The 67,295-nt window shown below is 44.8% G+C and overlaps 1 protein-coding gene and 1 long non-coding RNA gene across 3 annotated transcripts; one reads left to right on the top strand and one right to left on the bottom strand.

The window, feature by feature from the left end:
- The first annotated feature begins 6,628 nt into the window (after positions 1–6,628).
- On the top strand, positions 6,629–20,055 carry LOC134551053 (uncharacterized). 2 transcript variants are annotated; one of them, XR_010080508.1, is made up of 6 exons: positions 6,629–7,170; positions 7,871–7,932; positions 9,877–10,378; positions 11,432–11,636; positions 14,846–15,175; positions 16,618–20,055. It is a non-coding gene; the product is annotated as an uncharacterized LOC134551053 (long non-coding RNA). The 2 variants fall into 2 exon arrangements; XR_010080507.1 differs by lacking the exon at positions 9,877–10,378.
- A 5,574-nt stretch (positions 20,056–25,629) lies between these two features.
- TMEM86A (transmembrane protein 86A) lies at positions 25,630–52,103 on the bottom strand. Its single transcript, XM_063398129.1, has 3 exons — positions 51,818–52,103; positions 35,951–36,215; positions 25,630–31,875 (listed from the first exon to the last, which is right to left on the bottom strand). The coding sequence occupies exons 1-3, from the start codon at positions 51,836–51,838 to the stop codon at positions 31,448–31,450; spliced, it is 714 nt and encodes a 237-aa protein (XP_063254199.1). The 5' UTR covers positions 51,839–52,103; the 3' UTR covers positions 25,630–31,447.
- Between the last annotated feature and the right edge of the window lie 15,192 nt (positions 52,104–67,295).

The raw sequence follows: 67,295 nt of genomic DNA, 5'->3' as shown, positions 1-67,295 counted from the left end.
AGACTTATTAAGGAATAGAAGAGAGCTGATTAAAGAATGGCCTTCAATCTGAAGTTATGAACTGATCTTCTAAAGCACCAACTCCCTGCTTGAGTATCTGAATTAACTGGCTGGACTTGAAAATGAGAGAAAATGCTGCATATATCATTTTAAAATAAACAAAGCCAAAGCTTGGAGGTGTGAAAACAGCACTGGTGAACAACTTAAACATCAAAGCAGGAGTTTTTGAATGTTTAACTGTTTGAAAACTGGACCCACATATTTTGATTTTAGCATGAAAAAAACCTAGGAAATTATTTCATAGTCTGCCTTTGATCAAAGTTTTGAAATGGTGTCAAAATCAATTATGAGAAAACCTGAGATTGGGGAGGTTATGTTTATTTTTAAATAGAAAGGGGGTTTTTGACCTACAGAAGGTTTATTCCTTTTAGCATCATACTTGAAGGTTTATCATCTTGTGATTCCAAGAATGAGCAAGCCAGTGTAAAGGATGTAACAGCACAGTCCACAAGAGGCCAGTATGTATTTAAATTTTTAACTACTCAAAGCCATATTTGTCCAGTGTAAAGTGACCCAGGCATCTCCCTAGGAATTGTGTAGCAACAAGCTACACAATTTCCTGTGAGCTGAGGGACACAGAAGGGCCAGTAATATTTGTGAAAGCTCCTATGCTAGGAATGACCAGGACCTTATCAGCTGGAATAAAAAGGTAACATTTACATAAACATATATCCTCAAGAATGTCATAATACTTTAGGTTCTGTGGCTGTGGCCAGGCAGGGTAGAAATTGGCTTTGTGAGTCTAATACCTTTAGACTCATATCTGCTTTGCTTTTCCTTTCCCTCCATTAAAAAGAAAACAACTTTGTAAAGTATCACTCTGAAGTGTGACTAATTTTCATGTTCAAAAAATTCTGTGGCCAAGGATGAAAATTTTGATCAGGCAAAAGAAATCTAAGTAAAGGGAAATCCATTTTTGAGGTGAAATGATGACCTGTAAAGGTGTTTGGCTGACTTTTAAGACATGTCACAGTAGCTTTTGTAGGATTTGAAAATCCAGATCTGAAGGCATGCAGTGAGCAGTTAGCCGGAGCAGCATCCTACATCCCTTCTCATTTTAGCACTGGGTGCTGCTGCTGTGGATTTGCCCCATAATGACTGAGGAGCAAACCCACAGCAATCTTTTTAAGAGCCTCTGGTTTTATAGGGTAACCTGTTGTGTCTTCCTAACCAGGCCAGATCAGTGCTGTCACCAACACCCATGACCATTGGTACACAAGAGCAAAGGGGTGAGAACAGGACAGCGGGAGACGGTGGCAAAGAGGGTGGGAACACCTTTGGGCATAGAGAGACAGAGCATTTGTTTTATCATACAGGCAGCCTGGAGGCAAAAGCCAGCTCAGCATGAAGATCAGGGTGTATATATTCTGTTAAGGAAAAGGATCTCCTTGGGAAGATGCCTGAAACACAGCACTTTTTGGCATATCTAGTTCCTGTTGGCAACGAAGCAGACACTCAAGGTCATATGGTCTTAGCATTGTCTTTCCTGTGGGCTGCATCTTCTAGGTTGCCATGCATAATCCTAGCTTTATCATTTGTGCCCCCAAATCTTGGAAAGGCCTTTGGATTTTTCTTCTGCCCCAAGGTCTTTCAGCAGCATAAATGACTGTGTCAGAGGTTACAATTCCTTACTGTATCTGTCTTGTCACAGAACACTGTTTAAAACTAGAAAGCTGCAGTTTCTAGATGACCAATACTCATCCCTCAAGGACTACAATCAAGTGGTCCAGTTTCCCCAAACTGCCATTCACACATGGACCAATCTTGGATTATCCTGGCTTAAAGCAGCCTTCTTACAGTCTTGTCACAGCAGTGAGGACTATGACACAGCTCCCAGCCACATCCACTGGGAGCAGGTAGTGCACGGGCCCTTGTGGAATTCACAAATCCCTCTGTATATGATCTGCTTAGGAGAGCTGGGGAGATCCTTGACTGGAAAGAAGTGCAGTGAAATAGTCAAAATGAATAAGATGGAATAACTCAAGTTGGTAGTCAAGTTTCTGTTGATTTTCCTGGTGTAAAATGGAGACATTTTGCTATTAACCACAGGAAAGTAACTTGGCTTCAGAGTGGTGTTTTCATGGAGCTTTAGAAATTAGTATTCAGGGACAGCTGGTTTTTGGAAAAAGAAATATAAACAAGTTTTACTTGAACTTAACAACTAGTTAATACTAAAATAAACTAAATGGCTTCATTGTGGTAGAAAAATGTAGCTCTGAAGCTTTCTGCAATTAAGTAGTTTAAAGCAGAAGGATTTGTCCTAAATGATGGACATTTACCTAGACATAAGGCATGAGCAGCACTGAAGATTTTAATGCAGCTTGTGCAGAATAAAGTAAATTCTAATGGGCTTTTTGATACATCCAGCTGTGAAGCCTTCTTGAGTGACATCTGACATCAGAGCACCTTACAGCACTCCTGCGCAGCAAGGCAGCCCCATTTTCTCATTGTCTACATGACAAGATATATACAAAGAGAGCAAATTACTTGCCCAGAATTCTGCAGAAATTCAGGAAAGAAATGAGGAGCTGATCAGCAGCCTCCTACAGACAACTAGAGCTCTTCCTGCTGCACAAACCTTTCTCCCAGAAGTTTTAGATGACAAGCAGTTCTCTGTGTAGCTTTATGTTTTGGGGCTTCTTGTTTTGTCCACTCTTTCCCATTCCTGGTGAATAAATCCTGCAAACAGTACCTTGCTGTTCACTTAATTAACATGCTTTTTCCCCAACCAAAGAAGTGTCTTCCAGGAAGTCTTCTGCCTTGTTGGAGCCTTGTAGCATGCTGATGTGCTCCTTTGAGATCCTTGCTGGACAAAGCCTTCCTGAATTTGTGGGGAAACCTTGTCCACTGAAAAAACCCAAGGGTGAGTAAAAAATATTTTTTTCTGGAAGACCTTTAGCTAGTACATGCCAATAACTGACTGTATTTCCAGGTGCTCTCAGGTATATTGACTCACCCAATGCAGGGAAATACCGTCTGTTATCTTCCATAACCAGAAGAGGGGTAAACAAAAGAGGTGCAAACTGCAGTTACCTATATCCATCCTCACTGTTCTTAGAGATTTTGCATGGATCAGTAAGATCAGTGGGAAAGCTGCTGCTCATTTAAGCTGCTGGAAACTTCTTATTGATTTAAATGCAGCAGTTCTTGTTATGCAGAACTCATGATTGAGTGATTTGGCTAAGGCTGGACGAATGTGACCTTTAATGCATAAATAAATAAGCCTTTCTATCATGTACAATCTCTCCCATATGACAGATCTGTGACTGTCTAAAGTGACAGAAAGATCTTATGAGCCTTTATTTTTTGAGATATATTATCACAAAACGTCACAAATCATTCCTGTCAGTGTGCAGAGAGCTGCTAATGAAAGAATTTCATTCCAGAGTGGTATCTGTGATGGATGTAAAGTTGTAAGAAGTACAGTAAGTAAAATAAAGCAAGGTTAATCTAATCTCTTCCATAAAATAGATAGGAAAAGAAACTGTGATTTAAAATAAACTCAAACAGAGGAAGTAAGTAACAGGTCACTGTTCTATTTCACTCACTCATTCATTAATTCCAATGTTTCTTCTTGAATTTTAGGAGACAAAGCAATATTCTGAGCTAAACTTAAAAGCAAATCAAGCCCTAACGTAACACGGAAAAGAGAAAGTGGGTTATTTTTGTTACTTAGTTTTGTGTTTAGAATAGTGAGGCCCTAATGCCTCTTATGTGTCATAGAATCATAGAATGGCCTGGGTTGGAAGGGACATTAAAGATCATCCAGTTCCAGTCCCCTGCCATGGGCAGGGACACCTTCCACTGTCCCAGGCTGCTCAGAGCCCCATCCAGCCTGGCCTTGAACACTGCCAGGGATGGGGCACCCACAGCTTCTCTGGGCAACCTGTGCCAGTGCTTCACCAACCTTACAATAAAGATTTTTTCCCTAATATCTGATCTAAACCTACTCTCTTTCAGTGTGAAGCTATTCTCCCTTGTCCTGTCACTATATTACTGCCCTTGTAAATAGTCTTGCCTCATCTTTCTTGTAGGCTCCCTTCAGGTACTGGAAGGCCACAATTAGGTCACTCCAACGCCTTCTCCAGGCTGAACAATCCAAATTCTCTCAGCTTTTCCTCACAGGTCCATCCCTCTAATTAACTTTGCGGCCTTCTCTGGAATTGCTCCAACAGGTCAATGCCCTTCCTTCAAATGTCATTCAGGCAATGTTAAATCTTAGTAATTCATAGTATTATTCAGGACACATATCTCAGTTCATCCCTGTTTGTGATGTCTCGTGGCTGCACAAGTACTGCCCTTCCTCTGTTCTTTTCCTTCCCTTGCTCTGTCACTCTCTCTCCTCTCCTTTATTCTTACTTCACCTTAATTCACCTCTTCTCTGAGGCAGTCCTTTGCTTGCAAATCTGCCAGTTAAGCCAAGTCAAACTCTTCCTACAGTACTTCAGAGTCTTAAGTCCAACAGTTTCCATTCCCCCTTCTCTGGTCTCTGTATTCCTCATGCAGTGCAGGGGGAATATTCACTGCCAGTGCAGAGCATCAGAATAAAAGGATGTCTCTGAGAAGGAAGATAGCTTTGTTTTTCTGCCTTAGGCCAAGAATGCACCTGATCCAAAATACATCACTATCAGTGGAAAGACCTCTGTCTGTTTCTGGAGTTTTAGGAAGGCTGTGAGGAACCTTTAGGAATGAGGGGGAATTGGATTTGGCCTCAAAATTTCTGCCCTCTGAGGTTCTGGATTTTCAACAGGTCAGTTTCTTTAGTGATTAAAAACCACTGATATAAACACAAAAAAAAAAGAGGAGTTCACTAATATGTTTGTCATACCCACTCCCTACCACTCCAGCCTACTGGGAGGTTCTGCTTGTTGTTTCTCTATGGTTTTTTCCTCTTTCCAGCCTGAATGCTGTTCCTGAGATGACACAGATAACTACAAATCTGCAGTGTCCTGTGCCTACACTGATGCCATCTGCACAATGTCCTTGATCATGACTAAAGATGAGCTCTAGAGGTCTGGCTTCACTATTGCTGCTAACAAACAAGCTTGTAAGAATTTTGGAGTTAGGCACAGGGCAGATTTGCTGCAAGTGGAAGGAGGTGAAGCAGGATGGAAGAATCTACTCCCTGCAGGTTTGAGCTCTTATGGCTCCTGCCCTCTGAGGCCACTGCACAAAAAGAAGGTTGTGTTTCCACAGATGCAAGCATTGTGCTTATTATGGAGGAGAGCCTTTGTGTTCCCTGTGTTCCTTGAAAAAAAAAATAACATAAAACATATAGGTTTGAAATATATACTATGCATCTCCAGTGGGAATGGGGCAGGCCTAGGCACCTACAGTGTTCTGTGTCAGTGTTTCTGACAGGGAACTGTTGTGCAGAGAGTGAGTGATAGGTAATGTTTGTTCTCAGACCCATGAGATTCTTTGTACAATGTCAGCATCAACTGCAGACAAACATTTGAGGGTCAGAATTGCTGGACCAAACTGTAACTATCCTTTCGTACCTGTCTCTACAACATTCATGATTCACTGGTCGTTTTAGGCTCAAACAGAAATCTAACTTGTACAAGTCATAAACCAACCCACAATTACCACAGCACCCATAGGAAAACACCTTTCAAGAGAGAGCAGATTTCAGTTTGAAGCCTGGTTATTACCCATAATAAGCCAAATTCTCCACTGATGTCAGTTGCGGAAGGGGTGTGAGTCACTACTGAGTTTGGACCAGTTTTAGCAGAGAAGATGGGAATGAGAAAATGCACCTTGTCACTGTCCTTCTAGTGCAAACAAAATTTGCCCAAACATTGTTGCAGCACTTTGGAGTGAGTGGATGGGCCTGGGCATAATGAGAATGATCTTTTTTTGCATCTACATGTGTTTCCTATGACCAAACAAGTGTGTGCCTTCTTTTTGAAAGAAAACCAACCACATTTTATACAGCAAACTAGCTTTTTATCAGTGCTGAGTAACAGTGATGCTGCCTGCCTGCCTTACCTTGTATTGCAGCAGGACCATCCCTTCAAGATGAGCTTGTCATAAGCATCATCTTTTAAGTAAAATACTTTCCTTTTTGATTAAGCCCTAGGCAGGGCTTGGGCACAGGCTGTTTGGTAGTGTGGTAGATTACCTTACTTAAACAAATAGTGATCCAGTGCCAGGCACTGCAGCATGCTTGGCAGGTAAAGCAGTAATATGGCAGTCATCCTTCAACTTGTTAAATGGTTCCAAGTATGCTTGCAGATGTCATCTGCAGTTGCCTGAATCCATTTACTTTACAATGAGAAGGAGAGAGCTGGGACAGAAAAACTGAACAGAAAAGTGGTGTGTTTGTTGGCAAACAGCTTTATTGGATTACTTGCAACTTTTAGTGAAGATTATGAGCTGTAGTGAGCTTAATTTCAACTAAAGTTGAAAGAGTGAGTTGATCTTTCTGCTACCAGTTGAGCAATCAGAAGTATTTCACTGACATTTTGCTGTTTAGTGTAAGAATTTGGATATCAGTAACTAAATATAACAGACTGTTTGTCTTTTTGGTATTTTAACAGGTGTGCTCCTTAACCCCTGACAGAACTGGAACCACTAAAAGTGAACAACAGACAGCAGTGCTTGAAATCTCCCTGGTAAAGAAAGTGCAAAGCTTCACTTAGAAGTTCAATGGGAAAGAGTCAAAGTAGGATGATAAGTATGAATGATGATTCAACTGATGATGGATTGGCCCACGCTGTGAAAATTAAGGGTGTTCAGCCCAGTTACTTTAAAGGTTTGGGTGTTAAGACTGGAGGTCTAGTACAGAACACTCTGCTCTTCATTGATCATAAGTGATGGAAAGTAAACATCTTTGCACAGTGGGTGGATAAAATGTGAGACAGCAAGGTTTGAGCTGCAAAATCCATAAAGCAAAAACACAAAACCCCAGAGCTTGGGCTGACAAAATTGGAATCCACAGTCTCATAAAGCTGGTGGGACAGGAAATCAGAGGAGCATCAAGACCTCCTTTTTGCATTGGAAGTAAAGTCCCAAGCCTGGAACCTCTCTTGCACAGGAGCCCATGTTATATCCTGCAAAGACAAAGACACCTGAAGACACCTGTTCTGATTTACAATGTATTTGCTGGTATGTGCCATTTTTTCTTGCCACTAAAATCCACATCCAGTTCCCATTTCCCAGGGGTTCCAATTCAGTTTGTCAGCGATCTCAAGAACACCCAAGTGAGGAGGAAGGGAAAAGCCTGCCTGGAGTGTGTGCTAACTCCTGAAGGTGTCACCCTGAAGGGGATGAAGAATAAGATGAATGGCAGAGAAGTCTCCTGAGTATACCAGGAAGCAAGAAGGGAAGAGAGCAGAGCTTACCTTTTAATGCTGCTGAGCTGAGTGACTGGGGAGGTTGCACAGTGATCACAGGATGCACAAGACAGTGACCCTAATGGGCAGAACAGCAGTGCCAGTGCAGCTGTGGGCAGTAAGTGGGGGTGACTCAAGAGGGGAAGAGAAGGAGAAGTCTTTATACTGTTTTTCAGTGAACTTTCCAATGGAGCAGTGCTGATTTGCTGGAACACCTAGAAAACTTGTAAAATAACACTGATCTGCAGTCTTTTATTGTTTCACACAGGATAAGCTGTTAGTCTCTACCTTCTATTGGTAGTATGGAGGTAATAGTGAAGGACTTTTTGCTGTATGAAGTGGTAGAAGCATAAAGCAGTAAATTTTCCATTTAAATCCTTACACTTGTCACCTAAGCCAGGCTAGTAAAATGTATTGCATGTTTTATTTTAGTCAGAATTGCCCTAATGAATTCTTATCCTGATTCTTTAAAGTGACCCATGGGACCTGGACTTGACTGCAGTCTGCTGAGGACCAGCAGCACAACAGGAGGCTGGTAAATATTTAATATCACATTTGTTTTGTGAATTAATTTTGCAGTAGCATTATTGATGCTGTAAACTTAAGTCTACAGTCTTACAGAAATACACACAGCTGTTAAGAAAAACAGGAAGAAAAGTTTAGCTTCTGCCCTCAGCATAGGCTGGAGGAGAGTTTTAAACTTAGGGTGTGGATTTTAGTGGCTATTAGGCTTTGAGATAATCTCTGCTAGATGTGGATGAGCTTTGAACTATGCCCAGATGCTTTCCATTAAAAGAATTTTAAGACAATTTTGAAATTAGCTACACAGGAGGAGGATAAAATGATAGCAGTGCATCCTTCACAAGCTGAGTAACAGCTGAACATTCTATTGGTGGTATGGTAGGAAGGAAACTTCAGGAGCCAAAAGAAGCTCAGCTGTGAGGGCAGGCAGATTTTCTCACATGGAGGATGGATCTGCCCTAGTGCCCACCCCTGATGTGTCTCTGTGTGAGGCTGCTCCTGCATTTTCTGTGTCAGGCTCCTGCAGGATGGGTCCCAGGCCCAGGTCTGAGTGCCTTCTGTGGGCCATGGCCAGGAAGGTCTGAAGGGACAGTGTAGGGGGGGACATCCCTGGTCACTCCTGTGTGACAGAAACCACTCCTGTGGCACAGCCAGCCTGGAAGCTGTGTCTGAGCTGCCTCTGACTCCTGTGCACACTGGAATTGTAGTCTGGTGTCTTAGTTACTGATTCATCTTAGCCAGTCAGAGTCCAGGTTCAGACACAAATACTGTGTAAGCAGTAGAGGGAGTGTTTGGCTGGTTTGACAGCTCCTCTGGACCAGCAACGGGAATGGAGCAGTGCCAAGGGGCAGTTTTCAGCTTCAGCTTTTGGATTCCTATAGCTGCATTCCCTTCAATGAACACACACAAAAGAGGGTAAAAACTTCTTAGGAACAGCCTTTTTCCATCCTCCTTCACAAGATTTCTTCCAGTTTGCTAAACCACTTTCATCCTGTGATCTGTCCATTTTTTTTGGAGATCTCCATTCTGTTAAACACCTTCTTGGTGTTTGAAGTGCTCAGCTGACAGTTCTTAGCAGTTTTTTTGTTCATATGCTTCCACTGTGATTTTTTTTTTCTAGAGACAAAGTACCAAACCTGTCAGAGCTTAAGGAGTGTCTGGTTGATGTTTAGTCATATGGTTTAGTTTTGGCTAGTCCTGCAAGGAGCAGAGAATTGAAATCCATGATGCTTATAAGTCCCTTTCAACTTGAGCTGTTCTAGGATTCTATGATATTTGCAACCATAAGGAGTGTGGTGTTCATACTTCAACTGGGGATCCTGACGAGCTGTGTTGTCCTGATTGATGCAAAGGTGGGACAAATATGGCTCAAGAGAGCAAACAGACAAAATGCTCGTGGGCTGATCAGTGTAATGAAAGGCTGCAAAACCCTAGTGGGATTTGGCCTGGTGTTGATAAAGGGCTTTTAGCTGAGGACAAACAGATGGACAGATCAGACAAGAACAGATCATATCCTTCCCACACTACTACTGTCTCAGTCTCACTAAGTTTTGGCTTTGGATCTTGGCTTTTGTCAAAATTTTCCTTTGCAGTCTCCTGTGAAGATGCTTTCATATTTCTCAGCCTGTAGGCTCACACTCTCCCACAAGGCTGGCCTCTCACCACCCTCCCTTCTCCCTCTCCTGGTCTCTGATTTTCAGAGTAATCAGTAAATGTGTCCTCTGCATGCAAACACACATCCTTCAGTACACACCATGTGGCTCATCTAGGCAGATGCACAGGTCCACAAAATACTGAGTTCATTTTGTCCATAGATCACTTCACCTGAGTAGGAGCCAGAAATCCTGACAGCTTAGACATCTTAGGGCAGGAAACTCTGATCAGAGGAATCAGGGACATGGGTGGAAATTCTGTTTGTTGCAGTGTGTGTTGTTTCCTGCCTCAATCTTTTTGTCAGGCAACGGGCTTGGAAAGGATTTGATAGTGAAGCGGGAACCATCCACAAACTCATCACCGACTGACGGGAAGAGAAGCAGGGGGCAGAGTTGCCAGTGGATGTAGCCACCCTGTGTCCTCCCTGTTCTTTACCAGCTGTACACAAACACCTGCAGAATCAGTGATTCACCTGGTCTCCTCACCTGGCCAGTGGCATTTTACAGGCTTTTCTGTCAGTGTACACAAGCAAAACCTCTTCCTGCTGCTTCTTTGCTCCCCGAGGGGAGAAAAACGAACAGTTGTAGTGGATGATTTTAAATCGCTAAGTCAGTGATGAAGAATTTTGGCCCGAACCTTTGCTTCAAAGGTTGATGTCATGAGCAACAAGCAAAACACCCTTTCCGAAATGATGAACAGAGGCAGGAAACAGCGAATATGGCTCGGCTCTTGGCAGGCAGATGGCGCCAGATGTGCGTTCGGAGTGGCAGAAAGCCTCTTCTGCCGCCTGGGTCGGGGCAGCGCAGGTGAGACCTGGCGGGACAAACAGGAGTGCGGGTGCTGTGTCTGCCACACCGAATATTGATCAGACCTGTGCTGCAGCGAAAACACATCCACAGCAAAGCTTTGCTATAGGGAGAGTTTTCCTGAGTATTAGCAGAGAATTGTGATTTCTAAAACCACACGTTGTGTGACAAAAATAATGGAAGAATTAAAAAAACTCTAAATATGTCTAGAATCATAGAATGGCCCAGGATGGAAGGGACCTTAAAAATCGTCTAGTTCAAATCTTTCACCTGTCCAGGTTGCTCAGCACTCCATCCTTCCTGTGGCCTTGAACACTGTCAGGAATGGAATATCCACAGCTTCTCTGGACAACCTGTCCCAGTGCCTCACCACCCTCACAGCAAAGAATTTCTCCCTAAAGTCTAATCTAAACCTACTCTCTTTCAGTTTAAAGCCTTTATCCCTTGTCCTGACACTACATGCCCTAGTAAATAATTTCTCCCCTTCTCTCTTGTAGGCTCCCTTTAAGTACTGGCAACCTGTTGGTTTTGGTTCGGGTTTTATTATCATGTGTAAGACATCCTTATCATGCCCCCATACTACTCTGTAACAAATGAGGGAGCATTTTCTTTACTTACTTTGATTCTACTATCTTTATCATTATCAAATCCTGATGGGACTTTAGGGAAGAACAGCAGAAAGGTGCTTTACAAAACCAAGAAACTGCCTGGAATTAAATCTCCAGGTCCTGGAGAAGTGAGGGGCTTTGGGATTTGCTACTTCCCAGAGCTCTCTCTTTTTCTGCTGAGGTGAACAACTAAAGGGGGGCAGGTGACTCTCTGTATAAGAAACAGAACTAAATCAGCTGAATCAAAACGTGATCCATCAAAGCATAAGACAAAAATTTGATGTCCCTGAAGACTTTCACAAAATACCAAATTCTGATAGTAAAAACATGAAGGAGTGTATGAGGGCCCAGTTTAGGACCACTTTTTCTGGGAACTTGCAGATACGTGATAGGTGTCAAGTTATATTTGCAGCTGCAGCCTTCAAATGTCTTCTGTTCTCTCCAGTTTCCCCAGTGGCTGAAGAATCAGTCCTCGAGCTTTTTGCTACACACAGTGTCACTGTGAAGAACCAAGCAAGCAGTGCAGGCATCGCAGTCCCTTCCAAGGCAAAGCCAAGGCCCAAAGTCACATCAAGGACAGTATGGAGGAGACAGAGGAAGAAAACGTGGTGTTGGAAAAAGCCAGTAACTGCATTACAACCAAAACCTTGGTGAGAAAAGACCGTGGAGCCATTGTGATGAATTTGAAAAATCAGTGTTTGGAGAGGAATGTAGTGATAGGAAAAGGGGCAATAGCTTCAAGAGTATGCTTGGATTAACATTAGGAAGAAATTCCATACTCTGAGGGTGGTGAGGCACTGGAACAGGTTGTCCAGAGAAGCTGTGGATGCCCCATCCCTGGAAGTGTTCCAGACCAGATTGGATGGGGCTCTGACCAACCTGGTCTAGTCCCTGCTCATGGCAGAGGATTGGAAGGAGATGATCTTTAAGACTCCTTCCAACTAAAACTAGTCTGTGAAAAACTAATTTGGCTAGAAAACACTGCTGAACTATCTTCTGGGAGTTACAGTTCAGGTAACCTGATCTAGCTGAAGCTGTCCGTGCTTATTGCAGGGGGATTGGACTAGATGAGCTTTAAAAGTCCCGGCTCAAACTATTTTGTGAGACTTCTTGTTCCTATATTTGATCCCCAATGAAAGCAATATTATACTCCCCATTCCCAAGACCAGAGTGCATCACAGGATATACAAAGCAAACAGCAAATTTGAAACATATAAGAAAGAAAATCACCAAGCTGAAGCAATACATATCATTTTTCACCTAAAGCTTCACATTTTTGCTCAAACTTCCTATGGATTAGGGAAGACATTTCTGAGCTGCTCTGTAATGCACTGCAGAAAGAGCTCATTTTCAGAATAAGTGCAATAATTGAACATTAAATAATTGAAATGTTTAAACATTTGGAGTGACCAAGAGAAGTATGTGGCAAAGAAAGTCTTCAGAAAAGTGTTGTGACCACAAATAAATATAAACATATAAGTTACTCTCCTTGACTTCCTGCTGTCCATACATAAATTTCTTTCTACACACAAATATAACACACACACACAATTTTGAGTCAATTAATTGTGATTGTTCTGTGCTAATTTGATTTTCCTCTGTGCAGAGCCTCTGAGAGAGGTGTCTCACAAAAGTTGCTTGAGGGAGTTGTTACCCACAAGCAACAACAAGAGGCCAGAATTTTCAGCACCTCTGGAAGTCACAGCTATGGATTTGGGTGCCTAATTTTCACTGCTTTTTTCCTGAATTAGACCAGAACTGACTTGCACAAGTGACTGATTTTGTTGTATCCATCAGATAGCAACCGTATGATCCATGCTTAACACAGCTTGTGCAACACATGGGAGTGTTCCTATCAGCAGCAGCAGCTGATTAAAGAGACTGTTGCTCTTCTTTTTCTGTTAATATTTTGGCTCTTTCTTGGATTCTTTCCTCTGTCTCATTCAAAATGTTGGGTTTTCATATTAATTAAATTGCAATCACTCATAGTATTGTCCTGGTTCCAGCTGGGATAAAGTTAATTTTCTTCTTAGTAGCTAGTACAATGCTGTTTTGGATTCTGTAGCTAAGTAGAGTTTTCTCTTATTAAAAGAATTTTCCATTTCCCATGCTCTGCCAATGTGCAGGTGCACAAGAAGCTGGGAGGGAGCATGGCCTGGAGAGCTGGCCCAGCCTGGCCAGAGGGATAGTCTTATACCATAGGGATATTCTTATGCCATCTCTTGAATTTTATCTCTCTCCCTCTCTCTCTCTCTCTCTCTCTCCCCCCTTTTCATCTTCTTGGTTTATCTCAGTCCAAAAGCAGTAAAAAAAAAAAAAAAAAAAGTGATCCCTATGTAACTATTAAAACAAGGACACACAGGTTCCCAGCTGGGAAGAATTAAGTATCTGCAAACAGCAGAGATCAATGTGATGATCAATGTTCTGAGGTGTAGGTAGCTTTAGGACTTAAAGTTCACACAGAGGTTGCCCAAGGCCCCAATGTATGACAAAGAATATAATTTGTCATACGTGTTACTATGCTCATCAACCCTTTTAAAAGAAGAGAAAACTCCCATGAGATTCATGAAAGGTGCTTACATTTTTTTATTTTAATACTGAATTTTTAGTAGGAAAAAATCTGTGCCTACTTCTGAACTGATCAATACCACAGACAAACTCCAAAGGATGACAGTAGCCTCAGAAATGGTGAAATGGGCAGATTTTAGTTTGTGCCCGTTGCAGAGACTTCTTTCTCTATATGACTAAAGTATTTTACAAAAAAAAAGACTCTCAGATGCCGTCAATAAAAGCCTAAACTATTGATGGAATCCTGTCATAGATACTGAAGTGGGCCTTAGTAGCTGCACATAATCCAAAAAAAAAAAAAAAAGGCCAAGTGTGGAAGCCAGTATAGCTAAAAAACCAGAGAATTCTATGTAGTAGATGAAAGCCTTGAGGTTAAATAGTTACTCAGATGGGAAAGCATTCAGGCTCCTTTACATCAGAAGACAACACAAAACCAATTTAAAGCCTGGAGACATGATTCCTCTCCTATTGGAAGACTTGCATTATCTCACATTATGCTTAGGAGAAGAGAATACACTCTGTCCATATGCACTGTATCCCTTATGACCCCTGTGCTCAGATGAGAGCCTTGTGTAAAAGCCATTAGCATCAAGTTTGTTATGGCATGCTGCACTGGATGACTTTTTTGGTGCCAGGGGGAAGGTTGTTGCATCTTAGCTGGGAACTTCAGAGCGTGACTTGTATTTGAATACACAAGTCCCTATTCTTTTGATGGAAAACATACAGCTTTTTTTAGCAGTCCATCTTTTGCTCTTCTCATGTGTTATGGAGGCTGCAGCAAAGTTGGCTAAAGAGCAAAGAGCAAGATCTGTATTTTTTAAATGACTGTTAATTAGGGGTACTGTAATCTTCAGCAAATAAACTTGAAGAACATTAATAGGATCTTGCAAGTCAGTAAGCACAATCCCTAATCCCAGTCCACATAGCACCTGACTACTTCCCACAGGACTGTAGGAGGGATTTATTAAACAAGAAGAGACACAAGGGACTCAAAGTCATAGAAAACAGGTGGTAGGAAATGTACTGCAGAGCTCACCAGCCAGCTAGGAGGAGACAGAAACAAACCTTTAATGCTAAACACCTTTTCTAAACACATGTGCAAAATGAGTGGTGGGCAGTGCTCATAGCAGATTCTCAGATGATTCTGTGCCAGAATGTTTGCATTTCTTTCTTAAATGGCCAGCCTTGAAACAGTGTCTCCATTATGTGCCATGTTAGGAACCACATTGCTTTGTTGGACAGAGTTTGCTGTGTGCTTATTAAGCTCTTTTTATACCCCAAAATCCTGCAGGTTTGGCATCTTGAAATGGGAGCAGCTCTGTATTCACATCTGCAAGCTGTGGACTCTCCTGCTGTCACAGAGCCTTCAGAACTACTGAAGGTGCTGGATTTTTCAGCTCCAGCCTTGGCTTAGCCTGGCAGGGAACCAGACCATGGAGATGTTCTGTCAGGATACACATTACAGACATGAGCTGAGGACACCAGAAAGTAGAAAAAATGCACTGACATCCCTGCCTCTAGTACCACTTACAAATACTCCTTCTGAACCCAAGCCACGAGTGAAGCTGGTATGGGAGAAGCAGTGTTGTAAGAGGAAGGAATTCTAGCAATGTCACTTCAGGTAAGACCTGCAGTATCCATCCAGCTGGAACTCCTATCTGTCAGCTGTTACTTTCTTTTGTTTTTAACATATACCACATTTTGTAAAGTTTTATCAGATTCATCTTGCACCAAAAAAAACATTTATCATCACAACTCAGTTGGGTTTTGTTCAGTATTTAGAGGTTCTGAGAGGAGATTGAAAGCAGCACAAAGTTGTGCAATCCTTCTTGCTAAGCTGTCCCCTGAATGATTGTGTCAGGTATAATGGTGTAATAGTTGTTTTTTTTCCACCATGTGACTTCTCACATCACACCTCACACGTAGTTCCAGAGGTCACTGTTGGAAGATTCTCTGATTCCTGACAGGGATTCAGTAGTCTGAGTATGGGTTAGGACAGTTGATGCTACAGTAAACAAACCATCATGTTTGAATCAACCCTTTGCTGTAAATATGTGGTGTTGCTGAGACAGGAGTATAATCCTTTCAGGCCCTCAGTGAGCACTCAGCATTCTGGCACCAAAAGCTGAATTAATATTAGCAGAGGTCATGCTTCAAGTACACTAATTATCTCTTGAGAATGAGGATATAAATGAGAATGACCTGCCATGAAATCCTTAGCTACCTGACTAATTGAGGTAGCAAAGCATCTAAATCTTTATTGTTTAGAACTTGTTTGCTTAATTATTAATTAGAAAATTCAGGCTTTTTGTCTAAGATTTTCTCAGATGACAAAGCATGGTGCTGGCTGTCCTTAGCAGCAGTAAGGCCAGCAGAAATAGATGATTCATGAGGAGAACAGAAGGACATTCAGGTTTCACTGAGGAAGTCTCAGAAGGCAACATCCAGGTGGCCAGTATGAAAAATGATCATTTTTCTTCTCAGTCCTCACTTTGGAACTACAAGGCCCATCCATGGGGCATGGCTTTGTTACTGTATCATCAAATAAACACCAAAAAATCCCAGAGAGACTCCAGACAAGATTCTCTGGTGTAGCATGGCAACATGAAGTACTATGCTGAAGAGTATGAGAAGTCCTGTAAGAAACAAACATTACGCAAAACTGTTTGTGGCAGAATTTGGACAGTAAAATCATCAAATGAGGCTTTAAAAGTGCCTTTTCCTTTCTTTTGTTCTCATTCATGTATTACATGCAAACTACATTTTTTGGCATATTTTTTACATTATTTTAAAATATTTCTGTTCCACCCACCTCACCTGAAATTGTCTTGAGTAGGTGCTCATTAGAAAGCAGTTGATTGCATTGATGTTTTTCTTGTGGTTGCACAACTACTGAGACAAGAGGTAGCAACATTTTAACCCTCACATGTAGTGCCTTCTGCTGAAACAGCCTGAAGGTTTCTTCTTACAGTCTCTGACGTGACTCAACAGGCTGTAGCTTTCTCTGCAATCTCTCATTCTCTTATTTTTATTTTTTTTATCTCTGTTTTCTTTTATTCCCAGCTGCCCAGGTTTGATCTGACTGTGAGGCTGAAGAGCCACATGGTGGTTTGTGCTGGGACAGCACCATGCCTTCACACATCTTTCTGTGAGCTTCTGTGTTGTGTCCTGTCAGAGCAGAAATCCTGCAATTAGTGTTTTCTTGGACATCTGATGAAATACTGCTTCAGGGTTTGGGAGCATGGAGCTGTCCTTTAGTCTTTGTCACAAGCTGTCACTTTGGTTTAAAAGTTGACTATTGGAGAAAACTCATGCAGAGCTACAGGTTCATGAAGTCCTGCATAACTTTTCAGTGTTTTTATGGCAAGCCTTTTTATAGGCCTCCCTGTCAGGACCGAGGGACTTCTGTATGCACAGGTTTGTCAGCAGCACAACCCAGTCCTTCACAGGGGGAACATCAGTGCTCAACAAACCATAAAACATTGGGGACGGTCTGTGTTTCACCATGAGAAGTAGAATTTTTCAAGCATGCAACTCCAGTTCACTTTAGGGGAAGATAAATAATTCTTGATTCAACCCTGAGTGATCTAGAGTTGTAAAGGTATCTCTCAGTTTAAATTGTATGAATTGATCTGTATCCCACCAGCTGTTTTCCCTCCACTTTCAAGATGATCAAACTAATGAACTGTACCATGAGGTTACATGGAATCACCCAGGCCACACCAGCTGTGTGCACTTTGCTGGGGACAAAGCCTGCCATTGCCTTTGCAGATTGAAGAAATCTCCAGCACTGGTGTCCTGGAAACATTTTTCTATCAGGCTGACTCTGTACAAGTAGCTCCTGTAGCCACAGACATCCCTGTTGTGCTCAGAGATGGAGTTTGTTTCTGCTGCTGCCCAAGCCAGGAAGCAGAACTTTATAGTTGCAGTTGTCTTGGCCAGTGGTCCCCACCACCAGCAGCAGTGGCAAAAAGAGGGAGGACAAGAACCATTCCCAGTCCTGATGCACAGCAACAAGTGATTTGTTTCTGACCTATACCACATTATCCTCTAGAAGAGTTGCAGAAATGTCCTTTACAACATTAACATGCAAGCTGCAAGTGCAGTGTAGAGAAAACTCCATCACCTTGGGGTACTGACAGGAGGTACTCTCCTGCTGATGGAGATTACACACAATTTATGCATCAGTACCAGGGTTAGGAAGGTTGAGGCTTTTTTCTTTAAAAAAAAAACCAACCCAGATGCTTCCAATGATAGAACCCTTTATCCAAAAAAGACCACCAGAGCAATCCAAAATGTTTGCCCTCAAGGGAAGAAAAACTCCCTGGTCAGAAAATATTTTCCTACTTCTTCATTGTGTTTCCCAACTCCCTCCTTCATGTTATCTGAGCCAAGCCTGGAAGCAGCATGGCTCAGAACCAAGGAATAAGGATGGTACTGCTGGGGCTTTGCTTTTTCTGTTCAGTGTGGAGGGAAAGGGTGAAGGAGTTATTACTCCAGACACTCCCCATGCTACCTTGTTTTTCATGTCATATTTGAACAGGCAAATCCCCATAACAGCACTGACACAACAGTGTCTGTCCCCTCAGCAATCTGGTGACATCATTTCCATTGCCAAAGGGTCTGTGCCAGCCAAGTGGAGGCAGGCTGGCTTGAGTCCTTAGAGAGACTCTTATTACTGTAATGATCTGCTGGGGTGACAGACCTATGTACTTGTTATCCTTTCAGAGAATGCTTTTCCAAAACTAACAGCCTCATTTTTTTCATCAGAAGATAATTACACAGTACAAATTGGCCCTTGGGTTGCTCAGGGTAGAAGAAATCAAGGAAGGAAGTACTTTCCTAAATATACAGTGACTTTAGAAGTGAAATATTTTTGCCCCAGAAAAGGACAGAGGGAGAGAGCCAAACAGAATAAACTAGTGCTTAAATGGCTCATTAATTCTTAGCTTCCCCTGACCACACAGTAATCTGCAGCTTGCTGAAGGAGTCCCAACAACATGACCATAAACCACAGCTCAGAAGCAGAAGACAGCTAGGAGACGTATTATGTTGTCCTGCAATGTGATGAGAGTACTGACATGTGGTATGTCAGTACAGAGAAGGTCTACAGCAATAAATACCCTGTCACAGGCCTGCCCCCAGGGAGGAAATACTTATTCTGAGTCATTGTCTGCAATGACAGTGGGGACACTGACCCTCTGGATTCACAGGAGCAATGGAACATCTCCAAACACAGACATAAGCACAAGACTCTGGGCTAAGCTCCCTGTGTGGCCTTGTATATGTCACTCGCCTGCTTTGCACCTCAGGTGCTCACCTGGGGATTAGATACAAGAATACCTCCTCTTCTATCCCTTCCATTTGTTGGCAATCTCTTTAGGATCAGGCTTCCTTTTACTACATGTGTATGGAGCCCATTACATAGTGCTTTATACAGATGCTGTTCAAATTAAAATTCAGGGCATCCGTGTGCTCAGAGGGTGATATTATCATGTCTGGACATAACAGGAGATTGGTGTTACAAGCCATTTGTCTTGTAGCACATTTTCAGTCTGACTGGGATTTGTTCCCTAAAGGAGAAGCAAGGAAATCTGTGACATGTAGGAGACGGTTTGACAGTCTTTCTGGACCAGAAATCCCTGAAAGCACATTAAATTAAACATTTAGAGGTCATTCTGTCAGGTAAATGCCTTTGTCTTTGTTCAGTTGCTCCCTACACATGCCCAATCATTACACGGATGTCTAATCAGCAGTGTTCCCAAACATAACTGAACATGGCCCAGCTCGTCAAGTCAAAGCAGTGAGTGATCCTTCTGCCCAGTCTGGGGAATTGCAGAATGCAGTGACTCTAAATGGTGAGATCAAAGACAATTTTTTTTTGGATTGGCCTGTGCCTGGTGTAATAGAACATATAGTAATATAAAAATTATATATTAATACATATTACTATATCAGACATCTGTTTCTTCAGCAGCCTATCCACATGCTGCTATGAGTCTTCTAATCCCATTAAGAGTAATGGGCAACACATTAAAGTGACAGAAGGAGTGGTACACTAGAAGGAGTAAAGAGGTCTCAAACTGTATATTTGTATTTACCAATCAGCCTTTCCTGATGGATTAGACCATAAATATGTTATTTTGGCAGCTGAGAAAGAGCACTTCCAGTTACTGTGGCTGTAGTTGTGTTCTTGTGTGGAAGTGCTCTAGGCCTGGATTCTACAGAGCCTGAAATGACTTCAGCAACTCCTGTGCATGTAGGCAAGGAGAGCTGTAAATGGAGGAAAGTTAGCTTGGCTGTGCCTTGCACTCCATTCCCTTGATAACAGCCTACCTGTCTTCAGGCAGCACCAGAAGGACACAGATGTGAACTGATTTCTTATTCTTCATATAAATGGCAAGTCACAAGGTTTATTTGCATAAACCTGAGACATGGTAGAAAAACTCTGAAGGAGAATAAGGAGATAAGCTCTTTTCCAAGAATGGGGTCTCATGAAAGAATTTTGCCATACAGTGCTACATTTGCAATCTAAGGGATTTACCTGATGAGATCCCTTGTCAGTGCAACAAGCAATATTAAGTACTTCAAGAAATGTGTTTAAATACAGGCTGAAAATGGAAGATTTGCAGTGGACACTGGAAATTAAATTGTACACGCAGTTCCCTTTGATTTCCCCCGAGCATTCTGTAGACTATTAATGCCTCAGAGCAACACCAGCAGAGCAATATCCCTTCCTCTACAAGATCACCTGCTTTGGTTTATAATTGGGTGTAATTTAATCATGCATTTCTAAAGTGCTTTGGGAGCCAAATAACCAAAAGCACTTTACAATTTAATGGCATTAGTGAGAGAAGGCGTTGATACATCCCTGTGGAGCAAAAGTCTGACACTTTAGTTACAGCCGAAGAAACAAAGAAATTAATTGCTTGCTTACAGTTGCACAGCAGATAAATGGGAGGATGAGATTTCCAATTTCTTCCCCTCTTGCTTTTCGGTTTGTATTTGTTTGCATGTTGAGACAGGTATGCTGGTCAGATGCCAAGAGAAATGTGGTGTATTGCTCATTCTTCCTACTCCCTGGGTTTTCCCTGATGGGAAGTAAGGTCCAGGTCATGAAATGTCCTACCCAAGCTCTGTAAGGTTTGTACTCACGCTCGAGAAGGCTGTGTGTCGATGGTGCTGGCTCTGTTAGCATGTCTGTGTGTGCAGTGGGAAGCAGCCTGCAGTGACTGTCCTCAGCAGCATTTTGACTTCAAGATGGAGTATCCTGGGAAGGACAGTGCTTCCTGCTTCATCACCCCACTGAGGAGCCACAGCATGTGACAGCAGCAGCTGTGTCCTGAGCTGGGCTTTCAGCAGCAACCCCACCTGCAGTGACCCAGTACAGGGGCACTGTTAACATCACATCCACGCCTAAGCTGTGCCTCACCTCAACAAGAAGCGCCTGCCTGCTTATGACCCCTGCACCGTGCAGCTGCAAGCTGAGCATCTGTCGTAGGTCTGGTGTGCAGCCACTGGGATTAGTTGGGGTGATTCTCTCTAGGCTGAGTAACCACAGCTTTCTCTTCTGAATGTAGTTCAGAGCCTGCTGTTTTCCAGGACAAGAGCTCTTGCTGGGAGTGGCACCGTGCATCACTGTCCTCTGGGGTCTCTCCCTTGTCCACAGACCAAGAGATTGCTCAGTCTGTAGGTGCTGGAGCTGCAAGGGCCACACTGTAGGAACTTACCTTCATATCCAGAAAAACAGCCTAACTCTGTCTTCCTTCAAAGTCACTGAGATTTATCTTCCGTTGTTTTAAGGTAGTATTGTATGTAGTATTGTAAAATGGCTTCTTTTGGCCAGTAGACCTCATGAATTCCCTAAACAGCTCAGAAGCAAACATGGCCATTTCTCAGTCCCTAACCAGGCTTGCTCTGCATCCATGGCATACTTAGCACTTCCAAGCAGTCCATGGATGCACTCTGACAATAGCCTTGTGCTTTTTTTGCACAGATGCTGCACTGGGTACATCTGTTCTCTTTCTTTATAAAATGGAAGGATTTTGCCAACATTGTGTGACAGCTAGTAAGGTTTCCAAGACAAGAAGAGGAAGAAAATCAGATATTTCCTATCCCACTCTCCCTTCCCTCTTTTGTCGAACCCAGTGAAGCTTTAAATCAGGTTGTACCACAGAGCTTGGTTCCAGCTGGCTCAAATTGGTGGTGGGAGCATGGACACTTCCAGGGGCATGGGGTGAGGTTACACACTTTTACAAACTGTTTTAGACAGATCCTAGTGCCTCAGGCCTGTTAGTGTCCTCTTAAAGGGGACAAGAGAGAGAGGCTGCCAGGCACAGCTTGAAATGAAACTGATACAGCACCAATAATGAGGGACTGTATTTGGAAAGGTCTTTCAGGGTTATTTTTGTCTGAGATCATTACTTCTGGACAGCCTTCTGCCAACTGCTGAGCACACAAACACATCCCACCCAGGGTTTAGTTCTCTCTGCTAATGTGGAAGTAGCTCACAGGGGGTCACCAGAGGGAAAGGATGCTCACATTGGATTTGCTGCTCTGATTTTCAAACTGATCAGTCTTTGTGTGTACATTACATGCAACTTTTCCTCACTGAAGCCAGCAACTGCCCACCCAAAAGACTGAAAGCAATTCTTTACCATTTTTCTAATAATTCCTGTTGTTACCATGTGTCCAACTTCCCATGCACCCTGACACACTCCTCCCTGGAGCCACAGCTGGAGCCACAGCTGGAGCACAGCTTCTTTGTCCCCAAGATCCGTGGGAGCCTTCTCTGGTTTCCAGCCAGGCTGATGCAAGGAATCCTGCCAGCTGCTCACCCAGTTCAGGGTGAGGCAAACAGGCCTAAGGGGCACGAGAACAGCTCCCTATCCCCTCGGAGATCTGCTTGCTGGGTAGCACTTACCTGCTGCCTTCCCACACTGAGCTTGTTCAGGTGAGCACTGTTACAACAGGAACACACCTCTTCAAAGTTATTCAAAGCAGCCTGTTTACAGCAGACCTGGCTGAGGAACGAGGCTTACAAAAGCACTGTATGGGTGAGGTGCTGATTGATACCCAGATTCCTCAATGGGAGCCTATGTCTGAGGGCTCCTGGAGCTCCTCCTTGTCTTGACCTGGGCAGTTTCTGGGTAGGGTCTCTCTGCTGCCAGATATTAGCAACTGAGTGAGGTGGGAAATCAGCAGTGAGTGTTAGAGACTTAAAACTGACTTCAGCAGATAAAGCATTCATGTCAAATCAAGCTTGTCTGCAGATTTATTTTTATTATTTTAGGACCTTTATTCTTGATAATTTTAGTTCTGGAAGAGGGGTAGTTAGTGGCACTGTAGGCATCATGCCTTGTGAAAACAAGCACTCTTGAGCCCCATTTTATTGCTACCCTCCCACAGCTGGACAGGAGAGAGAAAATTTAACAAAAGCCTTATGAAGCAAGGTAAGGATAGGGAGATCACTCACCAATTACCATCACAGGCAAAAGGCACTCAACTTGGGCAATTTAATTTATAACCAATCAAATCAGAGTAGGGTGAAGTAAACCTCTTCATTTTAAAACATCTTTCCCCTACTTCACCCTTCCTCCTGGGCTTAACTTTATTTCGGAATTCTTTACCTCCTTTTACCCACTGGTGCAGGTGGATGGGCAATGGGGGCTGTGGTCAGTTATCACACCTTGTCTTTGCTCCTCTTTCCTCTGTTCTCACATATTCTCACTCTTCTCTTTGGCTGCAATTGCTGTTGCATTTTTCTCCTTCTCAAGTGTTGACACAGAGGCACTTGGACCCATTTCTTCTGCTGGACACAGGGGAAGCTTTCAGCAGCCTCTCACGGAAGCCATCCCTGCAGTCTCCTCCTGCCACCAAAGCCTTGCCACGCAAACCCAATACTTACTCTTCTATTTCTCTTCGTTAATATTACTCTTCTGCTTAGCCATGTTTTTCTGTTTTATTTTTTCATAATATTTGCAAAAACAAATAGGGCATTGCACCACCAAAGTGAAACACAGCAGCAGCTTTGCTGCTGTTGTAGCTCAGAAGAGGTGAATATAATTTTCCTTAGGCTGGGAGGGGTTGCAAAGAACACAAAGACTATTAGACCCAAAGTGAATTATTCAGAACAGTGCTGAAGTGAACAAGGGGAAATGGGAGTGAAAATGAGAACTCCCTAAATTTGAACTGTCACTTCCTACAAAAAATGTGACCAGACAACTTTTTCCTTTATACAGTGGAAAGCCTTACAGAGCTTTAAAACCTTTAAAAAATTTATAAAGCTTTTTATCCATAACTTTGGAGATTTGTACTCAAAACATAGGGTTGACTGCACTAATTATGGCACTTAGTCCTTTTCCTTAAAAAAAGATGGACACAGGGACAGGAAGTTTGCAGAAATTGAAACACAAGATATAATTAGTGGAACGAGCTGTGCCTGCTCTGGCATGCAGAACAGCATTGTTGTGGCTGTGTAGTTTGTCTTCATGTGGCTCAAAGGGCAGCTGCCCTTGGCTGTGAAGGTCAGTTAGACCAGGTGGTAGTGGGGCTTCTGCTCAGCAGGGGCACTTCCAGTATTTCCATCTTCTTTCCCTTTAAGTGATTTTGTATAGTAGGACATTAAAAGTGATATTTCTAATACCCTCTGCTAATGTATCTTAATGGTAATAAAAGGAGAGAAAGATTGGAGAGAATCCTGCTTCCAAGTTCAAGAAGAGACTTGGATTCTGCCTCCTTTTCTCTAGATAGGCCAGTAGGAGCTTCACAATATTTTAGGCTTCTTTATGTGAGATTGTATATCAACACAGAGTAAGCCTGAATCTGAATAAAATCTCAAATAAGTCTGAAGTAAATCTGAATACTTAAATCCTTGCAATACCAAGAAAGTAAATACAGCTTTGCAAATGAGGGAGTCACTTTGTAAAAGAGCTGGCCACAGAAAGTGCAAGAACTTCACTGCTGGTGGCCATGCCTAGATAAGGGATTACAGAAAATCTGAACCACTGAACAGGCTGACAGGTAGATCAATACAAATATACATACATTGGTGCTGGTTCTTTTAATGTAGACTGAAATCTTGCAGGAGCTGGTTGTGGAATAAAAATATAGCAGTGGCCAGCCACTCAGACACACTCAGTCTGAGAATATTGTGTCACTTTTGTTCCATCTGGAGCTCAGAAGGAGGTATGAGGAAACAGGATGCTCCTCCCACCAGGCCTCTAAGTTTTTGAATCGAATTGTAAAAGACCAAATAAAAGGAAAAGGAGAGAATCACCTGCTTTTGCCTCCTGTTAACCCCTTTAGGCTGCCCTGAAAATAATCTGGTTGTATTTCAGCCTGGTCCTGATTAATTCTCACATCAGGAACCATTCCACTTCAGAAGGGGAGTATGAAGGAGTCTCCATTAAGCCTGCAAGCAGATCCATTTAACTGACTGGGAGCACTTATACCCGCTGTGTTTCTATGCTATAAATCCTCGAAACCTGTTCCACTGGTGACAGATGGCCTGGTTCAGGATTAATGAAACAAAATATCTGTGCCAATGCATCAAACAGCTGAAGAAGCTGGTATCAGATCCCCAGCCAGAGAAAAATGTGCAGACTACTTCTTTCCTCTTGGAAATTTTTCCTGGGGTGAGGAGCAGGAAAGGCTCCTCTGGCCATTAGTCTGGGAATTCCTGGCAGTGAGCAGTCCTCCTGGAGCAGTCCTGGGCAGCAAGCTCCCTTCTGCCTGGAAGGGGGGACAAATGGCCAGTGTCTGTGGGATTGGCCAGAGCTTGCTCCAGAGATTGGCTCCCAGGGCACCCAGGATGAGGTGCAATACCAGCCAGGTGCCTGGTTGGTTTGTGTTGGATGTGCTCTGTAGGCTGTTTTTTGGGGTTCCCCCAGTAGGAATGCTGTGGCTGACTGTGACAGTCAGGTTCAGTGGGGTGCTGAGCAGCTCCTGCTTAAATTATGCTGGAATGTATAACAGTGGCACAAAACTGCCTACCACAGAGGGGCCTCGTATTCCATGCTGAAACAGTGACGGAAACAGAATGAGCAAGGAGATGTTGTATCTGCACAGTAAAAATACCCAGTAAATTAATATTTTTAATTGCTGTTACACAGAAGAAATGAGAAAAAAATTTACATTCCAAACAAAGAATTAAATAGTAAAATCAGCATAAAAATGTGTTAAGAAAAGATCCCAGATCAAGTGGCTGTACTGTATGTGGTGACCTTTACAATCACAGTAAAGAAAGTAAATGCTAGAGACTTTCAGACATGGCAAAGTGCTTGACTCCCCAGGGGAAAGCAGCTGTTTCATTCACATCTTTCAGTGCACTCTGCCTGGAATGTGTGGAAGGGAGGCTGGAGCAAGAGATGGGTCCATGACAGATTAGTGTTCAGGACAGACCAGCCACTCTGCATTCTCAGGCAGGCAAAACTGCCACTTACCTGGTGGCATTTGCTTTTTCCTTCCTTGTTTTTGTTTTGTTTTGGGGTTTTGTTCTTGGTTTTGTTGTTGCCCTTTTTTTTTTTTTTTTTGAGTTTCATTTAACAAAGCTTCAGGTTCTGCTGGCCTGACCCTGCCAGCACCATAGGCTTGGAGCAAGCCTCCCCAGCTGAATCAGGAGCAAGGCTTGGTCAGCAGGAACCTGCACAAGCAGGGACTAGATAAATATGTTTGTAGTAATTCAGCACCATCGCCCAACGGGCTGGTTTTGGTTTCTTGCTTTTTTTCTGTGAGGAAAAGGTGTCTTTTATTTCCTTATGCTCTGTCTTTTGACTGATCCACATTGGCCCAGTCATGTTCCCACTGAAGTCTTGGTGGCTCAACCCCTGCATCCTGTGCTTCAGCCTCACTTTTGAGCCATCACACCGCTCCAGTAGCTCATCCGACAGCAGCATAGCGTCACCACAGAAACAATACAAGCCACTGAAGTTTTGGCATTCCTGCCAGCTGGCAACGTCTTTTTTTCATTTTTAGTCTGTCTAGAGTTGTGTATTTCTATTCTTTACAGTAAGAGCAAAAATAAAATAACATTAAGAACATTTTCTCCAAACTAAGAAAATGAAAACCCATCAAATATTTTAAAGAAGCCATAAAAATTTGCATTGTGTTTGCTTCTGAGTTCATATTAAGATTTTACTGCAGCTGCTTCAAAATTATGGTCCATTTCACATGTACACGGCTCACATTCCTTGGTATGTAATTCCTTGCCTTCATTTTGTTCAGCAGCTAGTGCTACAAAAACTAGGTAGTTTCTAGCTGTGGTCCAGATTTAGATCAGTGAACAGTGGCATTTTTTATCCTAGTTGAGAACATGGTGATGATTCAGAGCTGTATTTCTAGATAACTTTTGTTCTGGGCCATAGGACTGGTGGTACAAGCACTTCCTTTGCTACAAAACCCCCTGCTTCCTTCATTCGGGTGAAAAGAAAGGAATTAAAGAAGGATGTGCCGACCTTATTGATCCCATCAAGGCTTTCTCTCTCTGCTAATTTTAAAGCCAATAAAACTTACAATAAGATAAATTAAACATCCCTTTGAAAGTTGTCTCATGAAACCCAGATGACCTTCTGCAGACTGAAGGTTGAACAGAATGATTTCATTTTCTGTTCCAGCTTTTTCAAAAGCCACAGCAGACTATGAGGTCCTCTGTTTTGGCTGGATTATATTTACTGTAGCTAACAGTGAGGGACAAGACCAGACTGCAAAAGTTGGATGCAAGGTTCACATCTAAGAATTTGGTCAAGGCTTTTAGAAGAGCTAAAAACCATTGCAAAACTGAAATTAGAGAGTTCAGATTTTTAAGCTAAACCTCCCTCAGAGTTCAAGTGTAGCTGAGCCCATGCTGTTAACCAGCATGAATAAATATTTTGCATTTTTTTCTATCTGATGCAAATTGAAAAGGCAGTCACACATTCCATGCTTTAAGACAAGTCCTGCAGATCTCTAAAAGCAATTTTAACATTGAAGTTGGATAATACTTGAGACTTACATAGCAATTGCCATCTTCAAAGTGCTGTATGAGCATCAATCCTCACGATATCCTTGTGAGGTAGGTTAGGGCTAATATCTCCATTCTGGAATGGGGTGAGGGCCTGGTCCCCTTATGGGATAACTTGGCATTGCACTGGCCCTCATAGCCCAGATGTGGACCTGGCCCCAGAAAATGTGACTCAGCCAGGGCCACAAAAGGAGCAAGCATGGATAAAAGGCAGGAGAATTACCCAGGAAGATTTCTGTTGTAAGAAGTCACTAACTTCCCATCCTCTTCCAAGAACACAGCTATGGTGCCTTTGCTTAAAAGATACCCTGTCTGTATTCAGAAACCAAGCACAGGGAAAGAGGCACCTGCCACTGAGCTCTACAGTTGCTGTTTGCTTTGATCCACTTCTTCCAGAACAGCTCCCAAAAATACCATGACAGTAAGATCAAAACACAAGTGTTAGTGTCAAACTACAGGACTGGAAAACTTTGAAGAGCCACTAAAGAGTGCCAAGTTCTTCCTGGGAATTTTATAAACTTGTGTAAAAATATATAAATTACCTCCACTGATGACAACATGAAACCTTCAGGTATCTACTCAAAAGCCATGTTAGAGTAATTCTTAAACCAATTGGTCTTATAGATGCCTCAATATGGAGGAGTAAGAAGCCAGGTATTCAGCACAGAGTAAGAGTAAAGCTTAAAGTTTAAATCCTCTGGCTTTGTTCCTCTTGACCTGCCATTTCTACATGAGCATCACCCTGTGACACAGCCCAGAAGCCTTACTAGCACTTAAAAACAACTTGCAATTAGCACTGCTTCTTTGACTGACCCTGGGAGTTCTGTGCAAGGAGGATCCACCTACAGAAAGAGGGTGCAGTAAACGTGCTGCATCTTTTGTATGTCCAATTAAAGAGCAAAGGGCTTCCAAGAGGGTGCTAACTACAGAAAGTAACCAAACCACGTGTGTAAGCTCAAGTGACCATAGACAGGGATGGCAGAAGGATGTTTGGATACAGCACTGTGAAAAGAAAGCCTCTGTGCTTAGCAACAAAAGGAGCTGCTGCTGCTGGGGCCAGGAACACTACACCACCTGGAAGCCTTCATTACCTCTAACATTCCTGGGCCAAAGACCTGGGTACTTCTCAAGGACTGTACTCCTGAAAAGGAGAAGAATGGGTAGAACCTCAATTTTACAGTGCAAAGAGACAACAGGAGGGTCCACAAAAGCATCCTCCCAGACAGTAACACCATTTGTCAGATATGAACACCACTCCCTTTTTTTGCTCTATTTCAAAGTGAAGATTACCATCGCTGGGGTTGAGGGAACAGTTCTAATCCCAAGAAAAGTTATTTAATAGACTGCCAGCAACTGCTTAGTGCTTCTCAGGATTTAGGCATCTCAAAATTGTGTCAGATCACAGTCCACAGCAGCTGGTCTCTTCCCAGCAGGAAAGAGCCTCCAGGAAAACGGTCTCATTCAAGTAATATGGATTAGAAAGAGGAATGCAGAGCCAGAGAGAGATTTTGAAGATTAAGAGCCTTTGCCGGCAAACCTCCAAGACAACAAGGACTCTCCTTCGTATGCTGAGGGCTCTGCCTCGTTCCCAGGAAGGCTGAAGCTGTTGCAGCACTGGGATGAGCCACTGTGACTGGCCAATGTGTCCCATCCAGGTCACTTCAGGTGACCTGTTCCAGGACAGCAAGGGAACAACAGCCCACCTGGGCTGCACAAGTTTCTGCTGTCCCACCCAGAGACCTCTGCCACCAGAAATTGCACCTCTGATGGCCAGTGGAGAGGACAGGCCTCCTAAGAACACATCAAAACTCTTTTCTGCAAGTATCCAGTGGCTGATGGTAGAGCAGGACGGCAAAGCGAGCCAAGAAGAAAAAGCACACAGAAAAGCAACTCAGCTATTTTCAGGCAGCAAAGACTACTCGTTTCTAGAGAGGAAAAAAAGAGAATCAAAACTAAAACTTTTAAATAAAGCTTACTTTATCACACAAGCATTTCCCTCAAATCAAAGGGAAGCTCAGGATGTGGGGGAGCTCCTCTGAAGAACTGCCAGCTAAGGACTGAGTGTGCTGGACTGGCCCATGCCAAGGAACTGGGACTCAAAGACTGCAGTGTGCTGTCTGTTCACATGCTGGGAGGATGGTGGGGTTCACCCCAAATGCTCAGACTTCCTCTTAGCTGGGTCACCATTGCAGAAGGAGATTTCTGAACAGGCAAGCTGAGTAACAGCAGGTGACATCTGCAGAGAGCTACCCTGCAGGGTTCAATCTGTGGCCAGGAGATAAGCAATGCTGATGAATGAAAATGGTTTATGGCTCTAAATTCCCTTAGCTGTTTACTCCAGGCAGGCCCCGATGTGCCAGTGAATGAATACTGACAGTATTACGTAACAGCATTAAAGGGAAGGGATTACACGGGGCTGTGCTACCTCTACAGTGCTTTCCCTCTCCATAATGCAGCTGACCTTTCTGATCCCTGTCTGAAAAGCAGGAGGTGCCCCTACGGGGTCAGGATGGTTAACCCAGATTTCTGTAATACTGGCTGCATTTGCACTGAAGGATAAGTCATGGGGAGGTAATGCCTATTCCCTGCCAGGCACACCAGGCGAGGCTGGAGAGGAGCGGGAGACCCACTCAGCACCTCCCAACAAAAGGGAAAAGCTAGCAGGGTTCTATGTGAGTCCATGAGAGCTTGAGAAGGAAGTGGTAGGCGTGTTGAACACAAAGGACAATGCTTTTCAGGAAGCTCTGCTGAAAAGGGGCTTTCTAAAAAAAAAAAGAAGTGGTGCAAAGAGAATCATTTTCTACCAGCTGGCAAACAAGGCAATCTACATCCAAAATCAGGGCCTTGATCACAGGAAATCTTCACACAAAGATTCAAGATACTGCAGGCAGCAGTACTCAAAGTACTACTGAAAGTGCTACTAAAACTTAATGGGTGCACGGAATATTACTAGTAATAGGACATTGGTGCCTGTCTGCCATACTAAGAATAATTAGGGCATACACTAAGTGAGACAATGAGTAAGTTCTGCTTTAAAAATCGAAGTTCCTTGCATGCCCATTACATCTCACTGGTGGCTGCAGGCACCGTGTAACTGCGTGCATGTGGTGAGGGAGAACACGCGGGCCTGGCTAAAAAGATGTCCCTGAAATCCCACCAAACTCCTGCTCTCTACAGTCCTGCCACAGGCAGCAATGCTGACTTGCACCTAGAAACCTGCCCTGAAGCTGTGGTCACTGCAATCAAAACACACAGCACTGCCAGCACACCTCTTGCTCTGTGCCCTCAGCTTGGGGTTCTGCTTTCATGCTGGTTCTGCTGGGTACTGCCCCACACACTGCCATTGACTCCAGAGCTCCGTTCCCAGCTGGATATGCTGGTTTTACTCTCCCTCCAAGCTTCCTTTCAGCAGAGGGGTAACTCCAGTTTGCAGACTGAGTTTGTAATACACAAAAAGAGACAAACATTGGTTAAATTAATTTTTACCTATGACTTCAGCAGAGATCTGTGCCTGTCTGCCTACAGTCAAAAGCAAGCCTTTTAGCACAGTGCATGGCCAAAACTCCTTTCCACCAGCCCTCCTCTTCCCAGACATTCAGCATCGATTTCAAGACTAACAAATAAAACGCAGTAGTACAGCACTTCCAAGGCAGAAAAGTTCAATGAGTAACTACTGCAGGGGCAGTCTAAGCTTTCTGATGTGGACTCCGCACTGAAATAAGCTGTATTTCAGAAAAAGCCAATGAAAAAAATTTAATTCCCAAAGGTAACGCTTCAAAGAAGCAAAATCAACATCACCAGTGTGCCTAGAGAAATGGAGATCTCTCTCAGGGGTGAATGCAGCTACAGCACCTGAGATATAACCCACGAGTTCACAGACTGTTGGCACTCGGCCTAGCTCCTCTTCCTGCAGTCCTCTTCGTCTCTGGTCTCCACGGCCGACAGCGCGATCAGCATTTGGGCCGCGTAGTACGTGGCCATGATGATGAAGCGCGAGTAGGGCACGGGGAAGCAGAACTCGTTGAGCGCGATGGTGAGGTCCGACACCATGAAGAGCATGGCGCCCACACAGGCCGACAGCTTGGTCCACGTCCACAGGTCGTTGCACAGCTGCACGCCCGCCACCGCCCGCCAGCCCATGAAGCCGATCAGGGCGATGTAGACGGCCACCAGGTAGGTGAACGGGCCCGAGAGGTAGGAGTACAGGAAGGCGTAGCAGGAACTGGAAACAACGCCCATCAGCAAGCCCGCTTTGAGGTCCAAAGGCTTCATGCCAAAGGCTGAAGAGTACAGAATGTGTGTGATGGCGAACATCAGCAGACCTGGAGAGAGGCATTGACACAGAAAGTGTGACCTTTCATCAGTGACTGGCAGTCAGTAGCCAAAGAAAACATTCCTTCCAGTGTTACCTACCAGTAACACTACCAGTGATAACCATACTGACCACTTGGGAACATTTTATTACAAAAATCTGTACACGGGAGATAGCACCAAGCCCCCAATCTAAAAAAAAGCTCCAGCACAATTACAGCTGCAGTCAAGTACAGCTCTGCTGTGACAAAAGCCTTTCTTCTGAGAAGCTGGGTGGAACTAAGCTGCTGGAGAAGGAATTGATCTTGTTTTTCAGGTAGTTACTCTTCCCCTGCTTTGAGTAGAAGGTTGGGAGCAAGGCAGACCAAAGATCACTCCCTCTAAATACCCACAGTGTTTTTCTCATAGGTCACATGTGGAACAGGAAGACTGGAACCACAGCAGTGTAGGAACAAAACATGACAAAAGACACTAATCCCTCTGAACCCTGACACAAAGCCTGCCTGTATTTAGCCACCAACTCAAAGGCACTTGAGGACTAAATGTGGCTGCTTCTCCATCTCTGCCCATAGCTGGGAGAAACCTAAGCTGGAAAGAAGCAGCTGGCATATTTCAGGGACTGCATCAATGTGATCTGCCAACAATTTTATGGCTATTTGCAAGATTCAGATGAACCTTACCAGGAATCAGTCAGGGAAAATAAAATCCCGCTTGCCTTTGAAGTGCAACACCCCTGAGAAATGCCAGATGTGGGTGTTGGAAGGTGCTGCCCATATATTATTCACTTGCCACTAATCCATTTGACAAAAATATGTCCCAGTGTGTTGGTACAGCTGCTGCCTCCAACTGTCATAACAACTGTAGATAATGGGCCACAAACAGAGCCCAGCTCCTTGGGTCTTCTGGTTCCCAGACCCACACATGGTGCAGCTGCAGGCTCTCCAGCCTTATCCTGGCAGGGTTATTAGAGGAGCTGGAAGTTTTGATGCAACTCTAAAGCAAGAAATGGAGAAAAGGATCTGGGAAGCAGAATCCTCCAGCAGGACAGTTTTTCATGTTTAACATGTGATGTGCTGGTGTAAAGGGCAGTCACAAAAACCTGCAGCTGGCAGATACTGCTTCAACCTACTACTCTTGTGCTGAGGCAGCTTAAGGAAGTGGAAATGTCTCCCTGCCTTTGGGAAAGACCAGATCAGACACCCACTGAGAGCTCAGCCGTGGTGAGATGAGAAGGAAATCCACAGGAGTAAGGGGGCTGCTGGGATCTGTTTGGCTGGGTGAGGCTAGAGAAAATGGACAGTGTGTATGGGAAAGAAGAGAAGCACAAAAGAGGACAATGAGAAGCTAACATTGCACCTCACGGACAGAACTGAAGAAGTGAAGAAACTGAGAAGGGATTTAGGACAAGAGCTTTTTATAGGGTTATAGTGCAGGAAAGGTTAGAGTCCAGGCAGGTGGTAAGGAGAAGAAGGATGTGTTGCCCTAGCAGTGAGGAAAGTGGCGTTATATGGAGCATTGTGCAACAGGGGACTGAGGACTGTGTTGCCCGTCATGCAGGCATCTGGGAGCAAGGAGGAGGAGGAGAGGACAGGATGCAGCAGGCAAAGAGCCTAGAAAGACAGGAGGAGTTTCATGACATGTGGTGAGACTGGTCACAAACAAGGGAGTTGGCTCCCAGATTTACTCATTCAACACCCATAAATCAAGCTTGGAAGTGGGGAAACCTGTGATGGCTGCACAGGGAAGGGGCTGCATTTCTCTTGTGCTTCTCAGCCTTTAACTTGGTCCTCTCAGCCACATCAGGAAGATCAGCCCTTTTCTCCCACTTTCTTCCTCTGGGTTTCCTCAGGTTGGCAATACTTTTGCTAGTGCCTGTATTCTTCACCAAATGCATAAATTGTTTCTAAGTGCCTGCTGTCAAAGGAGGTGGATATTAACACTGTGAAGTAACTTCTACATGCAGTAAGACAGTAGTCAGTAAGTATTGTGTTATTCGTGGACTGAAACAGCAAAAATTAAAAACAAGTCAAGTGTGCCAGGAGTAGGTTCCCAGGCATTCACTTCCCTATAAAGTAATGAACAAATGTCCTTTTATAAACTCATTGCCTCAAAAGCTTTTCAAATGAGCCCAGTTTCCAACCCTTTTCAGTCCAAAACCTGCAGAAATTGAACAGAATGTAGATTTTTATCCAGCATTTCCTCTTCTCTCCTGAAATTTCAAATTCCAACAACTGATGATGTCAAAAATATTGTCAGTTGTCAGTAATAGCACCTTGATGAGTTTTAAATAGGAGAAAATACTTTTTGCAGGCAAAGTGAAGGATGAAGTGGAGCAGTGCACTTTATCTGCTTATATCTGAAGTGAAAATAATAACACTTCCCTTCAAAGGGTAGTAGCTCAGTAGGCTGAGATTTTCAAAATGCTCCAACAGAGCTTTTCTTCTCCTTAAGAAGAAAAAATTTGCCTAAAACCACAAAGTAGAACTTCTTAGTTGTGAGACTAGGGTTGAAAACCTGACTCATTTGCAGATTAAAACACATCAACTAGATGCTGAATTGCTGCAACTGGTTAACCTTCCTCTAGCACTAACTTGGAGAGGAAACTCAGAGATATACCAGTTACACAGGAATAGAGAAACAGAGAGCAGCCCATACACAAAAACGATCATGGGGAAAATTGGGCCTTGAATGTTTTCCAAGTCATAGCTGAAGGAGCAACTCCTGGAGGCAAAACCAGTTGGGCTGAGGCAACTGAGCCAGGTACTCCTGTTGGGAGGAGGCCCATCTGTGGGAATGTCAGCACTCAACACAGAAGGGATGGCACCTCAAGAAAGCTGGAGCTCCTCAGCAACGTGCCCAAGGTTCAGCCAGACAGATGCAATCCTTAGGGTCTAATCCAAGCCCCAACAAAATTAGTAAACATTTTTACATGAACTTTTAGTGGGACAGGGATAAACCCTTGGGAAGCAGGATTAAAACCAGATTCAGAGCATTTAGCCTTTCATATCTGGCACTGCACACGCTTCCTTCTCATTAAGAAAGAGCTTGTGGGAATCCCAGAATCAAACTAAATACTAACTTCATGAGAGAGGGGAAAAGTAAGTCTTTGACTTTCAGAGCTGACAACAGCACAAGTTGGGAAAGTTCCCTCGTTCCATCACATTTTCCAGTGGGACAGTCACAGCAGCCAGTCCATGGTGGGCGTTACATGTGATCCCTGTGCTGGTTAAATTACCTTCAGAAACCCCACCAGTCGGTTCAGTGAAGGACTCAACTGCTGGTGATTTCTTGTGACAGTCTAAGGCCAGGGAGAGAGTTGCTGCAGGCAGGTTCAACATTGCTTTAAATGATTAATCTGAATCGTTATGTTCCAGTCTGCAAACTAGCAAAATAAACCATGCTCATTTTGCTCTGAGACGTGGATCTTTCTGTAGAGAAGCACTGCAGTAAGGTTTGTCCTTGATTGACCATCATTTAAATGTTTTGCAAAACAGACATGTCTTGAACAACAGGCTGCATGATTCACACTGATGAACCTGCAAGTAGGACAAGATTGCTCCTGCTTTGGTTTCTATCATCCACTTAATGCCTCCCTCAGGCTATGGGCTTGTCTATCAAAACATAAATGTCCTCTCCACCTGTTTTCCACCAAGGACCTTTGCACAGTATGTTCCATCCCAAACCTCACAGCAAAGGGCTGACAGATCTCCCTGCAGAGAGATAGGAGGTAAATACTTCCCATAGTTTCATGAGAACTGATGGTGCCACAAGTGTTTCCTTCTCTTCCCCAGGGATTCCGGCATGCCACCTTCTCAACCAGCCATCCCAGATGCTGTGACACATGCCAGGAATCCTAACCTGACCCAATTACCTCTCTAACCTCAAGAGAAGCCCAAAAGAAAGACTCATCCATGATGTGATTCCTCAAACCATGATGGATTTTAGTCAAGGGATGAGTGCTTCCCAGTGCCCGGGGCTTAAGCTGTACATGAATAAACAAAACATGTGGCCCAGCAACTCATTACTAAATAAAGAGAGTAACAGCTGGGTACTGTGGCATCCCTTTAGGACTGACACTGTACTCACCATGAATGAAGTAGCCCTGCTCCTGCCAGATGAGAAAGGCGTCTCCCACTGCCGAGAATATGAGTCCCGCTAGGATGCGGCTGGCACTCCGGTGTGACACTAAGAAGTTAATCCCATGAGCCAGAAGGAAAACCCACAGGCAAAAGATGGGCAGACATTTAATGAGGGCACTGAACCAGGAGGGGCTGGAAGTTGGCAGCCAGAGGACAAAATAGACACAAGTGGCTTTAAAGAAGGGCACCAGTTTGGGGCCTTCACTCTTCACCTAAAGAAAACAAACATTAGAAAACAAGAAATTAATAGGCTCATCAGAAGCACCAGTGGAATAAACTTCATAACAGAACTGGCTCCTTCCCTTTGAAAGTTGTTCTTCCATATACTGTCAGCTGGCAGTGTTCCTACCCCAAGAAATGCTAGTTCAACTTGACCATGATCCTCTCCCTAGACCTTTGTGACCCTCTCTGCTGAAAACACTTCTCAGTTGGCAGGATGGGCTTTGGGTGGTGGATTTGGAGGAAGTTTTAGAACCTTTTAGTTGTTCCACTGAAAATATTTAGGATATTATTTGAACTCCTCTGGTTCTCCTTGTCACCTATCTTGTGTTTAGACTAACCCCTTTTATACACCTTTCCAGGAGCTGTGAAAATACTGCATGCCCAGATATATCCCAGCAGCAAACAAGCCAGTAAAGGCACAAATCTTCTCTCCCATTTTCACAAATCCTCCTGCTTAGCCAGTTGCAGATCACCCTGAGGATACAACCTCTCTCCTAACCCATTCCTTCCCCTGCCCTGTAGCCTCATGCCTGGAGCTTGCTGTTGGCATCACAAGCATCAAAACCCAACACATCAACCTCCCAGGTGAGGATGTCACTTCCTTGGCTGACTAATACCATCATCAACCTCATGTGGCTTTGTTCTAGCATTACATTAATAATACAGTACCCATATTACAGGAAATGTTTTGACTCAGGGTTCTACTGTGTAAATACAGACACAAAAATGCAGCACGAGCACTTGGCTACTTCTAACAAAACCACAGGAGGGTCAGGGCACAGAGCTACGGGCTCCACAAGCTGGCTCTGCTCTTGACAAACACTTAGCTGAGATCACTCTGCACAGTAATTTGTGTTGTGTTCACCTGCCCTCCTGGAACATTTCTGCATTTCACTGCAGGTGGGGAAAACTCCACATGAGAAACAAACCTGTGATTTTATTTTCTCCTGGAGAAGACCTGAGAGCCAAAACAAGGAGCAAAGGAAAAGATTGCTTCCATGCCTGCCTGAGCTAGGTCCTAGACTCTTATAGGAGGCCTGTTTCCTCTTGGACCTAAGGCAGTGCAACCCCCAGAGCTCCCCTGCAAGCAGGGGTCCACCCTCAGTCTTCTCATTTCTTTGGTGAAGCAAGATCTATTTGCTACATATCACAATGACTTCCCACTACTCATGGCCACTCAAAGTACACAGAGGCCTCCTGCACTGGAGGAGGACATGGGGGAAAATTTAGAGGCATCCAAACTGATTTCACACTGTAAAGTCCAACTTGTCTTTTTCTTTTTTTCCCTAAACAACTTGACCCTTTTTCTGCTTCCTGCATCTTGGGACATAGTCATGACCAGTGTCTATCTTCCTTTGATGCAGGGTGCCTTGGTGCAGATACCTAGAGCAGGTGAAGCTTGCACAGGAAATATTCTGTGCTTAGAGTGCTCAGGTGATAAAGCCTAATCTCATAAAAATTCCGGAGCTTTTATGGGCACAAGCAAATGGAGGCAGGTGAAGTCGGAAGACAGAGGCAGAGGCAGAGGCAGTGGAGGGCATCTTCACATGCAGTATCTAAAAAGGGAACGCAACCTCTGAAGCAGAGAGGCTATAAATAAAGGGCATCCCAAGAAGACAGTGCCTTGAAAATTTTTCTCACATCTGATGGAAAGTTCCCCAGCATATCAGCAGTTTCTTGGCAGTAAGGTATTTTATCATACATTATTCATAGGCTATTGCCAACACAATTTTTAAACACTCCATTAAACAACCAGGCTACACAATTCCCTAACAAAAGGACATCAGCAAGCCGTTAACTTTCTTGTATTACATGGGGAGCAGTCGTGAGTCTTCTACTTAGGCTGTCTCAATTAATCACCATTTACCACTCCTTGTCTGCATTCCCTGGGAAAATTCTGACAGCAAATAGCAAATGAACTTGAAATAAAAGTCATAAAAACTGTCTCCTCACAGTACTGGGGTTGCCTGGGAACTATCAAGCATTGTAGGGGAAAGAGTGCATAGAAGCATACAGGAGAGTATTTGGGTTAATAAACATGGTAGGTTTTATTTAATACCTCGTATTAACAGAAAAACACCTGCTAGGAGCAGTTACAATTACCATCACAGCTTGCCCTCCCCTGTGTGCACACATGATGAGACAGGTTTTAATTACACTTGTCGTTTCCCCAGGAACCTTGCCTTACTGAAGCTAAGATACAAACTTGTGCAGAACAATTATGTTTGCTTGGTAAGCTTAAAATTACCTTTTCTCACTCTCTGAATGTGAATTTTGCAAGCCCAGACAGCTTTATTTTAGAATAATGGTTTGTATTACTTCCATCCTAATAATAATTGAAGAATTTTTCATGCATAAGAGTTACTGCACTCTCATGTAAGAATAAGCTCCTACTTCTAGAAGGGCTACAGGCTTCTCATCATTGACACTTTATTTCTTAACACTTTTTCTCTGAGTATATTTCAGATGAGTTATTTCCAGCCATGCCGTTGCCCATCACTGAATGCTGCAGCTAACTGCAGCCCCTTTCATGGCTCTGACCAAGATGAGGCCCCATGAGTGGCACTGGAAATACTTTGGAGAAGTCCTCCAAGACAAGCTGAGGGAACCAGAGGATGAGGCTGGGGATTATCCTCTGTTTGGTCACATGCCTGAGGCTTGGAAAGAGGTGATGTGGCAATCTGCCACCTGAAGGACAAGTCAAGACCAGTATTGGAAAACCATGTGCCAACACAACTGGAAGCTGTGGCTTGAGGAAAGCCAAGCATATAATCCATGACGGGACTTACTGTACCACAGAGAAGGGGAACATTGCTTCTTGTCTGAGTGGATAAATTGGATTAAAACACCTTTGTCCCTGTGTCTCAGAGACAGAATGTGAGATGGGGCTGCACCATGGGGCTGGAAAAGGAAGCACTTGATGGAGGTGACAAGATCCTTTTTGCTAATGTGTGTGATTGTCATGGTTTTAAGCTGGGTTTTGCCATTTTGTTACAAATTCCATTTAATTTTTCTTCCCAAATCTTTTCTCCTCCCACTGCTAATTTACTCTGTGATAAAATGCATTACAGAAAATATCTTGAATGCAAAAACAAGGCAGTATTTCCAAGATTTGAATTTTTAAATGAGCATAATTTAGGGCTTTTTCTCAAGTGCTGTGTTGAGAAACTAAGTTACTTAGAGTCTTTAAACCACTGCAAAGCCACTATTTCTGTATTTGTAGAATTAGAGTAGAAGTATTATTTACTAAATTATCTGTATCCAACCAAATCCAATGAAACCCTCCAAGACTTAGGCAGACCAGGAGGAAGTTATGTCTTTGCTCTCACCAACAGACTTTGTGCCAGATATCTGCAGAGGTCCCTTCCAATCTCAACCATTCTGTGATTCTGTGATCTTCAAACAGAACACGGCACTGCCATGTGCAGCTCTCTGGAGGCTCGGGGCTTGCATATCCACTTCCCTAAGTGTTCATAGGTTTACAGGATCCCTTCTTGTTTTGTCTGCACTCATTCTGCTCCAGTTTGAAATATTGCTGTATGTAGCCTGTTCTGATTGCTGCAGGCACATAACTAACCAACCAAAAAAATTTACACCTGGCTCCGCTACTCCAGAATAAGCCCCATCTACAGAGGAACAGCACACTCACAAGACAGTGCCCTGATTTCCTTTAACATTTTGGAGCCAATTGTCTGTATCTATATAACAAGTGAGATAGCAAATCCAGCTGCCACAGGGACAGAGACATCTTCCTGAGGTATAGAAGAGCATCAGAAGCTTGTTGCATTGAAATGCTAAAGTTGGACAGAGTTCACTGTTCCTAAGCCTTGCACTGGCCCCAGGAAACAATGTGCAGTATCAACTAATGCTCTCCTCTCTGCAAAGCCCCCTAAATCAGCCTGCAATGAAAATGAGTATACAGACACCAGCTGAGTGCCAACCTGCTGTGGGGATATGGCTCACACCCACTGGGCTGCAAAGTGCTGCTTTCCAGAAAAAGTGCTATAAAAATAATACTCCAGCTATTCCACTAAGCAACACTTGAGCACAACCATGTGCACTGGCCAAAAAAAGCTGGGCTGTTGTCCTCCACCCAGCCCTCCTATCAGCCTTGTACCACTTTGTGTCTGAGCTGCTCCTCCTGGCTTTTGGCATCCAGCGTTGAGGATCCTGCCTTGGTTCTGTCCTACTGTGACAATAGCTCTCACCCCCCGTTGTGTGCCAATAGATATTTATTTGGCTTTGTTGCCATGTTTGCTGCCACTGCAAGCCCATGGCCCTTGTTTCTCATTGCCCAGAATATGTGGCTCTCCAGCTCTGCTCTCCTGCAGGAACAAACATGCTCCTGGGGGACAACCGATTGCCTATTGCCGTTTGTCAAGGAAAGTAGAGGCTGGTACATGTCCCAAGTTGCTCCTGAATAAAATTCTGAAAATAAGTGCTTGTTATGGAGGGTGGTGAAGAGTAACTGAACCAGCCAGTCAACCTGCCTGAAATACTGTGTTGGTACAACATATTTTTGCAATTAATAGGAGGGTTTATGTATGTGTTGGAGATGCCAAGGGCCAAGCATCCAAGGCAGATGGCTCCTGAACAGGCTCCACATGCTGCAGGAAATTCAGAGTGATAGATAAACCCTCCTCCCTTCAAGCGGAGACAAAGACTGTAGAGACTGCATCTAAAACACAATTGTAAAAGAGCAAATAAATCATAAAAATAAATAGCAAAAAATGTCACATGTTTTGTATGTGGGAGAATTTGCATGCTAATAATCCTGTCTTCATCATGCTTATGCCATGCAATAAGTTCTGTCAGGTCTTTATTACAGCTTCTGGCACTCCCCAGCATAACTCAGGGCCTCTGTTTCTCCCACAAGGGTAATGCAGTGAAACAGCTCATGCTCAGCTGTTCAGTCAGACTTGTTTGCAAGGGATCAAAAAATCATGGATTTGTCTGACAGGAGCCTCTGTTGTTCAGCACAAGCCAAAAGTAACAGGACTCTGCCTGAACACTTCCAGCCTGCAAAAGGACCATCCTCCCAGCTCAGACACGTGAAAGTCCAAGGCAGCTCTTCCACCCCCAGGGTCTCTTAAACTCCTGCAAAATAGGGCTGATTTGTTGGCTTCCATCATTCCTCCCTCTACCCCAGCAGTCTGGGTACTCTTTTCCCCACCTCAGTTAAGCAAGGTAAGGTCCAGCTGTACTTCCAAGCTTTGCTCCACAACAGACTAATGCAGTGTTGAGAGCTAGAAATACTTGACTTCTTTTTCTTAAGACCAATCTGTGGCTATTAGCCAGAAAAATACAATTAAAAAATTGGCAAGGGCCCTCACAGTTCTTGGGTGGTGAGCTCAGCTATATTGTTGCACAAATTCTTGGCACCAGAAAAGTCATCCTTTGGTGGAGGCACAGAGGAGCAAGCAGTGGATGAGGATCAATCAAACTGGCTTCAAACAAGGGCCCCTGTGCATGGCTGGGCTGCTGCAGACACAGCTGAATGCAGGAAGAGGAACCACAACAAAACTTATTTTCACCACCAAGTCACAGTGCTACCCAGCTTGCAATCACATTAACACTCAGCCGAATCTGCAGATTAACCATAGAGGGGATGAAAACCTGCCAGCACCAAGGGTGCTTCCAGATGAGTGACTTCCCCTCAGATGCAGAGAGAAGGAGGAAACTTGCAGCACGAGGTTCCCTGCAGATGCCTGGCAGCAGGGCAATGTTTGTCTGTGCCAGGCTCTCCCAGGTGGAATGGCAGCTCGAGCCCCCGCAGCGAGGCAGCACGCCCGGGCACCGCGGGGCACGGCACGGCCACCCAGCAGAGCAGCAGCAGCTGAGCGTCAAAAATGGGCTGGTTTGTGCCAGGAGAGCTGGGGAGCACGCGTGCTGTGGCAGTGACAAGAGATTGCAGACACCACTTTTGCAGTGTAAGTAAAACAGCAGCCCCATCTTGTCGTCCGGTGCTTAAGGAAGACGAATGTAAAACTTGCTGGGTGCTGAGCAGTCACACTGACCACGCTCACAGGGCTGCTGACAAGGACAGGCTGGCTCAGCGGCCACTGTGACCTGGGAGCTCTTGGACATCACAGCTCTCTGCTGCTACACCCATGAGATAAAAAATATGCATCTGCAGACACCCGGTATGTAAAAGTCACAAATGGGAAGCTGGAGTCTTGCCCTCAAACGACTCCTTGTAGGAGGCTCTAGAAATGTGAGGGAACAGTCCCTTAGGAGCCTAGAATAGATGGAGGAGGTTCTGGAGCCAAGGAAATCACCCCACCGCATCAGGGCACTGCTTGTGCCACATATTGCAAGAGGAGACCACTCCTACTTCTTGCCTTTTAAACCATGACATTGCCCAAAGCCATCTTGAGACTGGACCACAGCGTTCCCTCCAGCAGTTAAGGAAGTTACAGTATCCATAAAAGTTCTCTCTTGTACTGAATAGAAGATGAAATCCTGTTAGTTTGGCTAATGAGCGATGCAGCTCTGTCTCTGGGACCTTCCTGCACTACCCAGGACCTGCTGCTACCAGGCCAGGCAAAGTCAGGTACTGGGACACCCACCAATACCTTACAAAGTCACTGGGGTACTTGCCCTTGGCTTTCTGGGACTGCAGGGAAGCCTTCAAGGTGGTGAAACCTTTCTTTAGCAGACGTTAACTCATAAAAAATTACAGACAAATACATTTCACCCTGAAGAGTCAGCCTGGGAAATATGTATTTTTGCTAAGGTTTGTTTTTGGGGGATGGTTTTGCTTTTGTCCATTACCAGTCATCTGTCTTGTCTACTGGACTGGCCCACAGGACCACAAGCAGGGCTATTTTAAAAACCTCTTCTTAACCTGCAGACTGACTCCACATCTGTAGCAATGCTATAGCAGTTTGAAGAGTATAATAATGTCAATAATGTGCCACTAGCAAGCACTAACAATATTAAACTAGTCAAGAATTCAAAAGTCTCTTCAGGCCTGCAGGGGCTGTCATCGACTACAGCTTTCAGGGTAGTTCAATGGCTCTCAGAAATGAAAGCAAAAATATAGTATTTGCCTGAAAGCATCTTATCTCAGAGCAAAGATTGCTTTTCCCTCCTGGGATTCCAGATCTTGCTTTTTGTGTAGCAGAAAGCAAGCCTCTCCAAACATTTCCTTTGCTGTAACACAAAAGAACCCCTTGCAGATGCTTAAAAACCTGAACCACAATGGGTCTGTTGTAGCATCTCTGTCTTTTCATTTTGTTCATCAGAGCTGCAGCGCTGCCACAGCAAGGGCACGCACCCTTCCTCTTGAGTGAGGTCAGGTGGGCCCACATCCCTACTGCTACCCTGGACATCAGGAGAAGGCTGTGAAGCCACAGGGAATTCCAGGAGCCAGGTAGCCAGCAGCCTGAAATGCACAGTTGGCACCTGTCCCAGGCAATTCCTCACAGGATGGGAAGGGGCAATTATTTGGCCTGTCACACTAGAATCCAGATTTAAAAATGCTGCTGCTTACAGAAAAGTCTCCACAGCTTATCCTGGGGAGGGCTTCCAGACTACAAGCACTTGTTCTCAGGAGACTCCTGATATTTATATCACACTTTTCTGTGAAAGGGAATGCAGACTTCTGTTACTCAGGAAGAAGCAGTTTTAGGTAAGCCCAATGTGTGAGCTGCAAGGCACAGAGCCACAGCAAAAAGCAGCACCCCTTTGCAAGGCCCACTGCTACAGATGAGTGCCACCCACTGACATCTGCCCCCAGAGCTGTGTGGCAAAACCAGAGCCTCTCTCCAGCCTCTGGTGCAGACCCAAAATAAAATACCCTAGGGAGAGCAGAGCTGTCAGTTCTTTCTTTGTCAGCACCAAGGGCAGGCTGAATCTCCAGGTAATAGCAGAGAGGGATCTGCATAGAGAGTGCTTTGTTCCCAGGGCTGAAATCCATCTTCTGCCTGCACTCTCCCATCTCCAGTGTTATTTGCACCCCACAACCCACTGCAACATTTATGTGCTTGTTGGAAGGCCCCAGCCACTCTGTCATTTTGCTGTGGCAGTGGGGATGCACAGAAGAATGTGTACTCAGGGAAAATGGGCGCTTGGCAAAGCTCTACCCTGCCCCATGCTGCTTTGCCACCAGGGATTGGTATTTGTGAGGGAAGGGAGGCCCTTCCTGCCAGAAGCAACCTCTTGAGCAGAGAAATGTCATTTTACCTACAACCTGTGGAGAATAAGGTGGGTCTAAATGAAGGGCATTGCAGGCACTGGTGCTGTTACAGCCCTTTGCAGGAACAGCTAAAGAGCCAGCAGTGCAGCCCAGAAGGCAGGTGGCACACGACTGTACCAGCCCTACCAGCTGTTGCCAAAGACATGCAAAGAGTGAAACCGCCTTAGGCATTCAAAAGGTGCTTTTGCAGCACACCTTTCTGGCTCACACAACAGACTGGTGCACACTTGGCAGAGCAACAGGAAGGAAGAACTGAAACAGGAGGGGAAGGCGGCTCCCAGTGTCTGGGAAAGCTGGTGGCTCTGCACAAGAGACTTTTGCTGTGTGAATCCTCACAAGGGGCTGCAATAATACCAGCGAAGGCAAACAGGGCTGTGCTGGGAAGCACAGGAGGGACCGCTCAGTTTGTCTTATGCCTATTGGGAAGCTGAACAGAAAGTTTTACTCTACCTGTTTATCATGTCCTGCAGGTTGAAAGCTTATTAAATACTGATATTAAAGAAAATCAGAAGGGACAAATAGCAATGAATCCAAATAAAGATGTGTATTTAGAGAGATGCTGCTCTGATACCTAACAAAAAAGCAGCAGCTCCCCTCATGTTATCATGGGATCAATATGCTGAAGAGACAGGAGGGTGTTAATGTCAAAGGATGACAGCAGACCCATAGATTTTATTTCCAATATCTATTCTTCTCTCAAGATGCTGTGACCTGGATAAGTCAGTATCAGACACAACTTACCTGAAGACAAACTGGATCTTCCCAGTCACTATCAACAGATGTGGAGTGGGCAGGTGCAACACTAACCTGTACAAAGACTAACCCACACACTCCCAGGACTCACACTGATACACCAAGGCTTTTACTTGCAAAACCCCTGCTGCAATCAGGCTGCATAAACAAATGCAGACCACATGCACAAATGAGCTGCAGGACTATGCCCTTTATATTGAGGGTATAAATCCAGAGATGCAACCAAGCAAAGTGGAAACTTCAATTAAAACATCAATTAAGTGATAACCTTGTCATCACACTCCTTTTATATCTAGGTTGCAGGGAAATCCACAAAACTTGCTTAGTTCCTCCTGTAACGGAGCACAAGTCAGCACTACTATCCATACCCTAAAAAAATCAAGGACACAGGCACATAGGGATACAGTAGCCAAGCCACGGCCTCAGCCCAGTTCTGCTGAAGCCATGGGAGACATGTAAATCTGAGGATCTGTCTGGTGTGCTTAGAATGTGCTGAAAAATGAGCAGCTGGCTTAGAGTCAAACTTCCCTCAGTCTCAAGCAATGATTCAATCAGAGGCTACTTGCAACCAGTAGAAAGGCACTTATTTTGATACATAACAGGAAATTTAATGCCTGATGCCATATCTGCTTCCAAAGCTGGTATCTGGTGAGAAGCAAAACATGAAACTTTACCATTCATTCAAACCTGACAAAGGTCTCAAGGCCAATTTGGTAACAAGGGTTGTGTCATCTTTTCTCAGTTTTAATTAGAGGAATTAGTTTTTGGGAGAAGACTAGCCTGCTAGTAGAAACAAGGCATTTCCATAGGATTGCAGCAAGGTGAATCAAAAGAGCCACCATCCTCACTAGCAGGCAGATTTGCAATACAAGAGTCGGCCTTGCAACACTGACTTAATGCAAGAAGAGACACAAGTTCCATTTATTCAGAGAGAAACTGCATCTGTGCAACTCTTGAGTCAGAGGCTGCGGAGAGAGCCCCTGGGCTCTGCTGGTGTCTGAAATCCTTCCCAGCCCAGCACACCTGAAATCTTTAGGAAAACTCTTGCCCAGCCCATCTACTGCCTTTCAGCTGTGGTGGTGTGTAAACTCCTAGACACAGTTTTCTGTGACATGTCACCTGGATACATGCTCATGACCAGCATTATATGGAGGCATGCCCTAAACTGACACATTTGTCACACAGAAACCTGTCATTAGCTGAAATGCTATTGAGATTATGGCAGTACAAGAAATGGAAATAGGAAGGGCACAAGCAGGCTAGAAGAAGGAATAGCCATCACCCTCATTTTGTGTATGTTGCAGTAAGCAAAATCTACACCTCTACTGTAATGACAAGTCTACTGGGTGTTGTGACATGAAGGACAGTAGGAAAATTAAGTGGTGATATAATAACCACTTGGGCCTCCAGGAGGGAAGGGAGTTATGTAACTAATAATCCTTTTGCTGTTCAAGAATTTCCACATGTTAGCAGAAGACGGGCTCCTGATGCCATCTTTTTCTAAGAGTCTAATTTCACTGGAGTTATTATTTTGTCAGCACTATCAAGTTACCCACAGAGAAGATAACTTTGGCTCTTCTGCCGCACACAGTGTATTTTGGATAGAGATACTTGGACAGGAAAAGAGAACAGAAGAAATGCATCTCTGTCCTTTCAGAGGAATTACGTATAAGTACAGACTTCTGAACTGGACCCACAATCTTAATGCTCAAAGCACACTTTGAACAACACACCCGTGTGCCTTGAGTGATACACTTGGGTTAATGAAGCCTTTAATCCACAGCACTGCCTGCAGCAGTGATCAGCACTGCCTGCTTAATGCTCCCTCCCTGGCACTGGGGAGAACGTGAGAGAAGCCCGCACATTGCAGGCTCTGCTAGCCCACCCTCCCCTAGCAACAGCTACAGCAAAGAATGTCAATGTCACAGCAAGAATGTGCAAGTTCAGTCTGAAAAAACAAATCATGGCATGTAACACTATGCCTGGGCTTCAGCTGGCATAAATCAGCACAGCTTCGTGCTCAGTAGGACCAAAGTTTTTAGGCTTCTCCCAAAAGTTGGGACTGACACAAATGTTACCAAGATACAGCTAAACTTTGCTAAGGTCATGATTCCCTCCCTTTCTTCAGTGAGCTCAGAAGTTTGGAAATAAATTTCTATCATTCATTTACATTGGCTTGGCTTTTATAGTAGTGCCGTATTTCCATAATTGTCAATGCATTATATGAAGCCTCCTGCATAATAAAATCCCAATTTATGATGCATTTAAGTAACAGAGGAAATTACAGTGAAAACAGCCATGTTGCATATAAACAGAGAACAAGTAAAATTAACCATAAGAGTTACATCTAACTTAGATGGTTGCTAACATTTCATTCATTAATGCAGAAACAACACATGCTCTCTTTCAGAAGCAAAGGCTGAAATAGTTCCAGAGTGATCTGGCTTTCTTGTTTTCAGCAGAAATTTCAGGATTATGGAACACCCTTTTCAATAATAAACCTTTAAAACCGTGCTTAGACCTACTACTGCTACAGTTGCCCATAGTGCAGAGTCTCTAAGCAACATGATTTACATCAGGTTTCCAAACCCATCTGGATCAGTGTGGTTTGGCCCCTGTTCAGAAACACAAATGATACCCACCCACTTCTCCAGCCCTATTCCATATTTCTTGCTGGTAAATATCTTTCCAGACTGTATCTTCCAGGTATTTTGCCCAGGTTTTGCAAGTCATTTTTATACTCTGTCCCAGTGACATGCTGCATCTTTCCTGAGGGCTGACAAAGGCTGCTCTCAGAAGGGTGCTGCTGCTTCTCACCCAGAAGGAACTGGGCTGAGGGCTCCAATTCCTCAGTGCAGTCAAAACAACGTATCCTTTCCCAACCCAGCTGTCTCTGTTTAAAGATGCAAATACACCAGAGGACGAATGGGAAGGGATGGAGATTGTTAAGACAGATTCTGGTCAATAATCTGTCCCAATGAGTGTTTCATCTGTCTCCCACACATACAACTGTGCTAGGTCGAGTACAAGTCAGGTGTGGAGGCAATGTTGTAGAGATGAGAGGGCCTAGTTCATCTTGCTAGGATATCATCTACAACTTCCCCCCAAAGAGATTTACCCTTAGCCAATTAATATCTGTATTTCCCATACCCTGTTTTCCTCAAAGGGCTATGATGCCCTACACTAAGTTTAGCCCTAACTTTAGGGACAAAATAGGGTCCTTTGAGCAAGGAGCATTATGTAAATGTCAGAATGACTGCATGTCCCCAGGCTCATCTCCTGCACTCTTGTGGTTCCTGCAATCATGGTGCCTGCTGGGCAGAAAGGTCCTTAGGGCAAGAGCTATCTCCCACAAGCTCAAGCTAAAAACTGCTTAGATAACAGTGTTGGATGTGGGGGGAGCTGGATAAAAATCACTAATGAGTGCTCTTCTATTACGGTGGGACCAGTGACAACGGAACAAAAATGGAATTAAACCTCACATATCCATGAAGTAAACACGCTATTTATCAGCACTGTGCTGCAACTGCAGGCTCTCAGCCCACATGGCTTTATGCAGAAAAAACAGCTTTTAATCAGAGCAGTATCAAAAAATAACAATTTTGGAGCAGGACTCTCCTGCTTGCCTAGGAGAGTAGGCAGTGAAAGTTTCCCTCCAAGGTGACTTCCAACCAGAATGAGCATCGTTCACCAGATGGAACAGGATGGCATACAAATGCATCTTCCCAGCCACAGTCCAGCACCATGGAAGTCTAGACTCTAAAATCAGCAGGACTCCAGAGCTTTATCCCAACTGAGGACCTGGCACAATATGTTAAAAGGCACTTTGGCACCAGACTTGTTTATTTGTGGCCCTGCTCCCCGCTCAGCACATATGGATTGTGCAGCCTCAGAGACCACAGCTTGACGAGCTCTGCACAATGCTGTGGTCTCTGTGTGCACCGAGCAGGCATTCCAAGCCCTCCAGGCAATGATGCACACCTGGCAGCCAGCACAAACAAGCAGTCCTAGCTCGATCTTCCCCAGGAACCATCCTTGCATGCCTCCTTCCCACTATCAGTTGTACAGCAGACTTGGGGCTCATGGGTTTCGACTCCTGTTAAAAGAGTGTCCTAAGGAAGGAAAGAGGTGGAGACGCAGGAGAGCAGGTTGTGTGTAAGCAGCCAGGGCCACCTACTGCAGTGCTGTACAAAGGCCATCACAGAGAGTGGCAAGAAAACTTCTGTCACTCTCAGATATGCTCTTCGGATGCTCTCCCCATTGAGGGGGATGCTGCAGTGTGCTGGGGGAGGACATACACTACAGACAAATCAATTCCTCTGGCTCATTTGATTGTGCCTCAGGCGCTGCCCCTCCAGAGAATCTCCCCATCATGTCATGGCAGTGATATCCATGCTGGCTCCACAGACCTGGTTTATCTATACAGCAAAGGCAGTGCAGTGCAGAGATAAGGGCTGAGCCCTAAGGCGAGCACCCAGCCGTGCCCAGACCGATGGCCACTGCCCTTCCCTTGGGGGGAGCCCACCAGCTGTAGAGCCACCCTGCTCCTCACCTCCAGCTGTGCACGGACCACACCACGCTCCCGGGCAGCACAGGCTGCCCACGACACCCATGCCATGGGACAGCCAGCATGGAGCAGCACAGTGCCCTCCTTCAGAGGAACAGCAACGTGACAACCACTGATGGAGATGTGCAAAAAGTTGTTCCTCAGAACACTGAAAGCTTGCAGCTCTTTGTTTTGTGAGCTGTGTGGAGGATCAGTCACCCTCCCCTCTCACCTCCACAGCAATGGCAAACAGCTGCAGCTCTGGTCACAGCTCACAGTCTGATCCAGCTCCACACAGCTTCACACCTGCATTAATTGCCTTTGGAGAAGTAAATTGTTCTTGTGTCAGGGATAAAGCCAGAGCAGAAATGTGCTTTGTTACATGTCAAAAGGGCAAGTGAGAAAATAAGGGGTTTTTTCATTTTCCTCCCCAGTTTACCTTCCTTAAAACCTTCTGGTCTGACCTCTGTACACCCTTCCCGACACGTACTCGTGCTTTGGTCATTTGCCTCAAAGCTCACTTGAAATAACACTCTGCAAGACCACCCCGATGCACTATCACAGCAGCCAAGTACTGCCTTCTGCAAACGGTGAAACAAATCCTGTCCGTTTCTGAGCCATTCCAGTACTCCCCAACGAGAGATTTTACTTCCAAGACACACAGTTCACTATAACCAAAAGCATTACTGAAGGACAAATTCAGTTTATGGCACAGAAGCATGAAGATACCAAACCTTTCTAACTATTTTGGAAAAACACCAAAAAAAACCTGTTTGGCACTATAACATTATAATTCCCGAGCTGCTTCCCTCTGTCTCTAGAGATAAAAGTCATCCCCAGGCTGCTGATGAACTTACCAGGTACTTGTTAATAACTGGGGGAAAATTCATCTGAACTATCAGACAATACAGCCTGCTGTGCAGAACTGGCAAAGCAATTTAGAAGTTTTGAACACTAGCTTTGTGAGTTAAGATCAGGATAAGATTTCCACCTGCCAGAGAGTATGCAATAGCCTGGCCCTTAACCAAAGTATTTCAAAACAAGATGAGAATGGATCAGCAGGGAACCAGGATACCAGCAGTAGGTGTTCGGTGCTGCAGCAAAGCACCAGGAAACTTTCCCACCAACTGCTATCCTTAACAGCGCGTGTTAGGTCTGCTGGGGTATTCTAACAAATCCCTCACTTTTTAGAAAGGGGAACATGCAAAGCAGCATGTCTAACAGTGCAGCTTCTCTGCTGTTCTGGCAGTTCTTCCAGCATTGAAACAGACCCTGTTCACCACCTGCAGGGGCAGTTCCTTGTATTGCTGGCACAAGCCAAGAGCTCCTTCAGTTATCAGCTTGGTTCCATCAATCCAAGAGTTCTGCTGCACACATCACCTACTGATAGGACAGCAGTGACTTGCTACCTTATTGCTGGTTACGTTAATTAAGCATCGTGACTCCCCATGAGACAGGCAGGTGACACCAGTCCCAATCTCATGTCGTTAGGTGATGGAAGTGCCAGATTGGCTTGGAGACCAGACAGGTCTCAGCGAGAAGTCACTCAACCTATGGAAAGGTCTGCCCCGCACGGGGGTAAACACACGCCTGAGCCCAAATCAGGACCTGGACAGCAAAGCCACCTCCGATGGCGAGGCAGAGGTGCCTGCGAGGGCAAGGGGAGACGCGGGGACAGGAGGATGCTGCCGGGCACAGCCGCGACGCGAGCCCAGGGCAGCCGGGGCAGCGCCGCTCCGAGCAGATGCAGTGCACGTAGAGCAGATGGACCGTAGATGTTTTTAAAAACACACATGACAAGAGGAGGACGCGGCGGAGAGCCGCCCGGGCAGGCGCGCCGCTGGAGCAACAGCTGCCGGGCGGGCCGGGTGCGCATCGCGGGGGGCGCCGGTGGCCGCCAGCGGCCGCGCTCCCGGCGGCGGGGGGAGAGGAGCGCCCGCCGCGCTCGGGGACAGCGCCCGGGGCGCGGGTGGGAGGGCAGCGGCCGGGAGCGGGGACAGCGACCGGGAGCGGACCGGGAGCGGGCACACGGCCGGGTGCCCGTGTGAGGGGGCGCGGGCCCGCCGCCCCGGCCGCGCGCGGCCCGCACTCACCACGGTGACGGGGGACACCATGTCGGCGGGGCGCGCTGTCCGCTGTCGCTGTCGCCGCTGCGGCCGCTGCCGTGCCCGCTGCCCTGCCCGCCCGCCGGGGCGCTTTTTTAGGCAGCGCTGACGTCACTGGAGAGGGGCCCCCGCGGCGAATGCGCTGCGGGGAGAAGGAGGGGGCGGCCCCGGAGCGGCCCCGGGCGGGCGGCGCCGAGCGGGGCGGGCGGCCCCGGCCGCGGGCCCGCTGAGGGGAGGGCGCGCGCCGCGCTGGGCCCCGGCAGCGTCAGCGGCGCCTCCGCCTCCCGGGCGGGCGCCGTTCGCAGCCGGCAGCGGCCGGGCCGTGCCGCTGCCCCTCCCCGGGGGCGGCCGCAGCGGGGCGGCGGTGGGGCTGTGCCGAGGCTGTGCCAGGGCTCGGCGGCTCCTTGAGCAGCGCGGGCTCCCCGGCGGCCGAGGGGCGCCGGGGCCGGTCCAGCGCCCGCTGCCCGGGGGCTCCCGCCCGGCAGCGCCTCGCGGGTGCGGAGCCCCGGGCCGGCACCGCGTCCTTCGCTGCCGTGTTTCAGCGGCGCTGGCACCGGCCGTACCAGGCTCTGGGCGAGGGGCAGCGCACCCCTTAGCCCGCGATCTCTCCCAGGCCCATCCCGTCTCGGCTCCCCGCTCCACACACCTGATCCCCTGCCTGTGCCCGCACAACCCAGCCTCTCTCCTCCCTTCCCTTCCACTGGCTTCCCTCCTGCCGCTCCTGCCCTTCCTTTCACATCCCTATTTCTTGCACAGTCCCCTGAGGGCTTTTCTTTTTCCTCCACCTTGAGTCTCCACTGGTCCATGTTTCCATATTTTTCTCTTTTCGGGGGCTTCTCTCGTTCCACCATTGGCCCCTTAACACTTCCCATCATCTCCATCTTAAGACCACATGTCCTTAGCAAACCCTCTCCCTTGCAGGGCTGGCTTTACTTTCTAGCCCAGTTCATGCTGCCAGTGGCTGGTAATAGCCGCTGTGCCCTCCCAGGACTGAGTCCCTCCCAGCTTACATCCCTATCCTTCTGCCAAGGTCACTCAAAGGCTGCAAAAATGTTGGTGTTGGCACAAAGACAAGGCACGGAACATTTAATGTGGGATACGAGAGAGTGGGATGCATCAGCTGAGACTTACTAAAGTGACCCTGGGACTACCTTTAATTTGTTTTTACATGAGGATTAATATTTAAGGATGCAGGAAGCCACTTTACGTGTAATACGATCTTGCTCACAAGTTTCATTTCATGACAAAACAAGCAGGTACTTAAATAGTTGATGATTAAGTAATTTGCTATTTGCAGCCTGAGCAAAAGTCGTGTTCAGTATTTATCACATTGAGGGAACACTTTCTTCTATAAAGTAAAACAAAAAAAAAATCAGTGCAATTCTTTTGCAGTCTTTGTGCAATAGATTGGTATCGGGTTTGTGAGGACAAAACGTGTATGAACAGCAGTGCCGAGGTCCCAAATGGGCAGCACAATTCCTGTCAGCAGACGTGTGTAAATAGAGAATGCAGTGTTTGTCCCACCACCATCTGATGGCACCGGGATGGACTCTGCAGCCTCACTTACCAATCCAAGAGGGATTTCTGCCCCCAAAAAAAGACCCTGCAACTCTGCACTACCAGATCAGAGAGGCATTGCAGTGAAATCTGTGGTAGGTAAACCTCAATCAAATGAAAGGAAATTGTTCTCTGTAAAGCAAATATCTGGGTGGCCACAGCCAGAATATTGAGTGCTGATCTTACAATTCCAGTTAAAATAGTTCATAGGGCAGTAACAATTTTATTAAGCGAGAAGAGGATAAGTTTACCCATTTTGGGGGAAGGTAGGTGAACTAAAGAAGGGGAGGAAATTTCTAACCTTTTCATGATAAAGACTTTGCCCTTTTGAAATCAACGTCCCTAGCAGAAGCAGCACAAGCACAGAGGTATTTTGCTGTTCAGTGATGCAGTTCATTTGCTACTATACAGGATTTTCAGACGGACCAATAGACTCACAGAACTTGGACTCCTAATCACTTTTGGAAATCCTTTTGGGACCTTGATTGTGTCTTGGCTTTTCAATATCTTAAAAAATAAATTTTTTAAAAAATCTTCTCCTTGGTCCTTAGCCAAATGTTTATCTGCTTATCCCAGCCTCTGTGTGATGATCCCAGCCTGTGCAGTGGGCAGGGGCATGTTTGCATTTGGTATTGTCTCTGCTGCTCCAGAAGTGTGAGAGGATATTAACAAGAATGCAGCTTTAGATTAGTTCTTTTTTTCTAATGCAGTTTCTGTCTCCAGTGGCTGCCAGCTGAAGCTTCACCTGGTCTCACATATAAGGTATTTCTCTGTGTTACTGATTCAAACATTCAAAATACATTAACAGCTGAGGTGGGGTTTTGTGCAATGTTACTTTCTCAGAGAAGCCTATCAGAAGTGAAGGGGAAACTGTGTGCATGTCCTGACTTACCCACCTCAAATAGGTATGGAGAAACTCAATCTCATTATTTTTGTTTGGGAAGGGGTTGACCTTAAGGATTTCCAGACAGTTCCTTCCACAAAGCTTTTAAAAAGAGAGGCTCAGAAACTTAAATGGCAAATATGGTACTTGTATGTAATAAAGAGATGGCTCATATGACAAAGATTTTACAAACTGAATATAAGTTGGAAATTTGTTGTTGTTTATTTAATATTAGATTAATTTTATGTTCTTTCAAAGACTTGCAAGATTATTCATGGATTATGTCCCTATTTCTACTGCAAAAATAAGTGCTTCATCAATGGTAAGTAGTTCCATGTAAGTAAAAGACACCTCAGAGTATAAATTAGGAATTTGGATAGAACAGAAATAGTTTGCATATCATTTTACATTTGATCTAAATAACAGAAATATTTTATGTTTAGTCTAAGTTTGGAGTACCTTGGAATATAGAACAGGAATTTGGATATTGTGGAAAGATTTTACATTCCATTTAAATGGAGGCTCTGATAGCCTCCAGATCCCAGCTCAAATCTATTCCACTGTAGAAACACCAAGCACCAGATAAAGAAAAGGGATACAGGACTGATGCCATCATAACACAGTCAAATTTGCCTTGGTCTGTGCATGCCATTTTTTTGGTGGGGTTTTTCTGTTGGTGGTGTTGCAGTCTCCTGTCCTGACTAGTGCAGGCAAGAGGGATCTCATGTGGCTCATCACAACATTTTCTTCTATATCAACTGCAGGATTTTAACAAAAAACAGAAGCCAGTTCTAATTTGGGGTGTGTGTGGTATTTTTAACCCACTATCTGTAGGCAAATCGAGCAGTAATTACATGAGCATAAATTTATGGGAGCTGGGTATAGCAACACAAAGCATTAAGAACTTCTGTGCATGTTTGTGCTTGAAAATACTTCTGTGGGCCATGTTTGTGGTGTTCAGGGGGAGAAAAAGACAACAACAGAAATCTGTTTATTACAAAGTGAAGAGGTTGTCCTACCTCCAGCAATGGCTGAAAAAGCTGCAAAATGTTTCTCACATGCAGGTGCCTCTGGAATGAGGTGTAGCATCTTCTCTCACTCTGATGGAACGGCTCTGCCAGTGGGGCATGGAGCCAAGTGCTTTGTTTTGCACTTTCAGATTTACTATTAATACAAAAGTCACTGGGAATTAAACTACTCAAGAACCAGAAAAAAAGTGTTCCATTGAGAGCTGGAAAAGTTTTATTTGAGTTTATCTCTGTAAGATGCTCCTGAGCCATTTTACTTCTGGCTGCTCCAAGCACAGTGTCCCAGTTCCCAGGGCAGCAGTGTCTGCAGGATACATCCAGTGTGGCTTTCTATTTTGTCATATCCAACTTGTCTAGGCTCGTGTGTGGTTTGTGTACTGGTGTATTGCACAAGTTCCTGATGCTTTCCATGTCGAGTAACCTGGTGCTTCCCTCTGCACATGAGGAGATAGGGGGCTGTTTTCTTTCTGTACAGATTTATTTCCTGATCCCTAAAGAAATGCAGAAAGTGCAATTGCTTCCCTCGTGACAGCAATTTCCATCCTGACAATAAAGGATTAAATTTAGACAGCAGAAATAATGTCTCAGTGAAATAAAGGGGGGACACTGCAAATTCATGTCTCCTGAGAGCACTTTTTCAGGCTATTTACTGAACCAGAAAGGCAGCATATCATCTATTTATAGGCGATGTATTTGAAAGTATTCTTCTCAGGCATAAAACCACTTTGCTGTTTAGGCTTAATAAATGCTCTCTGTGTGTCCATGTTTATGGAAAAATTAGTATTTCTGGGGATAAGCATGTGTATAGCTAAGGAGGATCTAGAGAGCAAGTCCAATATGGGATTTTCCTTGTTTTTATTGGTTTATACCCCAATCACCATCAAAACAAGTACACTATAATCTTATAAAAAACATTAATAGGAAGAAAAAATAGTCCTCATTAAAAAAAAAAAATCTATTCATCATGGAAGCACAAAATCTAAAATGTTCACAGTTTATCATAGAACTATAGAAGGACTTGGGTTGGGAGGGACCTTTAAAAATCATCTAGTCTAAAGCCCCTGCCTTGGGCATGGAACTTTCCACTATATGAGGTTGTTCAAAGCTCAATCTTCCCTCACTTCAAAGACTTCCATCACGGGGCATCCACAACTTCTCTGGACCTGTTCATAACCATTCTAATCATTAAAAAAAGAAATCCTCTATATATTCAATTTCAGTCCACCTTCTTTTGGTTTAAAACCACTGCCCTTTCTGCTATCACTACAGGCCTCAGTAAAAAGTCTTTCTGTAAAGAGCTGCAATGGGGTCTCCCTGAAGCCTTCTCTTCTCCAGGCTGAAGAACCCCAACTCTCTCAGGCTTTCTTCACAGGAGAGATTTTCAAGACTGAATTCCACCACAGTAGAATCGCTACAGTCTGAGCTATCACCAGCTTTGTCATCTTTAATTAGTTCATCCCTGTTTTTAAGCAACAGGACTGGTAATGCTTCACCTCTGTTCAAGCTGTTTGTTGATTGTTGTCATAAACCTGGATTAAGAAATCATCCTCAACACCCTCCAAGAGTCTCCTGGATTGCTTACAGCTTACTGTGCTGCTTTTCCAAGAGATATCGAGGAGTGCCCCAGCAGGATCAGAGCATGGGAGCACAGTGTTTCCTGCAGTCAAAATAAGAAAACTCAATCAACAGCTTCCCTTGCTTTGGTGCTCTGCAGGAAGACCAAACATGAGTTTTCCTTTGTTGACTTGGCCCTAGATTTTACTTCTAAGCCCTCAACCTCTTGATCACTGGTTTTCAAAGACTGTTCTGTACATTCAATCTATTTTTTCACATGTAGGGCAAACACCCTGCCCTCTGTCCTTGCCAGTCCCTTCTGGAAATTCTGTAGGCATCAACTGCAGAGTTTTGATCTGTTTCTCACTCAGGTGCTCCATTTCCCAGGTTAGAAACCTTCCAAAAAGAGCTCTGATTTATCTAGTGACCAATCCCCTCGTGGTTTAGTGATACCTACAAGCAGGATGTAGTAATAGCTGAAGTATTAAAACATGCAGGAAAAGAGGTAAAGGCTTGTCCTGGGAATCATCATCAGATGATTTGTAGGAAAAAGCATGATGCAATTAAATGGTTAGGTTACAAAACAGAATGTAGGTAGGGCAAATGCTTTCATGCCTGTTTTCATTAAAGCAATCTATATGAGCCTCTGAGAAAGAACTACTCATGGTGGGAGAGAGGCTTTAAAGAAAAAGAGGGAGAGGATCCGAGGATCCCAACTCAGCCCAAAGCTGCCTGCTGGTGGCTGGTGGATGAGACCAACTTGTGGTGGCACTTTAGGTTATGATAGGCTTAGTTCCGTCCTGAATGCATGGTGTCACATGGAATGAAGGCCAGCCAGAAGCTGGGAGGGGAACAAGGAATTGGCCTGGAAAGGGTGGATGATGGTCATTAGAGCCATAGTAACCTAATGCTGTTCATTTTTCAAAAGTGACTGGTGGCTTTCAGAGCATTGTCTAGCTGCCCTAAGTTCTGCTCTGTTCCAGGATGCTTTCCAGTGGCCCACCATAGATGTCAGTATCCAAAGTCACTGATCACTTCCAAGTCTTGTCTGTGGGCAACAGGCATTTTCTGGATTACTCTAAAATCAGTCTGAGTCACTAATGAGTTCAGATAAAGCTTTTTACCACAGTTTATTTAAAGCAAATCACTGTTACATTCCCAGAGGAAAACACTGCCAGCACTGTCAGCAAGCAATACATAGATTTTAAATCAGGAAGACTGCCATTGATCTTAGCAGCTATTTATTGCACATGTTCCCAGCAGCCACTTTTTAATGGAATTTTAACAATTTAATAGGGTCGTTTGAAGGTCTCAAGGAAGCAAGGGAAAAATTTGTCTTCCTGTAGGAAGTACCTCCCTAAAACTTCACTCTCAATCACAAGACAGTCAGAGTGGTGCACTTCTCAAGTTTTGGTGAACCCTGATGACTAATTTTCAAGACATACATAGTTCTTATTTTATTCAGCTTGTCCTGGCAATATAGACATGGTTTCACCTGTGCTTGATGAACTCCATGAGCTGCTGGTTGCTGGAAGCTGGGAAATACAAAGCAAATATGTCTGGCCTCTTGGCCTCTTCTGGGGCTCCACTGGCAGCCTTAGGATAGACAAACCCTTAGCTTGGTGCAGTACATCTACCCTCACATTGAAAATACTGGCATAAAAACCGGTCCTAATATGCCTCTCTTTCTTTTTTCTTTCGTGCAGAACTTGTCCTTTTTCATCTGAGTTAGGGTCTTGTACCAGAAGGACAATTTCTTGTTTGGGTATGCCATTTCCAATGATTTAATAGGAAGCAACATGCAAAACATTCTTCTCTCACAAAATCTACATTAGTTGCCATTTTCATTCTGTTTTCTTGGGTGTGATCTCAGCTCCAAAAGTGTCACATGCAGGCAAAAATAGAGGGAGTAGGAAGGGAATAATGATTGTTAAATGTTTGAGAAAAATTACAGTTTATCATAAAACTGGAAGGGATAATAGTGCTTGGTTTGGGGCGGGAGGAGGTGGCTGGTGCATGCTTTGAGTCAGGCTGGTGCCCTGCCTTCAGTGCCAGGGTTCTGTTCTGGAATTGCCGCTGGCATGGTGGTTCCTGCCGGGGCTGTGACGTCCCCGTGTCCCTTGGGCAGGCATCTTCACCCTGCCTGGCAGGCTGGCTCTGCACTCTGGGTGGCACAGAGGCCACAGACACCCTCGCTGAAGCCCACAGTCCCCCACAGACCCAGCCATTCCTGAGGGAAGGTGTTAAGTCCAGGCCTACTGAAAGGCTTCCTGAGATTTGTACAAACAGCTCCACACATACACACAATACAACCACACTTTTCTCTGCCTCCTACACACACATAACGCACATTACCTAAAAGCCACAGGTGACACCACCACTTGACAGGTGCCTGTAACCTTACCTGAAACTTAACTTGTAAGAGTGCTGTGGTTGTATTTCTTTGCATACTACAGACTGCAACATAATCCAGCAGATAACGAAGGATGAGGGCAAAGGAGCTGTGTGGGGAAGTGGTGGTGTCCATCACCTCCACCAGCTGGCACTGAGCCCAACAGAGAGGCTGTTCTCTCTGGCACGTTTCTTGTGTGTTGTGTTGAGGACCAGGACAACACTATGATCTTGTGAGAGTTCCTAGGCCCTTTTGGGAGGTCTGGATTATAGCGTGGATGGAAGTACCCCCTATAAGAGACAGCAAAAGGTAAGGTGAGAGGCAGCACGTTCTAATAAATAAGAATCAAATAGGACCTGGGCTTCCAGCCGGGTTCCTCTGCTGACTTGATGGATGGTTGTGAACACATTTCATGCTTTCTGCACCATTCTGCAAAAGGAAACAATAGGTGAAAGCTGTCTTAAAATCTAGTTTTTCCCTTTATATGAAAGGGCTAAATGCAGCCAAAGTATATTCCGTTTTGGCACAAGCATCATTTTACCTGTGATTAAGCCTTAGTGCTCAGGAGTAGCACAACCCACAGGCAGCTAAAAGTGTGGCTGGTGGGCAGGAAGGTGTTTGAAGCAGAGCCCTGCTGTGAGCACAGCAGGGGCTAGGGAAGGCTGCTCAGGAGCTGGCCGCGCTGCTGAATTTCTGGCTAGTATTCTTGGCTGGGGCTTTTTGGGCCTTCACAATGGTGCTACAGTTCCCTGTCACTATGGAAACTGGTTTTTGAAAAGGCACTAGTTTTAAAAAGTGAATTGAAACCAAAACTTGTGCTTAGTCTTCATTCCTGGCTCTGGGGTTCCCCTGGGAACAGGCAAAGGCTCCTGGAGGCTGGCTTGCCTCCTCAAAACCCAAACTCAGGTTCCCCTTCCTGAGAGAGCCACAGCTGAACCAGCTGTGTGAAACCAGCTGGTTTTTCCACAGATACAGGCAGGAACCACGAGGGCTGTTAAGTCAGCAGGAAATAACTTGAGAGGAACAAAAACCAGTGTCAAAGTAAGAGAGAGTGGTCTGACCTCCTGCATTACATGGCCCACTGGGGCCAGCCACAGGGTGTGCACTAAAATTGTCCATGGCTCAGACAAGTTCTCCCGAGAGCATTAAACTTAAGAGACATTGAACATTACACACTTAAGAGACATTCTCTAAATTGCTTTGTTCTCTACAATCTTGCCAAAGCTTAGATACACGAGCCCAGGAGACATCACTGGAACCTGAAAGTCCTTTGCAGAGACTCAGTGAGGACAGACACTTGTCTCCTTACTGTTCCTGCTTCTTTCCACAATTTCATGATTGTGCCCATGTAAGTCTCTGTGGAGCTCTGCTGTACTGAAAAGAAAAACTTGGAGGATGGAGAGGTCCAGGAGCAGGGCAATGAGTGGCCTGAAGTAGAGAAATGAAGGAGGGAGGTTTTTGAGTGAACTTTGTCTCTAAAGGAGATCTGCACTTAACTACATTTCTGGGGTAAGTTCTGGAAGCCCTACGTAGGATGTACCCACTTGCAACCCTTATGGACACCTAATTAGCAGGTGCCAGGGTCCAGGATATGAATCAGAGTAAATAATTTCTGTATACAATTAGCAGGAGGAAGTGAAGAATCCCCCAGGGAAGACCCAGAAAGCCAAGTAATTACAAAGAACTGGAAAGACAAAGCACAGTGTTTCCTTCTTTCTGAAATTTTAGCACCCAAACCCCACTCCTTTTTCATGTCCTGGAACAAAATGTTCATGTTTAAGACAAGGAAATGGAGGAGCAGAATGTTACAACCACATCCAGATCTGACCCAGTAAACTCTCGAAGCAAGCAGCTGGACGTGATTTTTCCAACAAATTTACTGCTAGTCTGTTATCATGTGACCATGCTGGGTTCCTTGGACCTCTCAAGCCTTTCCACCATCCCTTCCCACTTCCCTCTGCTGTGTCTGCATCTTGCCATGAAACCCACAGCTCTGCTAAGAGCCTACAAGAAGCCCAGGGAGAGCCGTGAGTCCACACGGGAAGGTGCCATTGCAAGCAGGAGGTGCCTGCTCATGTGTAGAATTATGGTGCAGACCCTGCTCTGGAGCACAGGGGTGATCCCCAGCCCAAATGTCAGAGACTGTCCCTTGTCCGAGACCAACACCCTGTCTCCATGGCAGGCAGGAACCTGTATGACACAGCCAGGGGCTGCTGGAGAAGACAAAATCAGTGGTGGAAAGGACCTTATGAGCCCCAGGTGCCCTTGGATGAAGGCATGAGCCAGCAGCTACCAGCCCGTGTAAGGGAGCCTTTGCACACCCCTTGCACTTGCATTTATTTTTGGTCTGTTTTGCTTTCTTTCCCCTAGGGTTATCCCTTCTCCTGGGCTGTCAGGCCCATGCACTTTGCCAGCAGTGCTAGTCACACCATGCCTGCGAACTCCTGCTCCCATCATGGTGACTTCCATCTCCTGCAGCCACAACTTCATGGTGGCAGTTTCCAGCAGGTGAGTGCAGACAGACATGCACCCATCCAGCCATCTGGGGTGACACTCGTTGCTCATCGTGATCAGAAGGATGTTCAGGAAAGAGAGGTGAGGCAGGATCCGTGTTTGATTCCTTTCAGACACTACCAGTATGTCAACACACCAGGAAAGGACAGACTGGAGAGGTGCTTAGGATATTTATTAGCATTTGCCCCTTACCTGGAATAGCAGGCAGCAAAGATTTTTCTGTCTATGAATATCCTGGATGCTGCAGTACACAAGCTTGGGAGGAGCTCCTTGGTCAGCCACGCTGCCCCTGTGCTTTACCTGTTTTAAGCTGCCAATCTGGAAGGCATAGCCTAGAACTTGGGCCAGCATTTCTTTACCATAAATACCTGTGACAGCGGCCTCAAGTACAAGGATTTTCCCCTGACAGACTTAGTGTTCTTTTCAATATTTCACTGTGCTACCAAGCCATTAGACTTCAAAGCACTTTCTAATTTGTGGCTCCCACATCTGTACAGGAAGAATGAGTGCTACAAATAGAGGGCATGAGTGCCCTGATGGGGAGATGCTGTTCTGGCACCAGGGCTTTCCACCTGCACCAGGGCTTTAGCACAGATGCCAAGAGCAGAGAGAGAAAGCAAGAGGTTTTAGGGAGCCCAGCAGTGTGGTAGCACCAGGCTGTTGGGCTGCATCCTGACCCACCTCACGCTGCCACAGCAGCAGGCAGAGGAAGGACAGCAAGGTCACTTTTGCCCCGTAAAGACTCTGTTCTGGGAACATGGGGATGTGAGGTAATTCAATCATTATTTTTTGTTCTTTCAAGTATGGGAATATTTTTAAGTAATTTGGGATTTTTTCCAGCTCCTCTAGAGCTATCCCTTAAAAATGTCCAAGTTTCAAACACTTGTCTGTGGGAGAAATACATGGAGGAACATTAGAAACAAGACCAGAAGCAGGCAAAGCTGATGTTAACTGATGTCTTTGGAAAACAATTTCAGGCTCTGAGAAATATAAAAATCTGGTTACTTGTGGCTCCCTTCTTGGAGTGACTGACTGTCTTAACACAGGATTGCTTTTTAGGTAGTACTTTTCATTTTAGGAAAGAATACAACACATGTACCTTGCACAATCTGTGTGATCTCCATCACCTCTCTGCTCATCCTGTGCCTCACCTTCTGCAAGACAGAGGTGGTTACACTGGGAGTTTTATTTAGACTATCGAAGATTTTTAGCAAAAGAAAGAAAATTATTTTACAAAGGAAGATCTGGATGGTGCCTACAAATTTCTGTCCCTATTACTAACCAGCTGTAGGAGGCAAGTAATTTAAAAATCCCTATTTTGGCAGTTGAGAGTTAAGGCAGCGTTTGGGAACAGAAGTCTAATACAATTACTCAGAAAGCAAGTTAGACTGCATTCCAAAGTCAGTCTTATTGATCAAGTAAATAATGTGTCCTTGCAGTGATCATCTTCTACATTCTTGCTAAACACGGAGCTAAGCTGGCTGTCTCCTAATCTCTCTTCCATGGAGCAAAAACAAATGCAAACAGAAGATAATGATCAGCCTACCCTTTAGGAGAAGTCCAAAGTGCTTCCCTGCACTATTATCAATATTGTTATAACAGATAAATAGCTTTAAATTTTTCCTGTTTGGCACAGAGGAAGCTCTCTTTGTCACCAGAGTTCATGTAGCCTCTGAGAGGGAGTCAGCAAGTGGCCAGAACATAATGCACAATAAATCCAGCATGAGTAACTGAATCTACATTTAGATCAATGGGTGAATTACAAATGTTTAAAAAACTTAAAGAAGAGATTTGAGACATATTTATTTCTAAAAATAGGGTTTAATTTTTTTAAAAAGCTTCTAGTTTTTAAGGCTCCTAGAGGGTTAACATTCATGTGTTTTCAGGAGGTGGAAACAGTCAGAAGATGACAATGTGGTTCTGCTGAGATCAGCTCAGATGTCTGTCCAGAACTGCTGACTTCAAGGTCTGCTGCTGAGTGCCTGTTTTTCACCTCATGATAACTCATGTGTGTTCATGATGCTGCTGTGAAAAAAAATGTAATTCTTTTAGCAGTTAAACTAACTTTGTAGTTAACTCCCATAACATGAGAGCATGGGATATTTTTCAGCAGAGACAGTGCACTAACGCTCGTGCTTTGCTGTGAGTAATCAGTGGGAACAAGGATTCACTTCAAGATCAGCTGGAATTTTTATGTTTTTACTCTCTCAGTCATGGATGGCTGCTTTCAAGCAGGATTGGGTAGACTGAGCAGCAAACATCCTTTCAGCTCAAGCCTCTCCTCCAAGGAGGAGATATTGCAGTGCACCTGATAATGCTGAAAAGTGGAAAGGCAAAAGGATTAGGAAACTTTGAGCTCTGTGAGACATATGCACATGATCTCTTTCAGCATCTTCTTATCAGTGAGGCACTGGAAAGACTCATTCATACTGTCTGTGGCAGAGTCCATAATTACTGCTGTGCAAGCAAACAGCACCAGGGTTGGTGGAAACACCCCAGAGTCAGCCCTTCCTTTTGGACTGATATTCTGCCTCCTGTGTCTTTATCAGACAGACAGGATTAGAGGGTATTGCACAGGTACGTGTGCTGTTGTGCCTCAGCAAAATGAGAGGCATAACTGGGAGCAGGGAGAACAGATACTGAGCTTGCAGTTAATGTTACCTGAATTTAAGCCTCAGTCCTGCCACAAAGCGCCTGTTTGCCCCTCTCCATCTCTCTTGCTGAGTGCTTGAGTGAGGCACAGAGCAACCTGTGCTGTGGTTGGCTTTTGTAAGTACTGCTGTAATAAATGTAGTGTAGACCTCTGCCTCCCAGTGTTGTGCCAAGAAGAATTTGCATTTCTGCATAAATGTCTGATGGAGCAAGCTGAAATAGCAATAGAAACATGGAGTAAAACAGGTGTTCTGCATTTCAAGTCCTTGACCTGTGCTTATTAAAGCATTTGCAGCAGGTCTGATCACCAGCCTGTTCAAGTTAATGATAGACTGTGCATTCACCTCCATGGGCTTCAGATCAAGCCCAGTGAAATGAACTACAGAAACAATTGGCAGGCAAGAAACAATGAAAGGAAAAGCATAGTACTGGAGGATGCAAAAGAGAGTAGTGGCAACAATGCTTAATCACTCAGAACTGCTTAAAGGCTCTTCTAGGTAAATGATTTAAGAGTGTTTTGTAATTCTTGTGAATATGCAGGATGACAGGAAAATTAGATTTCATGTATTAAATATACTACATTGGTCCACTACACACTGATTTCTGAGTAACTGCATATAATTGACTTTACAGCAATAAAGTGACCAAGAAAATGACCAGCCTGTTGATTAGAATAAGCGAAGCTGTAAAGACAGGCCAGCCCTGCTAAGGTACAGGCTACAGGCATCAGTGCAACTGCTCTTGTCCAAGGCAGTGACTCCAGAGGATGCAATATTTGGCAGCAATTTCAGTCAGAGATATTTTCCTCCCCAGCTCCTGGGCTTGCTCCATTTTCCCCTTGCTCCTTCCTGCCCTCCTGCCAGCACAGACCTTGGTACAGCCTTTCTATGAATCACGTGGGGAAATGGAGCCTTTCAAACAGTCACAAACACAGACAAGCAAACACACCTTTTCTGGGTTACTCTTTAACCCAAATTTCCCCCAAATCTGGCTTGGAGCATTGGTTTTGGAGCGCAGGTGTTGACACCAGCACCAGGATAGCACAAGGTGATGAGTGACAGGATGAATGGGGCAAGCACGGAGCAGAGGCTGCTGGGCAACCCTGAGGCATCAGCCAACAGCATTTCAAGTCAGCTTCTCCTTTGCCAAGGGATCCACAAAGCTCTCACATGATCCAAAGATCACCAGGAATACCCATATTTGGGGTTCTGTTTGTTTGTTTTAGTGCAGTCAGATGGTGTTTTTACAGTAACCATTTGCTTTAAAAAAAATGTTTAACCTTGTAGGAAGTAATGGAGTGTTGATTACTCATTCACTGAAATTCAGGAGCCTGAATATAAATTCTCCTCACTCTCCCATTCCTAGCATATCATTATTCCAATTAGGAGAGTGTTTAAGATATTTAAATAATCTCCCATTCAGCCACATGTATGAAAAAATGCATTCACTCAGTACAATAATGCTGTTGTGCCTCTTCTCTGAGATGGCAAAAGAGAGGGGTTGGAGCCATTTTTAAAAACAGTAACTGAAAAGTAAAGACTGTTAGACAGACTGGGCACAAGAAAACATGAAATCAAATAGCAAACGTGGGAAAAAGCCTCTCTGCATGCACAGACAGCAAAGAACAAAAGGAACAGAGCGACCTGCAAGATGAGATACTGCAGTGCTTCACCAGCTAGAGAAGTGTGTTGGTTTGGGTTGACTCTCTTTGAAACTGGCCAAGAAAACAGAGCACAAGTGGACTGATGCTCTTCTGACTTCCACTGATGCAAATCAGGAGCAACTATGCTCAAGCAACTAATTTCAGCACAAGTACACTGACATAACAATGATTTAAGTGAAAAAAGAGTTCAAGCATAAAAGAAGAGGTGCAAAGCCTGGCAGTCAGCCCTAGCACTTTGTAACAGACTTAACATTTTTGTGAGGCTGACCTGAAAAACCTCAAAGTCCCAGCAACAAATACTCACAGCATAGATGCTGGGACATTTTACTGTACAGCCAAAGGATCAGCAGCAGAGGAGGCCTGTGTTTAGCCACAGAGAACAAAAATACATTAATTATTGCAGTTATTTATGTTTATTTGCTCCATAAATATTGAGAGAGGATTCCTTTCTGGACAGTCTGTGGATCAAATTAATTTTTTTTTCAGTTTCATGTTTGTGACTCTAAGTTCAGAGGTGACTTAGGGTTGTGATACAGCACCCACAGGTGCTAAAAATAGACCACAGAAACGTAAGACACACAGCAGCCTGTAACCACCACATCCCCCAGCTCTTTGGAGTCCCTGTACTCCATCACATTCCTGTATTTGGAGGCATGGAAGCCTGCTGTGGTTGTGAATAACCATGTCCAGAGCAACATGGGGAAGGAGACAAAATGAAGCATCTCCAAGGATCATCCCGAGCTGCTGGACACATGGCTGAACTCTGATCTCTCCCACAGGGATGTGTGGGGAAATATTTTCCCTCAGGAAAGCTAGGATTTCAGCCTTTTCAGTGTGGCATGGCATTGATTTCAACTGCAAACTGTTATTAAAATAGCAGCCTCGAAAGTCAAGAGGGAAAAGAACAGAAAGGATGTGACGGGAATCAAAACGATGCGATTTTGATTGATTTTTTTTTCTTGCAAAGTCATAAGCCTAGAAATAAATCCTACAAAACAAAGTAAAAATTCTCTCCTTTCCAAGAGTGGGGAAATAGCCATTTTTATTCCTAAAATTTTCTGATGATCAAATACAGAACAGCACTGGAGAAAATCTATTAACTCAGTGGTGGTGGAAGTCACCTAACCTAAGCCCTTGAACCCAAGGCTCAGTTGTGCAGGGTTGGTCCCACCCTGCTGGGTCAGGGGAGCTGCAGGTGGGGTCTGCAGTGAGCACCCTGAGCA

Source organism: Prinia subflava, chromosome 5 (genome assembly GCF_021018805.1).
Source record: "Prinia subflava isolate CZ2003 ecotype Zambia chromosome 5, Cam_Psub_1.2, whole genome shotgun sequence".
Classification (NCBI taxonomy): Eukaryota; Metazoa; Chordata; class Aves; order Passeriformes; family Cisticolidae; genus Prinia; species Prinia subflava.
The sequence above is the reverse complement of the archived record's forward strand: the minus strand, read 5'-3'. Positions and strand labels throughout refer to the sequence as shown.

Excerpts from the sequence above, each read along its gene's own strand:
- TMEM86A (XM_063398129.1), bottom strand. The coding sequence starts at position 51,838 with ATGGTGTCCCCCGTCACCGTG. Across the intron at positions 36,216-51,817 it reads TGGTGTCCCCCGTCACCGTG|GTGAAGAGTGAAGGCCCCAA; the intron begins GTGAGTGCGGGC and ends TGTTTTCTTTAG. Across the intron at positions 31,876-35,950 it reads GCAGGGCTACTTCATTCATG|GTCTGCTGATGTTCGCCATC; the intron begins GTGAGTACAGTG and ends GCCTCTCTCCAG.